The sequence below is a fragment of the Suricata suricatta genome, chromosome 2, assembly GCF_006229205.1.
Source record: "Suricata suricatta isolate VVHF042 chromosome 2, meerkat_22Aug2017_6uvM2_HiC, whole genome shotgun sequence".
In the NCBI taxonomy this organism is placed as follows: Eukaryota; Metazoa; Chordata; class Mammalia; order Carnivora; family Herpestidae; genus Suricata; species Suricata suricatta.
Genome location: NC_043701.1, coordinates 147,650,194 through 147,720,925, shown reverse-complemented (window position 1 = coordinate 147,720,925; position 70,732 = coordinate 147,650,194). Strand labels below are relative to the sequence as shown.

The 70,732-nt window shown below is 49.5% G+C and overlaps 1 protein-coding gene and 1 long non-coding RNA gene across 6 annotated transcripts; one reads left to right on the top strand and one right to left on the bottom strand.

Moving 5' to 3' along the window:
- Nucleotides 1–18,032: 18,032 nt before the first annotated feature.
- C2H10orf71 (chromosome 2 C10orf71 homolog) lies at nt 18,033–45,226 on the bottom strand. The gene is made up of 3 exons (XM_029932115.1): nt 44,918–45,226; nt 27,788–27,890; nt 18,033–23,078 (listed from the first exon to the last, which is right to left on the bottom strand). The coding sequence occupies exon 3, from the start codon at nt 22,930–22,932 to the stop codon at nt 18,706–18,708; it is 4,227 nt and encodes a 1,408-aa protein (XP_029787975.1). The 5' UTR covers nt 22,933–23,078; nt 27,788–27,890; nt 44,918–45,226; the 3' UTR covers nt 18,033–18,705.
- Nucleotides 45,227–45,330: 104 nt separating this feature from the next.
- On the top strand, nt 45,331–60,969 carry LOC115273030. 5 transcript variants are annotated; one of them, XR_003900632.1, is made up of 3 exons: nt 45,331–45,599; nt 55,402–55,556; nt 60,705–60,969. It is a non-coding gene; the product is annotated as an uncharacterized LOC115273030 (long non-coding RNA). The 5 variants fall into 5 exon arrangements; XR_003900633.1 differs by lacking the exon at nt 45,331–45,599 and adding an exon at nt 45,612–45,727; XR_003900628.1 differs by lacking the exon at nt 45,331–45,599 and adding an exon at nt 48,546–49,382.
- Nucleotides 60,970–70,732: the final 9,763 nt, after the last annotated feature.

Below are 70,732 nucleotides of genomic sequence, written 5' to 3'. Positions count from 1 at the left end.
CTCTAGAGATGCCCACTGCTGCCTGTGTATCCATGCAGAGATGCGCATATGTGCACATACTTTTCCCCCCATAAATGGTCATGTAATACACACACTATTTTAGTCTGTGCTTTTTTCCCCTCTTAAATGCATATTTTGGGGAGAGTCTTAGATTAGTGTATATGGTTCTGCTTCTGGAATGTTCTTCCGAAGCTAATTCTCAATCCCCATGTCTGCCTTCCTTCCATCTCTGTTTTCTTCCCGAGTCTGGTTGGTGCTCTTCTGGTTTATTCCTTGCACAGATGGACACCCAGGGTCTAGACTAGCCTGACGAATGTCAGTGTGAAAGGAGAGTTTTGTTGGTAGCATCTTGCCTGATTTGGATCTTATCCTGTTCTGTTTCATTTCCAGTGAGAAACTTGATTTCTCCCCTTTACACCTTATCATTTTGAAGATAAGGACCAATACTCCAAGGTAACACAAATACTGCTATATTGATAAATATCTAGATAACCAACAGTTGGCAATTTAGATTAAAATATCCATTCATCAGCTGATGGTCCAAAGTCCTATGAAAGTTGGCTTGGAGGTTGCAGTATCATGTATGAAAATTCTGCTTGTAGGGGAGCTGAGGTGTTTATGTCAAGAGTCAATGGTCCCAAGAGAGAAGAGCAAAGCCTGGGAGACTGAGGGGTCAGGAGAGGAGTGGAGCACACAGGCTGGGGGTCGACAGGAGGGGCCTTGTGAGCGAGGGAGAGCGAGGGAGAGCTTTCCCCTGCCGGGGATGCAGGGAAGTCTTGGCATCTGGATGGTTGTTAGACTGACTTTGTCTTTTAATTAATTAATTAATTAAAAATTTTAAGTTTATTTATTTATTTTGGGGAAGAGAGAGAGCGAGTAAGTGCATGCCAGTGGGGGAGGGGCAGCAAGAGAGGAGAGAAAGAGAATCCTAAGCAGTGGGATTCTGCACTGACAGTGCAGAGCCTGATGTGGGGCTTGAACCCACACACTGTGAGATCATGACCTGAGCCAAAGGAAGCTTAATCAACTGAGCCATCCGGGTGCCTTGTCCTTTGTTTTAAAAAGAATGATCACTGATAAATACCATCTCTGGGCATTCTACCAGATGCTTCTCACATATTATTTCTTTTGTTTAACTTAAAAAAAATTTTTTTACATTTATTTATTTTTGAGAGACAGAGCACAAATAGGGGAGGGGCAGAGAGAGAGAGAGAGGGAGACACAGAATCTGAAGCAGGCTCCAGGCTCTGAGCTAGCTGTCAGCACAGAGCCCGACATGGGGCTAGAACCCACAAACCGTGAGATCATGACCTGAGCCGAAGCCAGCTGCTCAACCAACTGAACCACACAGGCACCCCTCACGTATTATTTCTAATGGTCACATGAATTCACAAGGTTTGTTTGTTCTTCTCATTTTATATCTGGAAAAAGCAAGGCTAAGAGGGTTGAAGTGACATCTCCAGAGTCAAAGAGCTAGTGATTGGTGGAGGCAGATTGTTCATTTGGGGTCATCTGATGCCAAAGCCCTGGCTCTTTGCCTTTTGCCACACTTCCTTTCCTACTATTGCTGTCTCAAAGTGAAGGCATGTTCCGAGGTGAACACCAAATTATTCTGAGCCCTCCTGCCTGGTTGGAGGCAGGAGAGCGACCTGCTGGGCTGCGGTGCTGGTCAGTGGATGGCATGGTGCACTTGCCTTTGGCTTCCAAACAGAGGTGGCCCTCAGTCCTGCCCACTTCAAGACAGACAGCTTGATTCCCTGTCTGCTGGCTGGGGAACCGGGTACCCCACTTTCCATCCCTCCAGGGCTGCTGTGGGGACCATGTCCCTCTCTGTGAGGAAGCTGAGTGTCCCAAGCAGGGAGCTGGAGAGAGCTTCCCAAAGTGTGGGCATTGTGCTTTGAGCCCAGCCTGTGAGGCAGTCTCTTCACAGCCATCGGATCTGCCTGGCTGGCTCAGCCCATGGTCACCAGGGCCTTCCTCCCCTTTGTCCAGTTATCTTTCCTGCCCTATCTCCATTGGCTTCCAGCTCTTGGCAGATTCCAGCCCATCTCTAATAGTCAGGGTCCAGCAGGCACCCTCCCATGGCTGATGGAGGAGAGCTTAAGAGAGGGACTGTTTTCAAGCACGTAGTTGGGGTAAAGTGGTGAAGCCCCGAAGGACTGATTATAGTGGGAGTCATTTCCATCCCTGAATCCAATAGGAGGGCACTGGAACCTGTAGGTTCTGTCCCTTGGAGAGGGGTACTGGATGGGAGCGTCAGAGAGAGGAGTCCAGACACTGCCAGCCCTCAGCCTGCCAGCCCTCAGCCTGCCAGTCAGAGAGCAAGGGGAGTACATATTCCTGCCCCACTTTCTTCCTGCCCTGATTCCTGCCAGTTGTCCATTGTCCAAACTGAAGCCCGAGGGCAAGGAAACTCCTCGATGCAGCCAAGTGGGCAGAGGGGACATTGGAGGCCAGCTGGGCACCAGGCTGCATGCATCCCTCTGGTGCCTTTGGGTTGTGGGTCTGATTCAGTCTTCCGCTGTCCTCGCTGGGCCTCCTGCTGATCCCCCGCCACAGTGAGGAAAACTTGGCCCAAGTCTGCCCTGCCTGGGCTCCTTGGGAGGTGCGAGGGTAGGTAGCAAAATGGGGACAAGACATGGGAGAAAGTGTGAGAGTTCTGGGAGGTCCTGAGCAGAGTTACAAGGGCCCTTGGGGCCCCTGTGTCCTGTCTCAGGGAGCACACCGAGGCTGTCCACCACCCCTGGCTGTGTTGGTTTCTGGAGCTCTGGCTCTGCCCTTCCTGACCGTTTAAGTGGTCATCAATTACTCATGGAAATGGATGGCATGGCTACTCTCTCGCTTTCATTAATGTCTATATCTCTTTCTCCAGATGTCTGTTCAGAACTGACTCCCCACTGCCAGTCCTGGGCCAGATGCCCATGTTCCTTCTGCGCTCTTTCCTCCCAGGAACCAGGTGGAGTAACAGTCACTAACCTGTGTGGGGCCAGTGAGAGGGTGCCCTGAGGATGGAGGGGGACGCCAAATGCCATATGAGTTGGGCTGACTCATTCTTGTACCAAAAAGGTGCTCTGTTTCTTGGTTCTTGTTTCTCCACAGGCCACCCTTTCTTGTGGGTGCAGGTGTGGTGGGCATGGTAGAGGGGTCCGGGGAGAGAATAGGGTGGCTGTGAACAGCAGGCCAGGGCTGCCGCCACCCCCACTGCCCCATTTTCTTCAAGGATCCTCTTCACCCTCCATTATTTGGAATCTACATCACCATGTTTATGGGGGAATTAAAGAGCAGATGTGGGGTTGACACAAATTCTTAAATCCCTTGTTTCTTTCATTACATTTTGTACTGCTGGGGGAAATGTAACACAACTTGGGAGAAAATATTACATCTTGTATGAACTTCCTCCCCCATCACCCTTCCCTCCCTCTCTCCCTCCTTCTCTCCCTTCCTCCATTCCTCCCTGTTTCCCTCTTGTTTACCTTCTTTGGTGCCATGGCTTTCTCTCAACCAGCAGGCTCCTCTGCCCATCAGCCCCATCTTTTCACCCCACTCATTCAAATGCAGTGGGTGTGGCACGCAGCTTCTAAAATGACCCCCAATGATGCCCACCTCCCATTTGATCCCCTTCCCTTGAGTATGGTCTGGATTTTGTAACTTATTTCTAATGAATAGAAGTTATGGGATGTGTTTTGGTTTGTCTCTTTTCCCCCGTTGTTCATTTGTTTTGTTTCTCAAATTCCTTGTATGTGTGTAATCATGTGGTATTTTTCTTTGATTGGCTTACTTCACTCTCTAGTTCCATCCATGCTGTTGCAAATGGCCAGGATTCATTCTGTTTTATGGCTGAGTAATATTCCTGTGTGTGTATATATCTCATATCTTCTTTATTCATTCATCTATTGGTGGACACTTGGGCTGGAATGTGGCTTCTCAGATTTGGCTATGTAAAGGTGGTGGCTTCCATCTTGGGGACTGCTCACTCAGGGTGGGGGTGTGTGTGAGGAAGACAGATGATGAGTCAGGAAGCCATCCTGTGGAAAGGCCACATGATAAAACACCGAGGGAGGCATCAAGCCAACAGCTTCAGGGATCAGAGGCCCATCTTGTCAGCTCGCAAACACCCTTCCCCAGAAGTCTTCAGATGAGACCACAGCCCAGTTTGACAGCTTGGTGGCAACCTCATGAGACACCTTGAGCCAGATACCAGCCAAGCCATGTCCAATTCTTGACTCATAGTACTGTGAGACAATAAATGTTTTGAACTGTTAAGTTTTGGGATAATTTGTTGTGCAACAATAGTCCGGGGGGCGGGAGGCTCATTAAAGTACGCTGAGGAGGGGCTGGACCTGAATGTAAGTTGGCAGTGGGATCTTGCGAGTCCTGCCTGCCTTCAGGAGCAGGAGAAAGGGAGCTGAGTATCTCTCCATGGCTGTGGCATCATCTGACAGCCTCACCAGTCTTGAAGGTGATGTCAGCACGAGCTCAATGCCAAGGCTGAGGGACAGTGGGTGACTTTACTGGGTGGGGGAGGCTGGGGTCCCTTTCCTTTTATTATTAGCAGTACTCAGTGTCTATTTTATTAGTAATACATGACTTGTGGTGATGTCTGTGAATGAATGTTTGTCTCTCACATCTAATTGTTCTGTCAGGCATCCCAACTGTAGGTTTATCATTCCGTCTTTTCTTTACTTGGTAGTTTTATTGCCATTGATTAGTAATGGCAGCAGTTGGAGTCCCTCTTTATGGGAAAGATTCATTTCTGTTTACTAATGGGATGAATCTGAAATGAGGAGGCTTATCTCTACCCCTGCCCTCATGTAGGAGAGCCTTGAGTCATAACAGCCCTAACCCTTCCCCTCCGCTAGCACCATCTTGTAACATTGCATTCTTAAGAGACTTTTCGAGCTGGGGCGATGTCCCTATTGCAGACCTGGAGGTGTGGGCCATTTGCTGCTGCCACCAGACAGTGTGACTTACTGCCTGACCCACTATTGCTGTCTGACATAGGACTTTTCTAACTTTGAGTGAACCTGACCTTCTGTTGCAGTGCCCTTGATGGCATCCAGGCCTCCAGACATGGCCTGAAAATTATAGGACTCAAAGCCGGGGTTCAAGGTGGGGTTCTCACCCCCAGTATGATCTGCCTAGGTACGATGCATCTTTCCTGATGCACCTGCTCCCTATCTGATTTCTGAGAGCAAAACAGGCTATGAAGTGAGCCTCTTCTGCTTTTATGGAAAAGGTGGAGAGCTGCAGGGGTGAAGCAGTTGACAGTGAGAGGTTTGTGGGGAGGGGCACATTTCTGTGGATGGCTGTAGTTACATCTGCTTGTGGGGAGAGTGGCTCCAGCAGCTGTGCAGCACACTGACCTCTCCAAGGCTGGCTCCCCACGGGGCATCCAGTTGCCCTTTCAGGGCTCCTTCAGATCCCCTCCTGCATGGGTACAGGCTGCAGAGCATGGCTGGGCTCTTCCTTGCAGAGCCACAGAGTTGGTAGAGCAGGTCTGGCTCTGCGGTGGGACAAACCTGGGGTTTGGATCTCAGCCCCACTTGGTGCATTCACTGAACTGTTTGGACCTTAGATTCTTCTTCATCACAATGGAGAGAATAATAGTTTACCTGTAAGGGGGCTCCCCAGGCTCCTACAGTGTGAGCCCAGCTCCTTGAGGGAAGAAGGGGTGGCTGGCTAGAGCTTTTAGCCTTAATGCCTGCCTTGGAGATTGCCCTCACCACTCTAGTACTGACAAGCTACCTCCTCCTCACTGGCTAAGGGATGTGTCTCCTTTAACCCAGAGTCACAGATACTCCATCCTTCCCTATTCTCTACTCCTTCCTTCCTTCCTTTCTTCCATCCTCTCTTCCTCCCTGCCTTCTCTCTCCAACACATATTCACATCTACTATGCATCTGGGCAGCTACCGTGTTTTAGGTGCTTTGGATACAGATAGGGATCCCAGTTCTGTGGCTTATCTTATTATCATAGAGGGCAAAGAGACAATAAAGAGTAGGCATGATCCAATCTTAAATTATGTAGTATGTTAGCAGGTGATATGCATGTGGAAAAAGTAACAAAGAAGAATAAGGGAGGGGAGACTGGCCTGGGGTGGGTGGTGGGTAGGTTTTGGCAGTCAGGACAATAGTCAGAGTAGGCCTGATCCAGAAGATGAAGACCTGGAGGAAGGGAATGAAGGAGCCGGGTGACAGTCTGGGGAAGCTCATTCACAGCAAAGGAAACAGCACATGCAGCCAGTGCAAAGGCCTTGGGGCTGCAGCTTTAGAAGAGCAGCAAGAGGTCAGAGTGGCTAGGCAGGATGTAGAAGTGGAAGAAGACAAAGTCAGAGGGTGACTTCAGGGACTGAGGAGCCCTCGTGGGTGGAATGGGGGGCTAGTGGGGGCCTAAATCCTTCTGGCATCTGGCTTTTCTCATACCAGGCACTGAAAGTCCAGCGCCTGCCCCAGGAGTTCTGGGCAGAGTATCTGCTTTCCTCCCTCAGTGACCGCTTCTCACAGGAAGCTCAAGGGAGTTCTCTGCCTGGGGCCCGAGTTCGAGCCCGGGACACCATCCCAGAAGAAGAGCTCTGGCCCGGCCACAGCTCAAGTGGTGCCTCCGAGTCTGTCTCGAGAGCAAGGCTGCTCTGGGAGGCAGCGGCTGCTCCCACCATGCTTGCTTCTCAGAATCTGGTCTTGGGGTTGGCATGAGGAAGGAGGGAGTAACTTGTTTCCAATTAAGCCGCATCCGCTTTGTCAACTGAATCCAATTCCCCTTCAGTCTCTCAGTCTAGGAATTATCCTTTATTAAACCCGGGCCTCTCCTGTGTGTGCAAGGCTCCAACTGCCGCCGCAGCAGAATCCGGAGCGGTTCCCCAGGTGCCAAACGGCCCTGCGCTCCTAGAGGTTTTCCTCTCGTCGCTTTCCCAGGCCTGCCGGGTGGAAGGAAGCCAGCAAACGAATGACCTCAGCATCCAGGAATGGGCGCTATCGGTTGGGTGGGCAGGACCCAGCCCCTGGCCCAGCCTGGAGGGGTTGTCTGCAGCCAAGCCTCCACCAGGCCGTGAGGCCTCTGCTGAGCACTGAGGGGTGGTGGTGGAGAGAACCAGGTGGATAAGTGCGTAGTGGGTGCTGGGCAATGGGCTAAGTTCTTTGCAGGTGCTAACTCACCTAATCCTTACTGCCATCATATAAGCCTGGGGTTAGAATGATCTCCATTTTACAGATGAAGATATTGAGGGTCAGAGTGACTGGCTCAATCACTGAGGAAGTAAGTGGTCCAGTAGGGATGTGAACCCAGGCAGCCTGATTCCAGGCTGTGGCCTGAGCTCCTCACAGGTGGGGCGCCTTCTCTGATGTCCCTCTGAGGGTTGGGGGTAGGCAGGGTCTCAATGCCCTGGCATGCTTCCACTGCGGGTCTATAGGGCTTCCCTTCTGGGGTGGTGGGGAGAGGCCTCTACCTTCTCTCACACTCCTCGACTCGGGAAGGTCAGATGAATGTAGCCCAAACAGACACCCTGACTCAATTTCATGAGACACCTACGGCTAAGCCATGTCTTAGCTCCTGCATGTGTGACCCATGGTATTCAGTGTGAAAATCAACCGTTGTGGTTTTAAGCTACTAAATCTTGTATTTCGTTAGACATCAACAGGAAACTCATACAGTGTGTGTACAAATTTGAATTCTCGTAGGCAGCCTGTGGGAATTGTCACTGCTCTGTGTCCTTGCCAACACTTGGGATTGCTGAAATTTATTTTTCTGCCAATCCTAGGGTAGGGGGTGCTATTTCATTGTGACTTCAATTTGCTTCATTTACTTTAGAGTTCTGTTATTAGATGCATACACATTTCGGATTGTTATGTCTTCTTGATTAATGGGTCCTTTCATTATGATGAAAGGTGCCTATTTATTCCTCATTCTGGAATCTACTCTGATTGATATGAATATGGCCACTCCAGTTTTCTTTTTTTTTTCTTTTTTCTTTTTCTGCCACTTGGTTTTATTCCTGCGAACATTAAATCGGTAAGTCATCTGTGTTTCTGTGTGTGATTTAAGTCTGTTCACATTTCTTGCCACATGAATGTGGCAATGATTTCATATTTATTTATTTTTGAGGGAAAGAGAGAGACATAGAATGAGAGTGGGGGAGGGGCAGAGAGAGAGGGAGACACAGAATCCGCAGCAGCCTCCAGGCTCTGAGCTGTCAGCACAGACCCTGACGCAGGTCTCAAACTCATGGACCACGAGATCATTCCCGGAGCCGAAGTCAGATGTTTAACCGACTGAGCCACCCAGGTGCCCTGTGAGGTTTTTTTTTAAAGTTTGTTTATGTTGAGAGTGACAGAGAAAGTGAGGGGGAAGGACAGAGAGTCAGGTTAGAGAGAGAATCCCAAGGAGGCTCCAGGGATCAGCGTGGAGCCTGATGCAGAGCTCGAATTTCAGAACGGTGAGATCATGACCTGAGCCAAAACCAAGAGTCAGGCTCTTAACTGACTGAGCCACCAGGTGGCTTAGAGCTTTTATTCTAAGATTTATTTAGCTCCACTACTAAGGTGATGTCCCCCTGAAGAGTCTACCTAATTCCCTGAGTCTTAGGAAGTATTTCAATTTTATTTATGTTATTTTTTTATTTAAAAATTTTTTTTAATGTTTTATTTTATTTTTGAGACAGAGAGACAGAGCATGAGCAGGGAGGGGCAGAGAGAGAGGGAGACACAGACTCTGAAGCAGGCTCCAGGCTCTGAGCTAGCTGTCAGCACAGAGCCCGACGTGGGGCTCGAACCCACGAATGTGAGATCATGACCTGAGCCGAAGTCGGACGCTCAACCGACTGAGCCACCCAGGCGCCCCGGAAGTATTTCAATTTTAATTAGTGAGAGATGAACTATTCTCAACTTTGTATGACCTCTGGGAATTGTTTCATCTATGCATTTTCTGGTGATTCTTTTCCCCGGCATGGGTGGTTTCCTCTCAAAACATATGCGTATTTACACTTGGTCAAAGACTCCAGGGGATCCCTTCTACAGATTTCCAGAGCTTACATTCTATACAGCCCCTCGTCTCTAATACTGTGCCCTAAAAATTCTGGTTTTCTTGGCTTCTCGAAACTCTAATCTCTATATCCACAAACCTGGACTGTAGGGCTCTGTTTGGGTTTCCCCTCCCTGAACTGTGGCCTGGAAATTGCCTCCAGACAATGAGTTGGTGAAATCATGGGGCTCACCTCATGTGTTTTCTTCTCTTCAGGATCGCAGTTCTATGCTGCCGGTTGTCCAGGGTCTAAAAACCGTTGTTTAACGTGTAAGACGTCAAGAGGAGAGGCAGTAGAGGCAATGCTTTCGCGACATGTAGTTTCGTAGTAGTAGTGGTTAATTTCAATGTTTGGTAAATTTGGTTAGGAGATCATTCATGGGATAGATAAAATTTATTGTTATTATTATTGTTATTTGATGTATTTATTTTAACATTTATTTATTTTTGAGAGACAGAGATAGAGCACATGTAGGGGAGGGGCAGAGAGAGAGGGAGACACAGAATCCGAAGCAGGCTCCAGGCTCTGAGCTGTTAGCACAGAGCCTGACACTGGGTTTGAACTCATGAGCCGCTAGATCATGACCTGAACTGAAGTCAGATGCTCAACCACCGGAGCCACCCAAGCTCCCCCGATAAAGTTATTTTTTAAGCAGATTTCTGTTGATACCAAGTTTCCATGAAAAATCCCAAAGACTCTTGACTTAAATAAAAATTGGATGGGCCTACTGATGTCACTTTGGAGGGACAGATCTCTTCTGGTTTGCTGCGGTCCCTGCTGAGGTGGCAGAGAGAAGGGTGTTGCCCTGAGAGAATTTTGGACCTAGCAAATCTTCTTCAGGGCCAGCAACCACAGGCTCAGAGTTACTTAGAAAAGCCCTTTCTCTTAGCCTCTTTTGCCAAAGCTTGGAGAATTCAGATTCGATTCAAATATGTTGTGGGAACTTTTGGAGGGAATAGCATATGTCTTTTCTTTTCCTTCCTCCTGCTTCTGGTGGCTTCTGCCCTGCTCCCTCCCTCCCTGCTATGCAGAGTGCAGCATGGGGGGGAAAGGTCTCTCCCTGGGCTGGGTGGGCCAGCCCTGTTAGCATGATAAGATGTTCCAGGAAGATTGTGTGGTCAGGGGTCCTTTAACAAATGTTCTTAGCTGTGGTCTTCTAATTTTAAATTCTTGAAGCTTCAAGAACACGCTCAAAGGAAGCTGTTCGAACTCTTAAGGCTAGTGGCTGATTTGACTTCCCAAGAAACTTTGGAATCACCCTGTTTCAAAAACTCATAGAGAAGTTAATGGAGATGTGAAGATGTCAGGAAGTGTCTTCTCTAGGACTTTCTACAGCTCTTCCATACTTGATAATATTCAAATACTACCTACAGAGTTAAACCAGATGTGTGGACCCGTGAGGTAGTGATGCTGTTGATCTTTTAGAGTCATTTTTTTCCCCTGTAACAAAATAATATTTATTTCTCCATCTATGGAAATAAATTAGGCAGTTTCATTGGATTGAGGGGAAATGAGGGAATGACAGCTTAATTTACCCTCCTTATGCCAAAGGAGCGCAGCCTTCATTTTCTTTAGGCAACTTAAGAGTTAAGTCCCATCTATACTGGCCTGGCCCTCCCACCTGGCAGCCACACATGATAAAATGCTTTGGAAGACAGTGGTCTGATGCCGAGTCCTCCCAAGGCGAGAAACATGGAATTCAGGTTCACTCGCAGCTTTCACTTAATACAATTTGTCTAATGTCCTCATTATTTCCCTCATCACCAAACCAAATAATAACTTGTTTCTAATTTGGGTTTTGGACATTGCTGTGAGTGGGGGGCAAGTCTTTGGCATTCTTTGACTGGCAGGAGTGAGTTTCTCAGCAAAGAACATTAGTTAAATGTGAATGCTGTCTTATGGGGCTTACTGTGGGACATCTGTTCTTGGGCCTCAGGTCCCTGAGACCCCATTTGTGGGGCCACAGCCTGGCTGCCCATAGACAGGTTCAGGGGAGCAGAGTGCCTGCTCTGGTTAGGGACTGGGTTGACTCATCTACATGCTGTCAACAACTAGGTGGGAAAATGAGGTTGCTTTCCCAAAATATACTTTGGACTGGCTTCAGCTCTTTGATTTAAAGTAAGAATTCCACTGAACTCAATGATGTTTGCTTATTACCCACCTTGGATCTTGCAAGGTGCCAGCCGCTGGGGACACAGTGATTATGTGGACAGGCAAGGTGTCTCCTTCCAAAATTGACCATTGAGTAGGTGAAGGAGACAGTTAAGTAGGCAATTAAAATACGTGCCGTGATGGCAAAAGCACATGCACTGGCAGACGTGGAAAGTGAGGTGCATGGTCAGGAGCAAGGGCATTGGTGTCTAAGCTGGGGTGCCTTAGGGTACACAGGAGTTAGACAAGAGGAGGCTGGCAGGGAGAGGGTGAGAGTTGACAGGGAATGGGGGCTGGCAGAAAGAGAGAGCTCTGGTCATCTCTTGCCATGTCACCAACTACTCTGAAGCTTAGGGGCTTAAAATAACAGCAATCACTTTATTATCTCTCATGGTTTTGTGGGTCAGGAATCTGGGAATGGCTTGGTGAGGTAATTCTGGCTCAGGAGCAGGAGTCAGAAGCAGGAGCTGGAACGGGAAGACCATGGTCTCTCCCTTTCCATATGGTCTCAGGGCCTCTCCAGACCATCTGCACATGAGCCAGTGTTGGCTTCCTTACAGCAGAGTGAGCCAGGGTACATGGATTGCTCCTTGGCAGCCAGGGACTTGAGGAGTGTGTGTTCCAGGAAACTGGTGAACGTGGCATGGAGTTTTTTGACCTGGTGTTGGCATTGTACACCAACTCTGTCCTGTTGGGCACAGATGCAACCTCCTGGGGAGGGTCAAAGAATGTGCAAAGTACTATAAATGGTCCATTTGGTCAACTCAAAGGAGCCCAGGATAACTGAAAACCAAGGAGGCAGGTGATGAGGCCATTGAGAACCAAGGTCCCAGTGTGTGGCGGCTTTTCATGTCTTCTTTTGGAGCTGACTCTTTGCTGAGGTGAGCAGGAAGTCCAGGAAGATTCTGGATCAGCATGAGGCATTAGTCAGGTTTTTGGATTCCCCGCAGGGAGGGTGGTTTGGAAGGGGTTCGTATGAGGAGTGGGGGCAGTGAGGGGGCTCTAATAGCAGTCATGGTGAGGGATATTGGTGGGGCGCTGATGAATGGTGCACATCGACAGAGGCGTGGAGATAGAAGGGACAGGTTTGGGGTCTGATTGATTTGGGGACAGGAGATTGGGAGTTGTGGGGATGGGGACTATGGCTTGGGCTACCAGGAAGTGGGCAGTGTGGCTCTAGGCTGGGAAGGCAGGAAGGAAGGAGAGCCCTGGCATTTTCTCTTCCTCCATTTTTCTCTTTGGAGTCAGACATAATTGGACTGCTATCATGAGAATTGTGTCAGAGTGGGCTCCCATCCCTTCTTGATTTGGGCTAGAGTTTGGGATTCTGCCTTCCTCTGGCCCCTGTGCCTTTGTCTCCAAAGGAAGGTGGAGCCCAGTCTGTTCTTGTCCCCATGAGGGGCATGGTTTCATTTAAATGCCATTGCTGCTCTCGGGCATCAAGGTGAATGGGATGTCTGTGCTGGTCAAAAGGCTTTATGGTTTTTTCTTTGTTGTTGTTGTTCTGTTCTTTAATTCATGACAAAATATACATACCATCAAATTTACCATTTTAACCATTTTTAAGAATACATTTAAGTACATTCATCACCAACCATCTTCAGACCTTTCTAATTTTCCCCAACTGGAACTCTATAGCCAGTAAACATCAACTCTCATCCTCCCTCCCCAAGCTCCTGCCAACCGCCACTCTGCTCTCTATGAATATGCTTATTCAAGTGCCTCATAAAAGTGGAGTCCTACAGCATTTGTCCTTTTGTGACTGGCTTAATACAAAGAATAACCTCTCCAAGGTTCATCCTTACAGCATGTATCAGATTTCCTTCCTTTTGAAGGCTGAGTAATATTCCATTATATAGATATGCTACATTTTGTCCATTCATCTGTTGACTGACATTTGGGTTGCTCCTTGCTTTTGGCTATTGTGAATAACGCTGCTATGAACATGAGTGTGCAAATATCTGTTTGAGTCCCTGCTTTCAATTTCTTTATGTATATGCTTAAGAGTGGAATTTCTAGATCATCTTATAAATCTATGTTTAGCTTTTTGAGTAACTGTCATTCTGTTTTTTTACTGGGGCTGCACCATTTTGTATTCCTTCAAGCAATGGAAAAGGGTTCCAATTTCTCCACATCCTTGCCAATGGTTTTTTTTTTTTTTAATATTGGCAATCTGAAGGGCTGTGGTGTGATGCCTCTTTATAGTTGTGATTTACATTTTCCTAAAGAATAGTGATGTTGAGCATTGGTCAGAAGATTTCTATCAGAAGGTCTCCATGTTCTGAGAAATCAGCAAACTTGGCAGAAGAGATATGGTAAATGTGTGTGGGTCAGGACAGATGGAGAGGCCATTGAAGTCACATTGCTTGATGCAGCGGTGGCCTGGCTGGACAGGGGGCCCTCCAAATACTCTTAACCCAGCTACACAACAGGCTACTGGCGCACAGAAGAGCAAGACGGGGGCTACACTAATGTCAGTATTGGCTGAAACTCTCTGTTAGAAGCAGATCATCTGGTTAGTTCTTGACCTGGCTTGCTGGCTCTTTCCATTTTGATCAGCAGGGAAAGAGTGAGCTGCTGAATCCACAGGAATGCCAAGTGAGACTGACCATGTCATCTAGAGTTTGTAAATGTGAAAGAAGAGTACATCAGCCTAAAATTTTCCAAATCTAGAGGAAAATATAAGACTGGCCCTAGAAGACAGGATGGCAGGCACCAACAATGTCACTCGACAGGTTACTATGAAGGGGAGTGAGACGGCTCTAAAGAGAGCAAGGAGCATCGCTGAGCTTGGGAAGGATGGGAAAGAGGGTGGAGGTCGGGGCTGGGACTCAGGAGGAGAACCAATGGTGTTGAAGGACCTGGAAAAACGGTGTTGGTGTGACAACTTTCAGAATAGACTGAGCTTGAGAATAATGCCAGGACTGTGAAAGGACTTAAAGGAGAAACGGCATTTGGACAAATGATGAACACAGCAGGATTGGATTTGCTTGGGGATGATGATGTGCGTGATTCCTTAACCCTCCATTATCTTCTTGTGTAGTGAGATCACTGGCTCCACCACACTGGAAGGGAGCCCTCACTCCCCTCAAGACCCCTCTTCCTCTCTTCTGAGAAAATCAGTCTATGGCCACGTTTCAGAGCTTCATGGCGTGGCTGGGCCTGGCCCTGTCCAGGGCTGGTGGCTGCACTGGACAGTCCTAGAACTGGCTGTGCCTTTGCCTGTGCACAGTTTTCCACTTGGAAAAGGAGTGTCTCTGTGTCCTCCCTGCCCATAGGCAAACGTAGCTGTGTCCTTCCTCCTCTGATTCCTCCACTGAAGGGTCTCCACTGGCTGGAATTCTGGAGGGTGTAGAAGAGTCTCCTGGGAAGCTTCTCCATTTACAACTGTCCTTTCCCCACACGTAGAGAGTCTGATGAGGTGAGTCAGCAGTGGAGCCAGGGCTTCCTGGTTAACAGGTGCTTGGGCGATAGAAAAGCCCGGACAGGCTTAGGCTTCCTGCCTGAGAGCCAGCAGGTGAGGGAAGAAGCAGTGATGGATCTATTGTTGGAGTCCCAGTGCAGGGAGGAGGCCTCTGCTCAGACGGCTCTGTTAAGGTGATACTAAAGACAGGTAAGCAGATGGTGACAGCTCTGGTGACATGGCCCAGAGCTCTCTCTGCTTACCTGAGACTTTATATCTGAATGGTGTTGAAGGTCCACACAAGACAACTGTGTGTAGCGTTGTGCTGTTGTCTGGGCCAAAGTGCCTTCCACATGCATGGAATTTGGGTTTTGCTTAGAGCTCCTTGTGCAAATGCAAATGTTTCACTCATATGTTTCACTCCTGAGGCCACCCCCTGTTTAGACTTGGGATCCATGACATTGTCATACTGGAGCCCCATGTGCAGTCTAGGGGTCTCAAACAACGTAGTTAGGACCCGTTTGACATTGACTCCGTCCCTGCTTTAGGAAAGGGGTCACTGGCTTCTATGGCACACTTCCAGTGATGGGAGCTTTGTGTTCCCTAGCCACTCTAGCCTGTGGAGGCTGTAGTTGTCAGACATGCCTGTCTGGTAGTGGGTGTGAATCAGCCTCCCCACAACTCCCTCCACCCTGACGTGTAAGGCTCTCTTCCCCTGCCCATGGTGAAGCTCTAGATGTGAAGACACGGATGCATGTCCCTGAAATCTTTTCCCTTTTGGGCCAGAGTCTCCTAGCACTTTTTAAATTTTAATGTGCAAATGAATAACTGGGGAATCTTGTGGAAATGCAGACAGGGGTTCTGGGTTTCTAACAAGGGCCCTGGTAATGTGGAGACCTGCTGATCCACTGGCCACACTTGGAGAAGTGTGAGTGGGGTGTCAAGAGTGTGCACCCAGTGAGAGTGAGAGCGGCCTGAGCTCCTGGCTTGGCTCCCTCACTCAGTGACTGTGTGACTTTGGGAAGTTACTTGACATCTCAGTGCCTTTGCTTCCTTTACAGTAATATGAGGCTAAGGAGGGTGCCTCTCATATGTCTGTTGTGAGAATGGAGGCCAGTCTCAAAGCTCCTGGCTGCAGGGGTGGCACATGCCATGTGATTGACAATACGATCTCTTGGTCACTTCCCACTGAATAGCCCCAGGACCTTGGATTGTTCCCTCGGGGCACTCTACATCTATGTTCCTCCCCCAGGAAACACTTAGAGGGGCCAAAAACTCACAGAAGGGCCAGTGCATAGAAGATGAAGGCATGGCCTTAATCCACAATATCTACAAATAATATGTTTTCACAATTCTCACCACTGTCCTAGTAAACACAGTGGTAAAAATAATGTTTTTTTCTGGGCAACTCAGAGGAGCGAAATATCATTTCAGAAACTGAAGGGATATACCAACCAAGGTCTATCCTGTGAGGCTACAATGATTTCATTCTTGTGTTGATTAAAAACACGAATTCACAATTAGTGAAACCATTATACTTGGGTGTGGTAAGGAAAATCTATTAGTATTTAACAAATTTCATCTTTGTTTGATAGATAAAAACTGGGAAATTCTGATTTCTTCATAAGCTGATGTATTATTTGGCGTTTCCCGACTCAATGTAGGCACCGTCTCCTGTAGGAAGCCCCTTTGCTTTCGAGGCTGAGTTAAGTGCTTCTCAGACCACCCTATTAAATTACTTACCACACTGGACTCTAATCGCCTTTCTTCTCTGTTAGATTTTAATTCTTCCAGTGCAGAGACCAGATCTTATTATCATGGTGTATCTTTAGTGCCCAGTGAAATGTCTGGCATAGGGTGGGAACTCTAAAAAATGCTTGTAATAGGAGGGAGGGAGAAAATAGAGAGAAAGAGAGATAGGGTAAGGAAGGAAGGGAGGAAGAGAAGGAAAAGGGAAGAAGAGAGGGAAGGAGGGAGGGAGGAAAGAGAACAGTATTTACAAATGAGTTGGTTTTCATTGACTTTTGTCCCTTGGAAGCATTACCTGCTTCTTAGCACCACAGACACCTTGCTGTAAGTGATGAGGCCCTCCTTCTGGCTGACCTGCTGGGAAGCCAGGTGTCTGAGGAATCCCTGCTCTCCTTCGTGGATGTTTCGTGCTGCCAGACGTCCTGTTCCTCTTGGGCACTCAAATAGCTACCTTTCTGCTTTTAGCTCCACCAGTAGCCCTGCTTATATTGTTTCTAAGACAGAAGATGGCTGTGTCCCCAGACATAAGCTTCCCTTCAGGAAAGTGTGTTTTTCCTTGTGGGGACATTGTTACCACCACGATGGGTGTTTTTTAATTAAGGGACTCTACTTTTGTTGGGCAATTCTTTTCCTGGGCCCTGAGAATTCTAAAATGAGACATCGCTTTTCCTGTTTGAGTAAGATGAGAGCATGGTGAGGGGATCCTTGGTCCTGGTGGCGGAGCCGCGATCACACCCTGTTCTTCTCGCACGCATCCCCGTGGGTGACTCTTGGAAACCAGACTTCTCGGACAGCGGCCTGCCTGCGTTCCTGCCTAATCATCTGGTTGACTCGACACGGCCCTGGGCTGGGGGGTTTGTGTAGTATTTGCACAATGACATTAAGATGTGGCCATGTTTTTTGGGAAAACAAACAGGTATAAAATCCTGAATCCAAATCATGACCAAGAACAGGCTCAGAGCCCTTGTATTTGTGCAAGTCCAGGACGTGGTGAGTTCTGTGCCTTCCCTTCTCTCCAGCCCGGAAACAGCTATCTTTGCCAAAAGAACAAGGATGATGCATTTTGTGGGGTCCCCTGGGGTGTGGGCAGCATAGTCCTGACAGCTGACGCGACAGCTGTGCTTCCTAAACAGGGAGGGAGATGTGTTCGCCCCCGTTTTTCCCATAGCACAAGAATTACATTGCTTCAACGATGCCCCGGGTGGAAGTCCATGAGGACCAGCCTGCTTTCTTTCTTAGCACAGTTGCCCGCAGTGGGTATCTGCTCACAGACTCTGTTCTCAGAGACACAGAGATGGTTACTGCATTTTGCTCTCCTGACCTGATTCACATACTTCCCTCCACATCCCCAAAGGCCAGGGAGTTGAGAAAATGCAATTTCCTTTTGAGTACAGGGCAAAGGTACGGGGTCAGTAGATTGGGACAGCTAGGGCCTGACCCAAGTCTTTAGGCCAGCCTTGATGGTGGGCGTGGGTCTTCCTCCTCTTTGTCTCCCCACAGGAATGGAGAGCCTGGCCCCGAGGAAGCATGGAGAGGAGCTGAGGGCTCAAGGAGGGACACTGGGACTGTGGTAGATGCCGAAGCTCTGCTCTGTTCAGACACGAAGCCCTAGCGTCCCTGCCCTGATGTAAGGCTGGGAGGGCACAAGGCACTTTACTCACCAGTGGAGACCCGCCCCTGCCCAGAGATGAAAGACAGGAGTCCAGGACACTACTGCAAACTTGTTTCACTTTTTAAAAGGTAGCCTTTCCTTGATCAGAAAATAGCCTTCAGAGGAAAGCTTCCTCAGTAAAGAAAACCCATTCTATGCAAATAAACATGTCTGCAAGATTGCCTTGGGTCAGTTCTCAGCCGTCTCTGCTTGCAGGTAGCTGCTGCAATGGAGGGAGGGTGGAGTGCTCGTCTCTACCATGGCAGCACCTGGAGGGGCTGGGCTGGGTGGCCTGCTTGTGGGCAGGGCTCGGCTCAGCGCAGTGCTGCAATTGGGTGGGGGGGGCTTGGGAGCTTGCTCACTGCTTGAGCCAGCCCTTGAGAAGAAGATGGGGAGCTGGAGCAGCGCAGCCATAAGGAATCTTCTGGACCTGCCCCAGGGGCATAGCCAAAAGGACAGGGAGTAAGGGAGGGAAGGAGAAAGGGGGTGGCAAGTGGAGCAGATCCAGGATCTGAGAAGTGGCTTGGGAGGGACCCGGTCATGCAAATAGTGCCTTCCCAGGGAGGGAAGCCCTTCAAGTGGATCTTTCTCAGAATCCCTACTTCCTTTGAGACTTTAGGGATCCCACATGGCTAAGTACGTGTTGATGTGCATGTGTGTGTGCGTGTGTGTAAGTGATTGGGGAAAAGGAAGTAAGTTCTTCTGGGTTTATGGGGGGGTGGTTAGTCAGCTGTAATTCTCAAGAAATGCCTTCTGTGGCAAAGTCCTCTAGGTCATTGGTGGAGATGATGCCCAGGCGAGGGGTGTCTCTCCCCTCCTCCCGGAGGCTCCTCATCTCCGGGCGCTGGCCTTCAGAGTGCTGGATGGGGTCCCCATGAGGCCTCAGGGACTGCAGGCTGGCCTCGCGTGCCCTCCGGGGCCCCAGCCCGGCTGCCTCGGTGGTGGTGTGAGGGCCCTGACTTAGGAAGGTGGGGGCAGACAGCTGAGAGGAGCAACGCAGCGGCATCAAGGCCGTCACGGGCAGGGGCCGGAAGTGGGGGTACAGCATGTAGGGGGCATCCAGTGTGTCTGGCGGGGGCGGCTCGGGGGAGCCCCCTTCAGAGGTTGGGATGGAGACCTTGACGTATTTGCCCGTCTCAGGGTCATAGAAGGTCTTGATTTTCACCTGGAGTGGCAGATCGAAGACAAAGTACTCTCCAGATTGGGGGTCTTGGAGGACCTTCTGGGTGGCAGGGTAAGGCGGCAGGGGCGTAAGGCACTGGGATCCCCCAGGCTGCCTCCTGATGGGCTCTGAGAAGGCAGACACTGAGTGGCGGTGGATGGGAGGGGGCAGAGATCGGACCCCGGGGCACCTGGGTGGGGGCCTCTCTCTGGGAGGTGGTGGCCCTCGGTCGCAGTCCTCCAGGCACGGCTTTTCTTCCAGGGGTTCGCCATGCTTTTCTTGCAGCTGGTCGGTCTTTCTCCTCTTGTTGGCCAGCTTTTTCGCCCGCCGCAGGGCCTTTTCCGTTTTGGGTGGGACTGCAGGAGGCTTGCCGGCTGCCCTCTCCAGCGGAGTGGCGAGTTCTGGTTTCTCAGACAGGCCTGCCAAGCTGGCAGTTGCGTCCAGCACCAAGCCTCTTGGAGAAAGTGTCCTGAGGTCTTCCGCAAATGGCTCAAGTTGGGGGTCGGAGCCAGCCTCCCATGTGAGGGCGTGTGTCAGGTCCTCCCTGCGGGCAGCCCTGGCAGGGTAGGGGCTGGCCCAGGGGCTGGGGTGAGTGGGCTCCCCGGGCAGCAGGCCCGGGTCACTGGGGGCCTGGGAGGCATCGTCCCAGATGCTGCTGGCGGCTGGCGAGCACCCGCTGCTCTCCTCCGGGGAGCTGGCATTGGGGGAAGTTGCTGTCTCACCAGGGACCAGTCTTCTCCCCGATGGCCCTGCTCTGGGTGTAGACAGTAAGTGACTTTTGAAATCTTGTGTGTGTTCTTCCCAACAGGTTCCCAGCTGCTGTGGGGGGAGCTGGTCTTCTGGGTGGCCCTCGGGCAAAGCGATGGTGGGGATGCACCTCCGAGCATCCAGCTTCCCCTGGACTGTGCAATCATTTGCCACAACTCCACCGGCAGCCTCTGGGGGTGGCTTTGGCCCTTCAGCCTCTCCCACGAGTGGAGGAGATGGGACATTCCCCATTGGGGCTGGCACCTGCCCATGGTCCTCCGTGCTCCCCCAGGCCGTGTGCTTTGAGTGTGTGCCCTGCGTGTTAGCAGGCATGGGGGTGTTGGCCACTTCCTGGCTCTCAGGGCCACAAAGCCCAGCCTCTTCTCCCCAGCCTGGTTTTGTCAGGTCTTCCTCTTTGTGGCCACTGCCCATTGGGTCCTCTGATGACATGGCCCTCAGGAGGGGCAGCATGATGGGTTTTATCACAGGGGTGGCCCTGAGAGTGTTGTCTTTAATTGCAAACAGTATGCGCTTGTTTGTAGTGGAAGATGGCAAGGGGGTAGGGTCTCTCCTTGTATCCTTACTTCCTGGGATCCAAGTGCCTCTGAAGTTAGCGTCCTCTCTCGATGCCTTCCTAGGTCTATATCCAGACAAGCTTTCCCCTTCTTGCAACGACGCCCCCTGGCTGTGCTCCTGCACGCATGCGTGCCCGTTACTTAAGGCATCCTGCGGTAACTCATCTTTCCCTATCTCCTTCTCCTCGTCCTTCTGACTGTCACCTGCACTTTCATCATTCCTCCTGTCTTCCTGCTGGCTCTCGGTAAACCATGTCTTCTGCTGGTCTTCAAATGAGGCAAAGGACTGGTCCGAGGAGCTGGTGCTGAATTTGGCCTTACTTTTGAAGCACGGCATGAAATCGGACTGGGTGTCACTGTAAAACACATCTTCTTCCTCGGGAGAGAGGGGCCCTGGGGAGAATTTCTGGTTAAAGTTTGGATTCTGAAGTCCTGCCTCTCTCTCAGGCTCTGTCTCTTGAGACACAGATCTCGAAAACCCCTTCTCTAGGCTGGGGGTCTTTGGTTTCTCTCCAGCCTTCCCTGCTTCAGGCTCTCTGCCGCAAAGCCTCAGGGACAGGTGCTTCCTGGGGCAGTGGTCCCTCACCTCTGGACACTTGCTGGACCTGGCAGTGCCCATTTCTGGTTCTCCATCATCCTTCTCATAGCTGTTTCTGTCAGCTCCCTCCCCATTGATGGAGAAGGGGGCTTGGGTGATGGCTGGAGGTGAGTTAAGAGTTAGACGGTTGTCCACAGAGGCTGCACCAGGGTCAGCTTTACGGTCCATCTGGGTACTGACATGGGACACAGAAGGGGCTTCAGCTGCTCTTTCCTTAGAAAGCTCGTTTGGAGGGCTCTCCTCAAGCCCATTGGGTAGGATGATGCCATTGCTCACCAGTTCTTGCTTGCCTCTGGTTTTCTCCTCGAGGCCTTTCAAGAGAGGTGAGGGACTGTATGTGCTCTTGACACGCTTCCGTACATCCTTAAGGTTGAACAGCAGGCTAGGGGCTTTGGATTTGTAGCTATCCCGAGACTGACATTCACTAGGTTCCTTCTCTTGGTATCCATTTAATTGTCCTGAGGGCGACGGGGTCATCTCCACTGGCTGGCCATCAGATGGCTCCAGGATATTCTTAGTGGGGATAATGGGGGTCAGAAGCTTACTGATGTTAAAAGGAGGACTGTAATGCTCGTTGGGGTCCATGGGCATGTCAAGAGCCTCGTTTTCTGGAAATTGTCCCTGGGGATTGTGCTTTGTGTACAAGGCTGGGCCTCTTCTGGTGGCCTGCTTCTTCTCTTCCGATGTGTCTTGCAGACTTTCTTTCTTTCCTTTGCTGGACTTTGGTTTCCTCCAAGGGGGCTGGGTGGACTTCCCCTGAAGGTCAGGTTGTGAGCCAGAAGCTTTTCCCTCTGTACCAAATACCTGGGCCCCTGAATCCCTAGGTCCCCAGGGTCCTGATGCGGAGACAGCCCCTGGAGCCAGCCTGCTCTCCTCCTGACTGCAGCTGGCCCGGGCTTGGCAGGGGGAGACTTTGTGCTCAGGGACCGGGGGCTCTTTGAACAAGGGCACGTTCTCGTAATGCTTTGCTTTGCTTTCTGGGACAGGGTCAGCAGCCTCCTTTCTCTCGGGCAGCCTCGGTTGGTGGGCGGTCCATGACTCAAAAGCACTGTTTTCACTATGAAGAAAGGTCCCTTTGCGAGGCCACTCCTTACTTCTTCCAGGCTCCCCGTTGGATGGCTTGTGCGGCGGAGAGGGGAACTTTGACTCAAATGCGCTGGCCGTGTTTTCAGGTGTTGGGAGGAAGCTGCTGGAGCTGTGACAGGCCATCTCGGGGTCCTTGGGGGACTCTTGCTCTCCGTGCTTCTTGCCAGGCTGGTGACTATTCTGATGGGCACCAGAGACTTCAGCAGGCACCCTCCTGACAGTCAGAAAGGCAGAATCGAAGCAGAAATTGACACCGCTTTCTGGAAGAGGAGCAAATTTGGGGGGGTTCTTGAGAGCCGGGGGCTTACTAGTAGGGGGTCTGCTGTCACAGCATTGGCTCTCAGTCCTGTCAAAAGATTTAATCAGCGATGACACTTTAGAAACAGGCTTGTTGCTGCTCCTCAGGCCAGAAACGGGCACCTCCAGTCTCCTCTGGGCTGGCGTCAGCGGGGGACTGCTTTTGGGATACTTTTCCTCCCCTTGGACATACTTGGGTAGCTGTTGGAACGTGGCTGCCCAGCCAGCATGCTCGGTGCCTTGGGATGGTAACTGGCTCCAAATGCCGCTTTTCCTGTGGGTGTGGCTCACCGTTCCCTGGTGAAGAGTCCCAAACACCTGGCGGGTGATATCCGGGGACAGGGTCAGGTCAGAGTCATGGAAGGATGTGTCCTCAGAGATGCACAAGCTTCGGAACGCCCGGTCTGTGAGGCTGCTCACCTCCCTGTCTGCATCATCCAGCACACTGCCGATGCTAGAAGAGTCGCTGAACCCGTCTGTGCACTTCTTATTCCCCTGCATTGTCCGCCAGCTAGGAAGACTGTCCCTGGCCAGCCAGTGAGTGCCTCTGGGTGACGGTTCTGGAGGGATTAGATGCAGACCTCTTCCCACAAACTAGAGCTTCTTGTTGACCAGATGTAATTGCAAAGTGGGCTTTTTTTTTCTCTCTGCAAAAGAAAGACGTGTAGTGTATGAACAGGATATCCAACTTAGTCGCTCCATAGGAGAGCTACACACCGGTCCAGATGGGGAATGGTGCCTGTGATGGTTCATTCTATGTGTCAACTTGTCTGGGCCCTAGTGTTCAGTTTTTGGTTAAACATATCTAGATGTTGCTAGGAAAGTAATTTTAAGATGTAATTAACATTTAAATCAATAGACCCGGAGAAAAGCAGATTACTTACCCTTCATATTGGGCGGGGGGAGGCAGCATCTCAAGGCTGAGCTCACCAGAGGAAGTGAGGATTCAGCCTCCAGTCCTTGGATGGTAGCTGCAACTCTAACTCCATGCAGGGTCACCAGTCTGCCCTCAGATGTCAGACCTGCCAGCCCCGATAACTGCATGAGCCAGGTCCTTAAAATAAAGTTCTCTCAGTACGTACACATCTTATTGGTTTTCTTCCTCTGGGGAGCCCTGCCTAATACAATGTCGAAACTTCAGATGTGTCATTTTTGCAGAGAGGTCTTCCCTGACATTCCATGGGGTGTCCCCTCTTCACTTTCTCTCACAGTACCTGGTGTATCCTCTTTGCGGTCCTGAGCATAATCTAAAGTTAAGTTGGTTTCTTTGTTGCCCATCCCATCATACTGTAAGGGCCAGGAGCTCAGGAACCACCGAGCTATCTGTCTGCTGTTTGAACTTGTCCTGGAGCCACCCGAAGAGGGCACAGTCCCCAAGAGCCTGCATCATCTGGGCTCCTCAACTCTCTGACTTGCTCTTGGGTATGACCATTGGGAGATGCTGGGTCAGCCCAGAAAGGCCTAAAATCCCTTGCATTTCTCCCCAATCCCTGCTTCTGGCTACGGTGTAGTGTCTCAGCAATTCTGTGGCCCTCCCTAACTATTGCCCCTCTCCCTGGGCTAGGCCACACCTCTCCCCTTCTCCCTAGGGGTGGGGCATGGGGAGATGTCTCTCATTCCTCCTGAGTGGCTTTATGTGCTGGGGTCTCCTGAATGCTCGTGGTCTGTTATGGTCCCTTCATTAGATTCTATTATTTAAAAAAAAATTGTGGTGAAATATACAGGGCTTAAAATTTACCAGTGTAACCATTCTAAGTGTTCAGTTCAGTAGTGTTAAGTACATTCATACTGGTGCAACCACCATCCATCTCCACAACTTTTACAGCACCCCTGACTGAGACTCTGTACCCATTAAACACCAGCTCCACTCCCCATTCCCCCCTGCTGCTGACCTTAGCCTTGGCAGCCACTGTCTACTTTCCATCTCTATGAATTTGATTACTCTAGGCACCTCATATGGGTGGAATCACACAGTGTTTGTCTTTTTGTGACTGGCTTATTCACTTAACAGAATGTCTTCAAGGATTATCCATTTCCATCCTATTTCCTCCCAGTTGAAGGCTGACTACTATTCCATTGTATGTTTATTCTGCATTTTGTTTATCCAATGAACACCTCGGTTGCTTCCACATTTTGTCTCCTATGAATAATGCTACTGTGAACACGGGTGTGCAAATATCTGATCAGGATTCTGCTTTCAATTCTTTTGGGCACATACCTAGAGGGGGAATTGCTGGATCATGTGGCAGTTCCATTTTAAAGTTTTTGACGAAACTCCACACTATTTTTCCCAGTGGTTACATCATTTTACATACCCACCGGCAAACAGTGCATAAGATTCCAGAGTCTTCACATCTTTGCCAACCCTTGTTATTCTCGCTCACTCTGGTTTTTTTTTTTTTTTTATAGTAGCCATCCTAATGTCCTAATGGGTGCGGGACAATACCTTGCATTTCCTTCTGGGTCCTGTCTGAGACGCTGCTTCCGCTGGGACCCTGGCCACTACAACCAAGGTACATACTTATACTGCCTGCAACAAGCCTGGCCCAGGCATGAGAAAAGTCAAGGAGCACATGACAAGTTAGATAAAATAGCAAGTGTAGAACCTAGTGTGGGCCCAAGCGGTGGGCATTTGGGACGGTGAACATCTGGCAAGGTGCTCCAAGTCGTCAGCTGACAGATGATGCTGTCACCAGTGCGGCCCCTTTCCCATCAGCAGCAGAAGCTGGCGAGGCAGCGTTCTTCCCTCCTTGCCTGGCTGGTCAGAGCGATAACACTGCCGGGCTTTACTGGATGTTACGTGAAGATGCTCTCATCAGGGAGGGAGGACTTGCACACCTTGTGTCCTGTCCTGTCCCGGCCCCACATGGGGGATAGCACACAAGGTGTCCTGCCCAGGCTTGAGGCTGTTGTGCGAGCAGCACTGTGTTTCAGTCCTGGAGGCCAGCCTTCTTTGGGGTTTCTTGTTTCCTGTGTCTCAACCACAGCCCTCTGGTGGGTTTCCAGTGTTGCCTCCTTGGCAGGCCGACCTGGTTTTATGAATGGGAGAACTGAGCGGGCTGTGCTGGAGAGAGGAAGGATCCCGAATTCTAGAGAACCCCTAATGTACTCTGCGAAAGGCTCTAATTACATGCTTCTAAGCCCTGCCTTGAAAATCAGGACTGCTTCTCCCGGAAAGCATAGTACAGGCCTCTTAGGGGGCAGAGGAGAGACAGCTGACTCAGCCTTTGGGCCCTGCTGGCTGGCCAGCCTCACTCCCTTCCCCATCGGCTTCCCCTTCCAGGCGGCATACCTCCGGTCACAGGGTTGGGGGCATTTGGATGTCAGGGAAAGTTCCGGCCATTCTGATCAAAGGAACGATTCCTCCAATCTCCACCCTGTTGGCGCCCTCTCTTCCTGCTTCGCATTCAGACACAAACCCTGGAATGGAGTGTTTGTTTGCTAGAGCTGCCACAGCGAAGTACCACAGAGTGCGGGCTTACACAACAGAGAGTTAGTATTTCTCAGTGCCAGAGGCTGGAAGTCCGAAATCGAGGTGTCAGCCTGGTTAAGTCCTTTTTCTGGCTGCGAGGAAAGGGTCTGTTCCAGACCATTCTCCTTGGTTTGTAGATGCCCATCTTCTCCTGTGTCTTCACACTGTCTTTCCTGTGTCTTTGTCTCTCTGTCCAAACTTCCCCTTTTGATAAGAGCATCAGTCCGCTGGGATTAGAGCTCACCCTAATGATCTCATCTTAACTCATTTCAGCTGCCACGACCCTATTTCCAAATGAGATCTCATTCTGAGGTCCTGGGGGTTAGGACTTGAACAAGTGAACATTTGGGGAGTACAGCTCAGCTCACAACACCAAGGGCTTCAGTTTGCAATCTTGAGGAATGAGCAATGACAATTAAAGATCAATTTGCTGGGGACGACCTGGTGGGCAGAACAGTCCTGGGTCGCCTATGGCCTTGCTGGGTGGTGAGTCTCTGTCAGAACTACCAGCTCTGAGTTTGTGTGATTGGGGGTGGGGTGGGGGACTTCAGGGCTTCGACCACCATGAGTCAAGTTTTCTGGATCCTGAATGCTGGGGTCATGATCTTGGCAATGGCTGCACTCTGTAATGGTAATACTGGGGTTTCTATACTTCCACATTTATATGAAAATAGGACAGTGTAGATTTAAATTTAGAATCTTCAAGGTAAGTAAGCAACTCCTAGCCAATTAAATACACCCCCACTATTAGCAGATATTTGTTATTTTTTGAACGCTCAGCTTCCATCCATCTCCTCTGAATAGAAATACTTGATAACTTTGGGAGTCATTTCTTGTTCCCATTGTGGTTAGTCTTGATGGGGCTGAAAGTTCAAGGTGCCTGCTGAGACCTCCCTGGGCCAAGTGCAGACATGAGGCTCAGGCCAAGCCCTCTGCACTGTTTCTTCTAAAGTGGTGCCAGGATGGAACTGTGCTTGGACATTCTTTCCAGCACCAGAGCCGCCTGCTCACCCTTTCCCAGCCCAGAAGTTCAGTCTTCACCTGGCACCTGCAGGGGCTCCAATTGCCTTTTAATACTCATCTATTTCAGTTGAATTTGTCCAGTTTCTGTTTCTTTTGTGTATGGCCACAGAGCCCTGACTGATCTTGGGTTGTGTCATAATTCCACACGGTAATAAAAGATGTTCACTGATTATTGAAGTATTCAGAAAATACAGTAGATTCCCCTTATCCATGGGGGATATGTTCCAAGACCCCCAGTGGATGGCTGAAAAATGTGTGGGTGGTAATATCGAATCCTGTACATACTATGTTTAACCTATGATAAAGCTTACTATATAAATCAGACACAAGAAGAGATTAACAGCAATACTCAATATTAAATAGAACAATTATCACAATATACTAGTAGAAGTTATGTGAATATGGTCTCTCTCTCTCTCAAAATCCTACTGTACTGTATTTGTCGTCCTTGTGATGATGTGAGATGATAAAATGTTTGTGTGAGGAGTTGACGGGGCGGGGGGGCGGTGAATGACGTGGCACTGTGAAGTAGGGCTAGGCTATTACTGACCTTCTGACTGTCTGTCAGAAGGAGAGTCATGTGCTTCCAGACTGAGGTTGATCGCAGGTGACTGAAATCCCAAACAAACAAAACCATGGATGGGTGGGGGGAGCTACTGTAACCACATTTCTCCGGCCTCAGGAAGGAGAGAGACCTTTATTCAGATAACTTCTTCAATTCTGATTTGATTTTCCTGGCTTCAGATTGGACAGCCATAAATTTGGTTTCATCCCCCACTTCCACCCTCTCGTCTCCCGATGTCCAGCGGAGCCAGCACAGCGGCTGACAACTGAAAGTGTTTTCTTGGGTTGGTTCCATACCTGTTACAGCAGTAGGGGGTGCAGGCGCCTGCCTCGCTGGGTTTTAGGATCAATGGTTTTAAAACTTCTTCTCATGCTTACAGTCACTGTCATCATTGCCCATCTAGAAAGAAGAAGAAAAATAGTATCAGTGGACCCAACCGACCAACTGGTCAAGCACGTACTGGGTGCAAAAGATGTCTTTAAATGTCAGTGTGACAGTTGGCTTTCTTTATATATATATATATATATATATATTTTTTTTTTTTTAAATCTGCACTTGAACTCAACAAAATTCCAGACATAGGCATTTTTGGTGAAAAGCAATAGAGGGCTAATATCTATACCTTCCAATATTTGTTAATTCATCTCTGGGCCAAGAAATCTTTAGGAACTCATATTAAGCCTTTGAGATTTCTAATACTGTTGGCCCACTTGTGAATTATTTTTTGCTAGTCATATCTGACCAAAGGCCCTTTCCCACGTGGATTCATAACTCAGATTTTGCAGTGAAGAGAATTGGAGTGGCAGAACTTGAATCCACTCGGCAAGCAGTAGCACAGTGTTCGATTTATTGTTGGCAGCAGGCTTGAGTATCTATTTTGACAGCTAAAAAACCAAAAAGCTGCCCAGGAGAATTTTAAGAGTGTTCAGAATGAAGTGGAAACTAATTAAAATAAATCCATTATGCAAATTTTAAATGCAGACCATTGGGGCTTCCTCAAGCCCTTCCACACCTCACAGCTCCTGGATAGTAATCTGATCTGTAGTAGTTTATTAATAATATTAATAATCATACTAACTCAGATTTGTGGAGTACATTTCTTTGGAGGTTCACAGAGAACTTTATGTCATCACCATCTGTCTGGCCTCATCCCTGACTCCTAAGCTGTCCCTTGTCCTCACACCACGCTGGGTTCCCTTTTCTGTAGCTCATGGCGAACTGTCACAGGTCACATATCATAATCCACGTGTCTCGGGAATCGATAGTAGCTTCATTTTCTTCTCAACTGGAAAGAAAATCCCTTAAACCCAAAAAAGAAATCTTATTTGCATTTGTGGACTGAGCTCATCCATATAAATGTGGCAGTGCTCTGAATTATCTTTATATTCCATTTTTCTGGAGGGCAAACTAGGCACAGAAAAAAGGAGTCCTTCTCTTGAGAAGGGCTGTTGACCTTGGATGTTAAGTCCATCTGAAAAATTCAGATTGACCCTTTTGTGTCACAAGATAGTGGGTCTATTTCATTGTCTGCCGCTCCACTGAGATGCAGCTCAGAGATAAGGGCGAAATCAGTCCATGTTGCACGTGGCTAAGACGTAGGTATAGAAGGATGTGGTGACGTTTACTTTGTGAACATTTAGGGAAACTATCACTCTGTGCTTGGATTCATGGACTCACTATCATTGCTGCTGAAACACACAATGAGGCCGGTGCAGATCTGCCCTGCTCGCTGCTTTGGGGACTCCCTTGGGCTATTCAATATTCATTCTCAGCACTGCATTCACAATGGCTTGTAAAACTCAAATCTGTTCATGTCAACCTCTTGCTTAGAATCCCTCAATGGCTTCCCAGTTTTAAAGAGTGAAAATCAGCCTCCTTAACAAAGAGCCTTCCTTTCCATCCTTCTCTTGAACTATTTCCCCCCCTCATGCTTGGCTTTCCAGAGTGTAACTCAGAGCCTTTGCACACATTGTTCCCTTTCCCTGGAATTTTTTTACTTTCACTTTCCCCCTATTACTTGCTTAACTCTTACGCATGCTTCAGAACCCGGTTCACAGGACCCTTCAATAAAGCAGCTTCTTCAGGCTACTTTAAGCCCCCCTGTTATATACTTTCATAGCTTGCTGGACCCACTCCTTCGCAGTACTTAATATAATTGTACTTAAGTAGTTACCTGGGTGATTATTATTTAATGTTTGTCTTTCCTGGTAACCTAGGTGCTTCTCTGTGGCTGTGTGCATGCCTGGCGGGCTCTCCAGGCTACCCTCAGGGGGCACAGCACACAGCACAAGAAATATCTGTCAAATAAATGAGCAAATCATTTCACCTCTGTCATATTCTTCACACTACTGACTGGCTAACAGGATTTATTTTACTGAAGGTCAATTATAAACTTCCAGAATTTCCACAAATTTCTAATTAGTGAATTTGAATTCAAGTGGATTTAATTGACTTTTTGATTCCCAGCCCTAAAATGTATGAAATCTGCCTGTGGTAAGAGGTGGTAAGGGGAACAGCTGTCTTAGAGGCGGCTCCCAGGCTGGCCCGGTGAAAGGCGCTCATTTGTACCATGGCGTAGACCATTTAAGTCAGGATTGAGTTTCAAAGTAATCAGGGAGAAATAAGAAGCATCTTCATGACTTCTCCATTTTCCTGTTTGTCCTTTAATTACACTCAGGGCTCCAGTTGGGGGATGACTTTGATTCCCTCTGGAGGGCTAGCATCCAGTAAATATTTGTTGAGTACATTAACTGGGGTGTTGTTTACAGCCACATTACACACGGTCATTAACTGATACATTATCTAAATTATGGGTGTCAGCAGATGACATGTGGGCATCTGCCCTGTGCTGTACAGGCCATGCCGGAGAACACCCACAGCACTCTGTTTCCCGGTCCTCCAGCACTCCACCTGCTGATGCTAGGTGCTGGTCAGGCTGGCATCGGGTGGGGCAGGTTCTGCAAAGCATCAGAAGGCAAAGGGTTTGGGTGCCCTGGCAGGAAGTAGTGGACTGGACTTTCCAGTTCAGCCACTGGGCAGGGGTAAAGGGGCTGGTGACACATCTGTCTTGAAGACTGGCTTGGTGGAGACCTGGGGCATGTGTGCACCCCTGTGGCCTTAAGACTGGGCGAGTTAACACTTGAGGATGTGTTTTTCTCCCCTTATTTCCAGGATCATATTTTGGGGTCAGAATATATATCAAACAAACCAAATCTGAGCGTGCATCGTTATGAATCAGCTTTTCCTCCTGACGAGCCACGAAATGCCCTTTGCACAGTCCTCACTAGGTTCTCTCTCTTCTGGAATGTTTTCTCATGTGGTGCCGTTACCCGTGCCACACTACATGATGCTGTCGAACTATCATGGACTAGAATATGCTGCTTTTTGCAGATACAGTTTTCTCTCTTCTGGTCCCTTACACATGCCGCTGAGGACCCTGAAGGTCCTCTTGGTGGCAGAGCTGGGGCTCTCCTCATGCTCACCTTTCTCCAGGCCTGCGGTGCACTGGTGAAGGAGCTATAGGCCCTGGGGTGTCCTGGCTTGGAGTCCTTGGAGTCCTACTCTTGCTGCCCACCATGTCTGTTTCTGTCCCCTGGCCACCAACTTGCTGCCTGCTTCCTCCCCAGCTTTCCTCTTCCTTGTAGAATTTTTTTTTTTAAACAGCTTTATTCCACTTTATCTGCTGTAAGTCCATCTTTCCAGCAAGGCCTTGATCTCCTTAGAGTGAGCGCCCTGAACTGGCTCGTCTTTGACTGAGAGGATTGCCGGTGCTTGGTGGTCACACAGCACTGTTTTCAACTGCTGCTGCTGTGTGTGCTTCCTGGCTCGCAAGGGTGTGAGGACAGAGGCTTGCTGCGGTGTGTGGTGTGGTGCAGGAGGGCCGGAAGTTCTGCCACCCCACACTCTCCTCGCCTTGCACCGGGTCCCTGGCTGGAGCCAGCCCAGGCCTGAGAGGACACGCAGCCCACCTTCTGCTGGTCTGTCCTTGCAGTGAGGCCAGGAAGTGGCTGGAGGAGGGGACTCATACCCTTTGCCCTGTGCAGACCCTTCTCCAGATGCTCCACATACTGCTACTCATCCAAGCCTTGTGGCTGAAGAAGTGTGACGAGCCCACAGAACCGGGACCCTCCTGGGACGCCCCATCTCCAGCACCAAAATCATCCACGTGGCCATATGCTATTGGCTTCCTTTCTGAGATGAGACAATGGAGCCTCAGAGAGGGGACGTGAATATTCCCTGCCACACAGCTGGTGAGAGACAGAGCTGGGCTTGAGACCCAGGCCTGTGTGGTCCTGGAGTCGGATACCAAAAGGGAGGGAGGAGTTGCTGGTTTGTCATGGCCGGGTTGTCACACTGAGCTAACTAAAAATACAGGACATCCAGTGAAATTCGAATTCTAGATAAACAACCTACTTAACATGAGTGTGTCCTGTGTAACCATTGGGATATACTTTGTATTAGAGTTGTCTGTAAAATTAATCATCACATACTTAAATTAAAAATACATATTCATTGTTTATCTGAAATTCAAATTTCACGGGACATCCCGTTTTTTTTTATCTGGCAACCCGTGGTCCTCACGACTTTTGGAACCCAGAGTGGATCACTTTCAGTAGAGGACAATGCAGTGAGTCAATAGAGGATGACTCATGTCTGCATGTCACTCTGCACTTCGGGACACATTTGGCAGCCATTATCTTGTTTGATTCTCAACGTCCCTCTGAGGTGGGGTGAGCAGCACTGACTGTCACCATTTTCTAGGTGGAGAAGGAAAGACACAGAGAGGTGCAGAATGCTGTTTGGTGTCCCACAGCATGTAGAGAAGAGAACAGAAGCCGGAGTTCAGCCCAGGCTCAAGCCTCCATCACTCTGCGCCTCCTCCAGGAGTCAGCCCTGACCCTCTGGTCCCTGGGCTCGGGCAAATGGGTGTGTCTTGGGCTCTTGGGCTGCAGTTCAGTGGGGAGGATTGAGGACCAGGATGGAGGAGAGGAGGGCTTTTGTTTCTCATCACCTCCCACAGGTCTTCCCAGCTCAGAGACTGGATGTGCTGATTCAGAGGGTGAGCAGAGGTCCTACCTGTCGGAGAAGGCACACAGCAGGCAGGTTGGGGTGGGTCTTGCAGAGTCGGGAGGGATGCTCTCTATTTGCTAAAAAACCCCTTTCACGGTTCTCCTCTGGTTCCTGTCTCTGCACAGGAAGCCATTGGGGTTTGCTTTGCTGCTGGGTTTGACCACTTGCCTGCAGTGTGGTTTTTGAGCCCGAGCTCTTTGGGTGGATTTAATTACCTTAATTGAATGGTGTTTTCACTTCTCAGCAAAGGGGAAGCAGGAAGCTGGTGGAGATGACTGGGGTTGGCTTTATCAAACCCAGAAGGCCCTAACAAATTGGAATGGATTCCTCTTGGTCTTCTTTCTGGGTGGTTTTTTGAAATGTTGAGGAACTGTTCAGTGTAGTGCACATGACAGCCCCCTGTCTATGTGCTCAAGGGCCCTGTTCCAGCCTGTGAATGCACAGATGTCTCACACGCAGCCTCCACCACCCCACCCTGTACCAGGCCAGCGACTTGCTCTGGACTCTTGCCCAGAGCCACGCTCTTGACCTCACTGTGCAATTGCCAACAGCCCTCCCGGTAGGCCATTTCAGAGAGAATGGCCTTGTCTACATCCTATATTTTACAAGGTGAATGATGGTAGCAAAATCGACCTACTCAGTTGGGGTCTTTTGGGAGGGGGAGCAGGGCACGTGCCTGCATTCACTCATTCTGCACCAAAACTCATCATCCCGCCCCTGACAGATGAGGGGACTGAGGCTCCCCGGTTACTCGCTGTGTCTTGCGGAGTGCTGGGGCCGGAAATGCGTGTCTTTTCTCCAGGGCCCTGCTTCTTGGCTCCACAACTATTCCTTCTCAGCCATGCCCAATTTTATGACTTCTCTGTCCTTTTAACTTTGGGAAATCAGAAATATCAAGGTCATTACATTGTAATGTACATTACTGGAAGAAAACATGGGCTCTTGTAAAGCCCATGAAGGTCTTTCATGCATTCATTCACTTGACAACTATCCACAGAGCACTACCGTGTGCCACCTTGTCCCAGAGCTGGGGTTTGGCAGTGGTAGGGCTGACCTGGGCTCCGACTTGTGGAACTCGGGAGAATCGCCAAGGACACTGGGCCACATGTACCTCAGACTGCCTCGGATTGGCTTCCACTGGGCGGTGTCTCTCATGCATGGAAAATGCAGCTTTGGTTTGCACACAGGTCACTGTGCATCTGGATTGGGCATCTGGTCGGGAACTTGTGAGCAGGGGAAGAGGGTGGGTCTGCATTTTAACCTGGTTGAATGGCCTAAGCCTAGGAACTAGACCTGGTAAACCAAGGGCTCTCTGGCTGACTCCTGGACTCTGCCCCAGGAGAGGACAAGCCTGGCTTCCTCCAGCTCCAGGAGTACGGAGTGCAGAAATGCACTGGGGGCCCTGATGGCACAGTTTCAAAGCCCTGCACCATGTAGGAGTCCAGGAATCACAGGGAATGTGGTGGAAGGAACCAGCTTGTCCGGGCTTGCTGGACTCACAGAGCCAGCTGTGGGCAGGTGATCCCAGCTACTGTGGGCATTCTGCTGCCCTCAGGAGAGAGCTTCGAAGGAGAGAGACTTTCTTTCTGGAGCTCAGCCCAGTCTAAATCCTACTTCCCGCCTGGGTCAGCAATCTGCCCTGTCTGGATGGGACATTTCTTCAGGAGCCTCTGAGCATTACCCACGTCTGCAGCTAGAGGTCAGGGAGCCTGGCATAAGGAAGGACAGGCCTGGTCTAAACAAGCTCCCCACAAGGGGAGGGTGCTGGCACCTGGCATCACACATTCAGTGGAGGTCCCAGTCACAGGATAATGGGGGAGAAGCAGGCTACAGAGGCAAAGGGAGGAAATGAGAGATGGAGAGAGGGGCTGAGTTCAAAGACCCAACAACCTGCCCCTGCCGATCCTTGTTCCTGTTCCCTGCTTGTATGACATGACCAGGGGGCTGAGTGATATTTAACAGCTGGCTGTCTAGGGCAAAGCTCTGGCTTTGTAGCACTGGCTGATGTCAGTGGCTGACATCCAGCTGCTGACCTAGAATTGTAGCAGTGGGTCTGAGATGCAGATAGCGGACCATCATGTGGATTCTCAGTTACTTTTATAAGGATACTTGGGCAGGGGTCTTGCAGCCGGGTTTCTGACCGTTTCTGGTGGCCAGCCATTGTTGAGGATCACTCCTTGGAGCTCTTGGTGGCCAGATGTGTGGGATTCGGTCAAGCTGTCTTTGAACATTCCCTTCCACCAGCAAGGAGATCAGGCCTGGTATTTCTGGGCTTCAAGAAGCCCAGCTCCTCCACGTGCTCTCTGCAGATGGCCTCCGTGGCCAGACCTAACCTGAATTCCAGAGGTTATACCCACTGCCAGGCCAGGGAGAGGCAGCCACTGGAAGGGGGGCACACAGCTCCTTCAGAAACACAGGGGCCACCAAAATGGTGGATCCATCTGGGTCTGGGCCAGGTCCTGGTGCTCTTCTACATTCCCTGGGTATCACCTTGGCTAAATTACTCAGTTCCAAGTTCCAAGCTCCATTCTCAGTTCCAAGAACATGTTGCTCCAAAGTCTGTGAGCCTTAGTATTCTCATCTGTAAAATGGAGCCAATGCTATACACCTGTGTATAAATAACAGGGGTTCTCAACCTTGGCACTACTGACTTTGCTGAAGTCCCCTGGGGAAAATTCAGCTCTGCTGCTGCGGAATCACAGAGAAGGCATTAGTCCAACCATCGGAACATCATTCATTCGTTCATTCATTCATTCATTCATATCTTCCACATTTTCAAGAACATGTTGCCCTGAACTCTGGAAATGGTAGGAACTAAAATGAGATAGCAGTCAAATAGGCAGTTCTAGGCAGTAGAAAGAGCTGGAGACTTGATACCAGGGCAGGTTGTTCTTGGGCAAGTCACTTAACTCCTACCTATCTGTAAAACAGGAACAATATGAAACATGCCTGGCTCTGCCTGCCCCTTCCCCGCTCCCCCGGGATGCTCCCCACGCTGGAGAGGGGTAGGAAAGGAAGGGTCCTGATATTGGTCCCTGAGGCAGCCAGTGCCTGAGTCTCCTGGTGGTTAGTGCCACCTGACTCCCCAGGTCCTGGGTCCTTCCCTGGCCAGAGGGACACCTGCCCCAGAAGGAGGCCTAGGGAGCCCCAGCCATCACAGAATCATGTTTTACCTTTCAGCCACTGGGCACGAAGGGAACTATGTGTGTGCCTTTCTCTACATGTCTCCCAAGAGCACAGGTTTCATACCTCATTTTTCACTCAACACAGAGTAGGAAATACATCACAGCACAGCACAGAACCTGCTCAGAGACATGTACGGTTGACCTTTGAGCAACATGGGTCCACTTATACACGGCTTTTCCCCCCATAAATACAGTTCAGTACCATACATGTGTTTTCTCTTTCTTATAACATTTTCTTTTTTGTAGGTTCTTTTATTGTAAGAATACAGTACATAATACATATGTTTTTGACTGTTTATGTTATCAGTAGATAAGTTTTTGGGGAGTCAAAATACACAGATTTTTTGACTGCATGAGGTGATCGTTGGTACCCCTAACCCACTTGTTATTCGAGGGTCAACTGTAGATCAAGGAAAATTCTGGAAGCAAAACTCAGTCTGCTTATCTGTACTACTCTGATACGTTCTGTTCTAGTCCTTCATTTATCTGCAATTTGGTAAGTGATTTCAGGCCCAATAATGAGTTCTGATCTGCTGTGTTTTTTATAAACTACTCTGGATATGTAATTCCAGGTTGGGTTCAATTGCTGACACCCTGTTTGTAGTGATGCTGGGCCTTCCTTTGGATAGAGAAGTGGAGAGCTGAGGCACAACCGCCGTGCCTGGCAAGGTCTGACAGATGCATGGGGGGTTGGAGAGGTGACGATCACAAGTAGGGGATTTACAGGCCAGGCCTTGCTCTTGCTTCACTGCTGGGTCCCCAGTCCCTGCACCGTGCCCGGGCCTTTGTCAAAGGAGCGAATGAGTTAATGAATAAGAGACATCACCCTGTACTAAGTACCTGGCATAGGACAAGCACTTTATATACCCCAATATTATTGATTCATGTTTATTACTATGTAGTTAATATTTGCAACAACCTTGAAAAGTGGCAATCACTCTTGTTCTTTACAGAAGAGGAACTTGGAGTCCAGAAAGGTTTACACCTGAGGGTGCGGGGTGTGAAGCCGGGGTTGCTGGGAAGGAGAGGTTGCCTATAACCTGCATTTAAAGGAGTTCCTCCAGAAGCTTCTTAATTGCCTCCTGGAAGACTGAGAACTCTGCTCAGTACCATCCTGCCCCTGGCCACCTGCAGTCTCCACACTCCTGGTCCTTGCCCTGGAGCTCATCTTAGGACCTTGGGTCATAGGGTGTCCTATCATGAGCACCCCATCACTCTTGAGAGGCCACGAAAGCCTGCCCTGCCCCTTAATGGCCAGTGTGGCTCCCTGGTCAGGAGGTGTGGAGTCAGACAGACTTGGGACAAGTCGTTCAATGTTTCTGAGCCTCAGTCTCATTCTCGTAGGCTGGAGCTGCTGGGAAGGAACACCCAACATCCTGGGACTTGCAGAATCCCTATGGCTCATGAAGTGGGTCTTGCAGGGAGGAATGATTGTCCAGACAGGAGGCCCCTTCAGTGGTTCCCAGAGAAAGAGACACTTGGATTTGTTGGGAGTAGGGTGTCCCTCAGCACCCATCCTCTCTCCAGCCCCTGGGAAGAAATTTGGGAAAGAGCACCCCCTGAAAGTGGCCCTGGAGTGTCCCAGGTTTGGGCAGAGAGGAGGTTCTGGGCAGAGCACCCAGATCACAGGGGCGGGCGTGCTGCGGCATTCTCACCCATCTGCAAGCTGGCGCTATGGAGCTGGGTGGCAAAGGCACAGAGCTGGGAGAGCCTTCTGGGAGCACCAGCACCCTGCTGGGCAATTCCAGGCATCCCGTTTATACAGCTCCTACTGCCCGCCACACACTTGATATCCACGATCTTGCTCAGAGGTCACAACCAGAGGCAAACGAGGCAGGGCTGGTGCCAAAGGAGTCTGAGGTGGGAAAACTGAGGATCAGAGAGGTTGAGGAACTTGCTCAAAGTCACACACAGAGAGCACCAGAGTTGGAATTCAGACTCAGGTGTCCGTGCTACCTGACGCTGCCCTTCCCATGCAGCCAAGATAGACAGAGACTTTGGGCTTCTGGGGTCTCCATCTGCCATGGTGTCTGTGCAGGGGTGGGGAGGATAGCAGCAGCTTCTCTCTTAGCACCTTCTTTCCTATCTTCTATGGCTCTCCTATTCCCATCAGGGACCTGGCTGTCCTTCAGGGAGCACACTGGAGGGTGCCATCTTCCCTGTCCCTGCACAGCCAGGAAGGCATGGTTTTCTGGGAGCTCTCACCTGGAGAGCCAGGAAGTCCTAAACCCCATGTGGGCATGCACACACACACATCAGAGCCTGGCTGTCCCTGGCCTTCTTGCTTCCTGCTGGAGGTTAGAAGTGGATGGGAGATGCCTGTTTGGTAGATGACAGCTGTCCTTCCTCCCAGGGGCGTGGCAGTGTAGAGCCCGGCTCCTCCAGGGAAGGAGAGACAACTTTCCTGCTGTGAGGGACTGACAGCCATCCTACCTTCTTCATGGGATTCCTCATGGGATGCTTTATAGTGGCAAGAAAGAGGATTCAGATGTGGCCACCCAGGCTATCCTTTTAAACATGAACACTGAGGGGCGCCTAGGTGGCTCGTCGGTTAAGCATCTGACTTCGGCTCAGATCATGATCTCGCGGTCTGTGACTTCAAGCCCTATATCAGGCTCTGTGCTGACAGCTCAGAGCCTGGCACCTGCTTCAGATTCTGTGTCTCCCTCTCTATCTGCCCGTCCCCCTCTCATGCTCTGTCTCTCTCTGTCTCTCAAAAATAAATAAACATTAAAAAACTTAAAAAAAAACATGAACACTGAAGAATGCTCTTCCGACAGGCAAAGTTATTCGAAACTACCGTTCCAGTGGATTCGCAAAGATTAGCTTCTGGGAGCATCTCCTACCATGTTTGAGAACAATGTGAGGACCTTGTCCCCTTTCCTCCCTTAAGGCAGGAGTCCTTCTCAGGGCCCTAGAAGGCTTGTTGGAGTGCTGGGCCCCAGGCGGGAGATGCCGACTCAGGAGGTGGGGTGGGGCCCTCGGGCTGCTGGTGCTGCTGGTCTTGGGGCCACAGTAGGGCACCGCTGCCCTAAGCTGGAGGCTGTACCCCTTTCTGGGTGGTTGTGCTGATAAGTCATGGGCTCTTGGGCCACTCGAGCCACATGGGTGTCAACCACTGTGGTTTGGGCTGCATCTGCCTCACTCTAGGCCTGGCTCTGGGGAGGCCGTGCTTGTGTGGGGTGCAGAGATGAATCAGAAATGGTACCCTGTTCAAGGGACCATCACCGGTGAGGGGAGAGCAGGCAGAAGTGTGTGCAAGATGCCGGTCCAGGAGGTGGAAGGAAAGAGGCCTCCCCAGGCGGGGCTTGGATGCAGGCAGCCTCGAGAAAGCTTTGGCTACCAGTGTGTGCATGAGCACCCACCGGGTCCCACCTGGGCACAGGGCAGAAGGTGGTGGAAAGCACACAAGACTTAGAGTCAGACCAGGACTCCCCTTTCCTAGTCCTGTGTGACCTCGGCAAGTTACCTCTCCTCTCTGAGCCTCAGCTCCTTCATCTGCAACAATACTGACCTCATTGGGGTGGTTGTGAAGGGTGAGGGTAAAAAAACATCAAGAACCCAGCAGAAACTTATGCTGCATAAGAACTCAATGAACGGAAGCCACTGCCACTAGAGACCTTGGGCTTTTGAAAGCACAGGGAAGGAATCTACCACTGTAGTACTAACACCTGCCAACAGGATTGCTGAGTGCATTAAATGAACACGTGTGTAGAGCACATAGTAGGTGCTCACTAAATGCCACTGGTATCATTTCTGATCCCCAGAGGGGGGCAGTATAACAAAATTGCAGCCACTGATGCCAGGCCCCCTTGGGCATGATTCCTGGTTATGCTAGCTGCGAGTGGCCTTCTACAAATTATAAATCCAGTTTGTGCCTTAGTTTCCTCATCTGTAAAATGAAACTAACGGTAGTAGTTGCCTGGTGGGGTCATTGTGGGGACCCGGTGAATTCATGGTGCTGTAAATGTCGCTATCACCCCCACCACACGTTCTGCCTGATCTAGGGACGGGACACGGTAGTCACTAGCATGACATTGCATTTCCCCAATGTAAAAGGGAGAGAGAAGCAAGGCAGTGACAGATCAGTGTGTCCAGGGGGCTTCCCTGTCCTGGGACCCACCCCCAGGTATGCTCTCTCTGCCAGGTTTCTCTGCCACAGTAAACCACTCAGCTCCCTCATTCTGAGACTGGATCTTGGCTGACCTGGCACAGTGTTGGTGCTTGTAGGGCATTCCCCTTAAATAGGCAGTCCCTCAAAGTGATCTGGGGAAAACTTCCATGCTCAGTGACAATTTAAATTCCCACCCTTGCCCTTGAGATTTAGATTACAATGAGGTAAATTTAAAGTAGGTAAAATTAAGTAAAGTTTCAACCTCTGTTCTCCTCTTTGGGAGTGACTGGTGGGGCAGAGCAGGGCATTCGGGCTGGTGCTGGTGCTCAAGGAGTGGCCCAGAAGCCGCCCACGTTGCTTCGTGGGTGGGAAGATCACTTCCCCCTAGGGCTGAGTCCTCCACCCCACGCGGTGAAGGTGCACAGATGCATGACACGTCTTGGTAGAAGAGGGGAGGTAATGATGACGTGTGAATGTCCAGCGGTCACTGAGTGATGGGTCAGTCCTCCGTGGTGTCAGCCAAAATACAGCTGAGCAATGAACACGAATCAGCTGAGCCCTGATTCACCAGGGTTTCTCTTTAGTGACCTTTGGAAGGAAAAGACCCAAGCTGGAGTTTAAGGAGGAGAGAAAAAAGTTAACAAAGAGGGCAGTTGCGGATACGGTTGTCATATTTATTACGTGCCTGGTACTTTTCATGTGTTTGCTCAGTTAATGCATGAAGGAGCCTTTGAGATGGGTTCCCATTGGTTGGTATTCCCATTTTCCAGAGGAGAATGTTGAGGCCCAGGGGCTTGTTAAGAAAGGTGGAGCCAGACTGAATCCAGATCTGCCCTGCCCCCAGGCCCCTGCTGAGCACCTCCAGGAAGGCTCCCAGGAACCTCTGAGGCTCTAAGAGAGGAGCCTGTCTGGGTTGCAGGGCTTCTTGGAGGAAGGTTTTGACTCTGGTAAGTGGTCTGGCCTCATAGAGATTCATTTGGATACAGAAAAGACACAGGTTTTTGGTCCCATCTTATTAGCTGTGCATCCTGGGACAAGTTACTGAACCTTTCTAAACTGCAGTGCCTGGGGCGCCTGGGTGGCTCAGTCGGTTAAGCCTCCGACTTCGGCTCAGGTCAGATCTCGTGTTCGTGGGTTCGAGCCCTGCTTCAGGCTCTGTGCTAACAGCTCAGAGCCTGGAGCCTGCTTCTGGTTCTGTAGCTCCTTCTCTCTCTGCCCCAACCCCTCTCATGCTCTGTCTCTCTCTGTATCAAAAATAAATAAAACATTTAAAAAAATTTTAAAAATAAAATAAACTGCAGTGCCTACCTTTGCAAAGGGGATCGTGAAACCCACCATATTGGGTGACTCAGTGATAGTCACAGTGACAGTGGCAGTAACACCTGGACAACCTTTGTAAGCGCTTTGGACATGGGATAAGGCGGCCAGGGATGAAAACGGTGGGCTCCCAGGGAGACAAGCTGCTCACAGCTGGCGGGTTTAGCCCAGAGGGTTTGAATTCTGACCCCTTGAGCTCTGTGGCCTTCAGGCTTGACCTGCCTCAGAAAGAGGCTGACAGGGCCAGGTAGGGGACCAGCTAGTGGTCCAGCATGTGGGCAGGCTGCCCTGGGAGATGGCAGACCAAGGGGCGGTCCAGCACCACCTGGCTGTCTTAGGCAGGGCCCAGAGGCATGAGGCTTGAAACGAGCCTCCACAGTCAGCAGGGAGCACGGAAAGTACTGGGTCACTCAAGCAAATCTCCATTTCCTTTCCCCCTTGCCGCCTTAAGCTCCAGGTGAAGGCTTGCAATTCCCCGGTTAGCTGAACCTTGCAGCCCCGCAGAAGCTCCAGCCCTCCCTGGAAGGAGCTCCTCAGGGACAGAAAGGACCTACTGAGGCAGGCAGCAGCATCCAGGCCCTTGCTGGCACCACGTGCAGGCATCTCTGTGGGACTTGGAAGCCCTTCTAGGCCCCAGATGCCTGTGCTGTCTGTGCTCATGCTCTCTGGGCCAGAGCCTTAAAGGACCCTACCATGCAGAGAAATGGAGGACATGAGGAAGGTGTCCTCCCCACTTTCACATGCTGTGGTCCAGAAGGGTCCCTTGCCCTCTCCTACTAGGAAAGGGAGGTCTGTCTGTCAAATCCCAGGGAGATTGGTTGGTTGGCTCTTCAGTCCCTCTTGCTGTCAGATTCCCAAACATTCTGGCTCTGCCATCAAGCGCTCCAAGGCTGACAGGTACAGGTTTGGAAAGGAATGCACTTTGTACCACCTCAGTCTTCCACCTGAGAACGAGGTCAGCTGACAGCCTGTTCTGCCTCCACCTTGAGTAGGAGACATGTGTCACTCACACATGCAGCCCCCTCCAGGGAATGTGCCCTAATCGAACCCGTGACTTACATTGGGGGTGACACATCTCAGCAATGCTCCACGTACTCCATGTGCCTTGACGGATCCCTTGTCCTCCCCCCTCCATCTGTCCTCACTAGTTTGTGCAACCCCTGGGAGCCAAGTAAAAATAAAGAGGTATTTGGTATTCTCTTTACTGACTGAATGGAACATACAGTTGAATTGTAGGGTTACAGATTGGCTGGCTTCAGCGAAATGTGGCTTATGTCTCTATTTTATTATTATTATTATTATTATTTTTAGAGACAGAGACAGATCATGAGTGGGGGAGAGGCAGAGAGTGAGGGAGATGCATAATCTGAAGCAGGCTCCAGCCTCTGAGCTATAAGCATGGAGCCCGATGCGGGGCTTGAACCCACAGACTGAGATCATGACCTGAGCCAAAGTCAGATGCTTAACTTACTGAGCCACCCGGGCACCCTGAAATGTGGTTTAAACTCCCAAAAGGAGATGAAACCAGGATCCCCTGTAGCCTGTTGGGAAATGTCAGCTCTGATGTCTCCACTGAGGGTCACCTCTCTCTTAAAGCCCTTTGCATCTCTCCAGTAACCCTGTGCAGACGGAGTGAAATCCCAAGAGCCAACGAGGAATATGGCCCAGTCCTGTCTCCATGGGCTGGCAGGTTTCAGTTACTGAGATTTCTGGCATGGCTGGAGGAAAAGGGCTATTTCTAGACGTGGGGCTTCCCCTTTCCGTAAGGGTCTCTAGGGTTCCTTGAGGGTCAGGAACAAAGAAGCAGAAGTTGCCAAGACACTTGCCTGCACACTGGTGACAAGACACCAGGGATGGGTACATTCACCTCCTGAGGACTGGTAGCCTTCTGTAGCCTTCCTGCCTCCTCCACACAGCCCCTTCTCCCCAGGCTTCCAGGGGGTCCAAGCCCCTGTTTCCAGGACCCAGCATCTCACCGGCCCCTTTCCTCCCAGGAGATACAGTCGCTCCCATCCCAACTGGATTCTGGTCACCAAACAGCAGGCACAATTGTTCTCCTCTCAGAGACCCAGGGGCAGAAACACGCTGGACTCGGGTCACCCGGAGGTGTCTATTTATAAACTATCCTGATAAGCACAATCCACCCTGCTCAGCCCAGGCCACCCTCCACAGCGAAGCTAACCTCCCGTGGTAAACTGAACATTTCCTCTACCAGCCTGACTGGAAAAACCAGCCCTGAGGAGGAGCTGGGGCTCCAGTGCTGGTCTTGAAGGGTCCGTCCGGCTTATAGGCTGTTTTTTAAAATTATTATTTTGTGATGTTTATTTATTTTTGAGAGAAAGAGAGAGAGACACACACACAGAGTGTGAGTGGGGGAGGGTCAGAGAGAGAGGGAGACACAGAATCAGAAACAGGCTCCAGGCTCTGAGCTGTCAGCACAGAGCCCAATGCGGGGCTTGAACCCACGAACTATGAGATCATGACCTGAGCTGAAGTCGACTGCTTAACTGACTGAGCCCCCCAGGCACCCCGCTTATAGGTTGTTTTAACGCTGGAAATGTCCATGCTTTTTTGTGTGTGGGTACCAGATCAGCCCATCTCAAGGAGTGGTCTCATACTGCGGGGGTCAGCAAACTTTGTCCGTAAAGGGCCGCATAGTACATGTTTTCCTCCTTGCTGGCCATATGGCCTCAGCCTTTGTAGCCATGGGCAAAATGTAAATGAACAAGTGTGGCTGTGTGCCAATAAAACTTTATTTACAAAACCAGGTGTGCAGCCCACAACGGCAGGTTACCAACTTCCTCTACAAACTATTGTAGAGAAAGCTGGAATGCTGGCAAATTAAACATTTGTTTAATCTACTCTCTAGGATTCCTATACTTATGGTTTTTAAAAATATTATTTCAAATACAATTCATTATAATTGGGTCGGATATGTTGGAAAAAACATATCAATTGGTTTCAAAAAATAGCTTTTAGTTTCTAGAGGAGTTTTAGGTTCACAGCAAACTGGAGATTTCCCATATACTCCATGCCGCCCCCGCCCCCATATACATGGCCTCATCTATGGTCAACATCCATGAGAGGGTTTTAAAATCTTAAATTATAATTTTTGAAGGCTATCTAGTTTTCCACACAGATTCAGTATTTACTCTCCTCCGTGGTCAATTCTTCGCGAGAAAAGAGAGGTATCATTTTAAATTTGGCCAAGCGTGGGTCTGGTTGAGGACCCCCCGGGTGTGGGAAAACACTGTGGGGGTCCCCATGCTCGGGAGACACGTACTCTCAGAGCCCACGGGCCAGAAACGTCCCCGTGACCAACTGTCCTCTTTGTCACAGCTGTTAGATCCTGCCCAGCCCAGCACTCCAGATCGTTAGTCTCCCGCCTTCGAACCTTGTCTGTGCGATTGTCCCCATCTGGCAACGCATGACCCGGGCACATCCACAGGCTTGTGACTGCTCAGCCCTGTGAGAGCAAAGTGCCCTGACACACGCACGTAAAGACAAAGTCACACACATGCATCTGTACCCTGAGCGGCATACCCCACCGGGTCCATGCGGAAATCCAGCACCCACGGCACACCCAGCCCACCGAGAACCTCAGCCCCCAGCGCGCCCCTCGCCACTCACACCACCCTGCACGGGCGCCCAGACACAGAGCTCCATCCCCGACGGTGCCAGCGGCCCAGAGCGAATGTCCCTGCCCACGCTGAGAAACCAGACAAGTGTCTGCACCCTACCTTCCGCTCTCGCTCTCCGCGTGTCCCAGCTGCTTGCTCGGGGCCTCCCCGGGCACGGGAGACAACCCGACTCTTCCAGCAGCCCAACTCTGCCCGGCAGCCGAAACTTCTTCCCTTCTCAGCCAGGCTGCCCAAAGATGAGAGGGCGATGGATTCAAGACCCAAACCTCGTATTTTTTTTCACAAGCCTGCCCACCTGAGGAAAATCAGTGACCAGAAGTTGTCCAGACACTGGAAGTTCATGAAGTGTACCTAAATAGAGACCCAGCCGGGGGAAACCAAATGGTGTTCTTGGTGGGGAAGAGGCAAACAGTCCTCACAGCAGCACCGCGTGGTGTCAAGTAACAGTCAGATTAAACAAACAGCCTCAGCAGCTATTTTTACATCCAGATCGGCCACTGGTAATAGATAACTTGGGGAGTGAGAAATTGCTTGCCGCTGAGCTGGACCCTAACCCTGACTCCAGCTTCAATCCAGAATGGATTCTAAAGCTATTTCAGCACCTAGATTCAGATACAAAGATCCCAAGGTGCGAAGGAAAACACTGGTCTAGGGAAACGTTAAAAGCACGGTGTAGTGTGTGCCTTGGAGCCAGCGCCCGGAGGCCTGCTAATGTCCTGGGGCAGAAATAGCCCGTTTCATCATCGCCTCGCCTTGGAGGACCGCAGCCCACATTCCTCAAGTAAGGAGCCGCGCTCCGCTGTGCTTTTGGAGCAAAATAACACGCCCAGCTGCAGGCTGGGGGACGGCCAGGCTGGGATTTCAGGGAGAGAGTGTCAGAAAGATGGAAATGATCAGGGAAGAGGCAAGGTAAGTGCCCACTTGGTGAGCCTGGCCGGGGCAGGCCCCATTGTGTGCAAGGTCCAAGTGCTAGTGGACAGGTCTTGTTCAGCAGCCGAGAGCTCCCCCACTCCTCCGTCTCTGGGAGGGGCTGGCCCAATGGCCACGTTCTGTCTTGGCCTGGGGTTGCCTGCTCTCCAAACTGCCTACAGACCCCTAGACATCTTCCAACCCCTATGCCTTTGCTCATGCCGTTCCAACACTTGGGAGCCCCCCTCTTAGCCTCCCCAAGTTGGCCCTGTGACAGCCTGCTCACTATTAGGATTTAAAGCAAGAAAGAGCTTTTGTCTTTCTTTCCAAGAGCGCTTTCTCATGCTCCCCTGCCCATGACCTGGGGAACCCCAGGTGCTGGTTCCCACCAGGTGCCCCACTATATGAGGTACTCAAAGCCCCTGAAAGTCTGCGCCGCATTGTATCTCTGTATCTATTTGTGGACTGCCTCCCGTCCACCCCACCCCTGTGGGCTCCTCACAGCCAGCAACCTCTGTCCCAGCCTTAACTCAGGGCCTGGCACCACCTCCAGCCTTGAATCTGCGGGTGGCCAGGGTCACAGGGACGCGGCTCTGTGAAACTTCAGTTGGAACTAAGTCAGAAAGAATGGCTCCATGTTGCCCTGCAGATGGAAGGGTCTGACCACTAAGAGCAGGGTTATCCAGCCCCCTTTCCTCCCTGGAGCCTCAAAATTTGCCATTTGCCCTGAGAACTTAAGACCTGACTTCACATCTGCTCACCAATCAGTACTCAGAGATAGACTGAGGGAGGCTCAAAGTGAGCCCCTGGATTTTACCCACCCCTCCCGCCTCCCCTGCTTGCCAAAACCAACACTAGCCAACCTGGCCAAGGAAAAGAATCAACTTTAGATATGAGCCAGCATTAAAACAAAACAAAACAAAACAAAACAAAACAAAACAAAACTAAACAAAACAAAACACTACAACACAGCACAACACAAAAGACTCAGGGTCCTGGCCTCTTGTATTTCCTAGCTATTTGACACCACCCAACTCCCTTAACCTCTCTGTGCCTCAGTTGATTCATCTTTAAGATGGACAGACTGCCTATGTTCTGTTGATATGAGGATCAAATCCATTCATGTACATGTATGTGCTTGTATATGGCAAAGCTTCTCAAATGTTAGTCATTTGTTTTGATGATTTTTGCCACACCTTCGGCCATCCGTACCATCACTTACTTGCTATATTTTATAAGAGAATTATATCTTATCTTATATCTTATAAGAGAATTGAAATCCACTTAAAAAAACAGAGCTTTGTGGTTAATAACCATACCCGCAAAATCGTGGGTTTGATGTTCTTGCTCATTTGTTTCCCCATGTTACACATTCATAGCCGGTCCGCGTGCTATGTGTGTATGACCCAGATCATTTCGTTCCGGATTTCAGGGAGGGCTGCATCACGAACTCTCATTTTATGGGGAGGTTTGCTTTGGGGTGTGAGTAACAGGAGGCAAAACCATTCAGCAGGGCCCTGGTCTTTTTAACCCGCTTTCTTCCTGCTTCTCAGCGTGGTTCTTGCCCAGCTTACTTTTAATTCCTCCCAGGTGGAGAGCAGGACTGCGTGTCTGGCATGGAGTCTTAGGAGCAAGGAACTTTGTGGTGTGGCAGGACCTGGAGGTGTTGGCTTCAAGTGGCTGCTTGAGAAAAGAAAGGCACAAGAGTGACCCAGGGGGCTTTCAGGGGGCAGGACAGTGGCTGGGAGCAAGAGCCCTCAGAGCGTGGCCGGGGCCCCCATCTGGCTAGCCTGACCACAGCGGACCGCTGTGGAATCCGATTTCCCCAAAATGGGCGCTACCTGTCCTGGGCCATGGATTCTACATCGGGTCCGGTCACGGTGGGCACACCGGTGGGGACCACCCCAACACAGAGCACAGCCAGAGGACTCGGCCCATGCTCTGGACCAGGAGCTCGAGGTGAGCTGGCATCTTCCCAGGGGACGGGCCCAGGCAAAAGTGACCACTCTCTTCCAGTCCAGGAGCCGTGAGCTGCGTGGAAAGAATGTGAATGAAGACACAATTCTAAATGTAGAACCACGGACACTATGTGAGCTGGCTCGATAATCGGCCAGGAAAACAAGGCCTGCGTGTACATTCTGCAAGAGCATAAATAAAGCTGTCCTCAGGCGGGGTGCGACGGCACCCCGTCCTTACAGTGATGTCGCCAGCTCCCACTCTCAGCAGAGCCTCTGGGACCTTGTGGGAGGCGCCCAGCTGCCCAACTGCATGGGTGAGAATGGCCTTGCTCTTGCCTGGGCACACATGATGCTTACTGACGTAACTCTGCATCAGAATGAGCCTGGTCTGCCTCTGTGTTTTTCAGAAATGCTCCAAAGCTGGTAATGAGGGCAGTGTAGAATTTCTGGTTCTGAGTGTTTGAGGTTGACATCCCTGCAAATGACCTGAGGCAATTCCCTCATTTCTTCCACCTTTATGCTTACCTTGGACTGCTTGTCAGGAGGTTTCCTTCACTAGTGTTCAGCTTTCTTCTTTTTTTTAAAAATTTTTTAATGTTTATTTATTTTTGAAAGAGAGAGAGAGAAAGACTGAGTGTGAGTGGGGGAGGGGCAGAGAGAGAGGGAGACACAGAATCTGAAGCAGGCTCCAGGCTCTAAGCTGTCAGCACAGAGCCCGATGTGGGGTTCAAACTCATGAACTGTGAGATCGTGACCTGAGGCGAAATTGGATACTTAACCGACTGACCCACGCAGGTGCCCCTTCTCAGCCCTCTTTAGTTGTTCACAGAAACTTCTTCAGAAGGGTGGAACATTTCCTGGGCTTAATAATAACAACAAAATAATAATGCTAGCTAACACTTAGAAAACCTTTGCTCAGTGCCCTGTACTATTCTGAGTCTCTACCTAAATTAACCAATTAACCCATACACTGTATGCTCTATCTTCGGGCCTGACACCATTTTGCTCTAGCCCCATGGACTGCTACCTGTCAGGGAGCTAAGCAAAGATACCATAAGGGAGCCAGTATTTCCTGAACATGCACAATGTGCCAGGCACCATCTGTGCATTCTTTCACTAAATCCTCGCGCTATCCTAGTGTGACATCAGTTCATACTTGTTCTTTACAGATGAGCAAACTGAGGCTTGCAAAGATCCTGGGTGTCATTCAGCCAAAACTGGCACCAAGGATGCAGATGAGGGTTTGTCTGTCTGCCTGTCTAGTCTGCATATCTTTGTTGCACCCGTCCCCCTCCCCCCAACCCCCAACATAAGCACTCTCCCAGCCCAAGTCCAGGGCACATGGCTTCCTTCCATCCACCTGTTTTCCTTGCTTCTCCCTGACAAGAGAGCAAAGTCTGGCCAGGGCACCTCCTTAGCTACTGATTTGTTATGGGAACCGAAGGGATTCTGTACCTCAGTGTTGGCCTAGTTAAAGTGTATCCTCAGGGCTGATGGCAGGATGGGACGTCACTGTGGGAGAATTCTCTGGAGCTCAGGCCCCACAGAGCTGCTCACCTGCTGAGGCGCCTGAGCAGTCAGACCCCTCCCTTCAGATGGATTTTCCTACCGGGAACTCTGGCTTAACTCCTTTGTGACAGGACGTTACCTGATAATGCGTGTCTGGTGCCTAGCTCGGAGGGATTGGATTTATCGAGGTGTGTGTGGGGACCCTGTTTACAGCCCACAGCTGAAAAACAGGCCACTGGCTAAGTCTGCTGGTGCACAGGCCCAGCCCTCTCCCACCCGGGGTTGCTGCTCTCCTGGCCTCACCAGCCCGGTGCAGAACGGTGGTATCATAGTCACCTGAGAGTCCCCTGGGTTGGGGCGGGGGTGGGGGGGTGGGGAGGCTCTCCTTAAGCCCTTTCCTTCAGAATTCTTTGCTTAGGACTTTCCATCGAAAGATTTCGATGTAAGAAATAGAACCTGTGCTGTGAAATGAAGAAAGCCCAGTTTATGAAAATGTTACCAAACACCAAAAAAATCATGGTGGCCAGCTGAGAGGCTGACCGCCAGTGCATCTGGAGTCTGTGTAAGTCCCCTCTCCACAGGGAATGATCTGGAAGTCTAGAGTCAGGAGAAGCTGGGGGAGATGTGCCCTACTCTCTAAAATACGGGTCCACAAACTTTTTCTGTAAAAGGCTAAAGTAAGTGTTTTCAGCTCTGCAGAGGCCAGATGGTCTTTGTCACAACTGCTGAGCTGGGCCATGGAAAGTGGTCAGAGATGATTTGTCGACAAATGGGCATGATTGTGTTCCAATAAAACTTTATTTGTGGACACACAGATTGGAATTTTATATCGTTTTCACATGTCATAAAATATTCTTGTTTTGATTGTTTCATTTAAATAAGTAAAAGCCATTTTTAGCTTACAAGACTATACAAACCCAGGGACAGGACAGACTGGCTCACTGGTCACAAGTGCCGACCCCTGAGTGACTGTCTGCTTCAGGCACCGCCACACCCGTGTGGCTAATGAGCAACCTGCTAGTCTGAACTAAGACACTGAGACATGCTGTGAGTGTAAAAAATGTGCTCTAGATTTCCAAAAGAGTGCCAAAGAAAAAGAAAAACTTGTAAAAGATCTCCTTAGTAATGTTCTGTGTTGCATAGTGTATTGAATCTTGTGTTGATATGAGGATACTTAGCATATCGTGGCTTTGATAAAATATTAATATTCAGATTGTTTTCACAGGTTTCATTTTCCTCTTTTAAAGGACACATGTGACTCCCACCATACCTCTACTGGGCAGTGTTGGGCTGCTTGTCGCCTGGCTGGTGACCTTGGCCCTCACTGCCAACTACATCCATCAGGCCTGTCTGTCCTGAGATCAAGGCTGATGTACTCAGGGTGAAAATATCTGAATTTCTCCTTAGTCAACTGCTCTGAGCTCAGAAGTTAAGCAAGAACTGTGCATTGCTAGATCACTAGTATTATTACTTTTATTTGATTCTTCCATTATCTGTAAAAGTTTAAGAAATTAAACTTTCTTCGGGTGAAGAAAAATGGGGATAGTTACCGTTTTCCAAGTGCCTACAGGATACTGGGTCAACTGTCGCATGGCCAGTATATTTTAATTTTCACAACAACCCTTCGACGTGGGGGTGGGGGTGGGAATCATTCTTGTCTCCATTTCCAGATGCAGTGCAGAGCAAAGTCAAAGAGGTAAAATTTCTTGCCCCAAATTATGTAACTGATGGCAAAGCTAGTCTCAAAGTCTGGTCACCGTGTCTTCCCAGACTGAGGATTTTTCCTGGTGCCACAATCACTAAAGTGGGCATAGAAGCAAGGCCTCCAGGAAGAATTGTTTCTCCTTACAGTGCAGAGAGGTGGTGGTGGATGGATCACACAGAGCAGCCGGGCTGTGAGGGGAGAGGATGTCAAGGCAGGGCCCGGGTGCAGAGCCAAAGTGCACTCTCTTGCTGCTCTGCACCCCCAGGCATTGCCTGCTTTGTCCCCCAGCTGTAGCTGAGGAGGAAGGCCTTTGCTTAACTGTTCCATACCCATCTCTGGCCCAGGAGTAGTAAGATTGTTTTGACCTCAGAGATGGACTAATATAAGAATCTCTTCTCTCAGACTGGTTCCAGCCATACTGGCTCCTTGCTCTTTTTTATGTATGGAGTTCCATCCTGCCTCAGGGCCTTTGCACCTGCTGATCCTCTGTCCCTGATATTTACAAGGCTGCTTCCTTCTCCCCATTCAAATGTCAGCTCAAGTGTCACTTGCTCAGAGAGGCCTTTCCTGACCATCCCATCTAAAGACTCTCACTCTTAGCCCTGGTCATCTTCCATCATGCCACTTGGTTTATATCTGTCATGGCATTAAACCCTAACAGGACCACCTCCTTCTTTGGTCATGGGTTTTATGCTCTGTCTATGTGCTCTCCATAATGCAAGCTCCAAGAGGACTTTTACCTTGTCTGCCTTCTTCTTCCCCACACTTAACATGTGCTAGTGGATGAATGGGAGAGCACTGAAGGGAAGGGGGCCCGTTACTACCTTGCATCTCTCTCTGCCATTAAGAACACAGAGTGTCAACTTGATCTTGGAGCAGTGCTTCTCAAGTCAGCTGGAGGGCTGGTGGAAACACAGATTGCCATGGCCCTCCCTCCAAGTGGGTGTTTCTAGCAAGTTCCCAGGCAATGCTTACCCTGCTGGTCCAAGGACCATCACTGGGGAAGAAAGAGCTGCTACTGGACAAGCAAGGCCAAGTCCTCACTTTGCTCCACGTGATTTTCTGGAAACTGCTGCTTCTGAGTGGCTTCCCACACAAGGTGAAGTTTTATCGTCACTGCATCCCTGGGGTAGATTTACAGGTAAGAGAGCTGAGATAAGAGTTCCCTAAGTAGGAGACGATGAGGCTGGGGCTTGAATTCAGAGGCACTCAGCCTCGGTGGTCTCCCACCCGCCCTGCCACCTTTCTGGAAGCCTTTGGATGTGGGTCACAGGGGCCAGGTAGATCCAGCCACCTATTTCCCCTTGGAACCTTTGTGATGCTTGGCAGAACCTGCCAGAACTTGGGGAGGCACGACCAGGAGAGTCTGTGTAGCTGCGTGGCTAAGATTGCAGATTCCGGCCTCAGAGATAGACGGATTCCATTCCCAGAACTACCAACACCAACCATGTGACCTTTGGCATGTGGTCTGACTTCTCCAAACTTGAGTCTGGAAATTCCTTCACGTGGCTCTTGCAAATAGTAAACAAGAGGCTATGAGGGGTCAGCACTGGGAGCTGCTCACGGACAGTACAACAAGCTGATGTCTCTCTCGTGGCCTCATTCCGATAACCTTGGCTGGACCAGGGTTGGGTAGGAGAGCGACAGCAGGTCGGCACTGGTTGAGAAACTCAGGAGCTTGGGTGAGGAGGGGGTGAGTGGAGGACCACAGAGCTGAGCACTGCACAGCTGTGGAAAAGAACGAGGTGCACCTCTCCGGGGTTCCCAGGACAAGGCAGAAACTCATGGGACCAGACGTTATCCATTCACTCAGAAAGAAGAGGCTCCCACTGTGTGGGTATTTATATGTATTTGCTTATATTAAAGGAAAACAACAGAAGAAATAAAAGCCCAGAAAAGGTTACCTGTGGGGAAGGGAAGGCACAGGTGTGGGGACAGGAGGAGGAGCTAGGCTTCCCTGAGTCTAACCTTGTTTGGTAGGTGTAATGTGGAGCCATGTAAGTACCTGACAGGTTGTAAGGCTTGATCAGTCCGAACATTTAAAAAAGGCAGTCTCTAGAAGTTAGAGCAAAATGAAACAAATGAATTTAATGTGTAGGTGTGGCAAGGGTTTCACAGAGGGGAATTATTTCCAATGATTTTAAAATACATAGATTAGACTTAGCACCCATATTCAGGACATAGCCTAACACCAGATTGACTGTAAAGTGAAATCTTAAACTGTTCTTGGAAAAATCAGCAGATAGATCTAGATAAAGCATATTAGTAAGTATGTTAATGTCATTAGAAAGCCAAGCTGTTTTGGTGTGAGAGAAAACAGACGCAGATATAAAATCAGAATGGGCAGTAAGAGACAATACTTGTGTATTTGAATATCAATATAAAGAGATTGTGCAACGTCAACAATAAAGAAATCAAAGGTAAAATCAATATAAAGAGAAAGTATATCAAACTTTCTTTTAAGAAAAGTATTTCCTAATAAAAAGGCAGTCACAGAGTAGCAAACATAATAACAATGAGTCTCCTTTGCACCAAGACTTTTGTCTCTAAATATGATTTCTTAGTAAAAAGAGTAAGCATTCTCTGAGCTGGAGCAGAAAAGGTGGGAGAAAGAGTCTGGAACTCCTTGTCAAACGGAGAGGTGGGCAGGCTAACAACTCCCCCGGGAGGATATCGGAAAACATGGCGCCACGCGGAACACTGTATTTATCGGTAAGAAGGAAAACCACGATGTGCTGAAACACAGAGAATCTGCTTGAACCCGTGAGCTCATAATGACACTGAAAAAAAGAAGAACAACTCAAGCCACCCTCCATGGTCCCCTGGGCAGGTGTAGGGGACGGCTTCACTCTTTCAACTAGTGGAGCAGGGTTGAGCAACTCACCTGACTTTCCGGTACGGCCTGTACAGAATAGTTCAAAGACCCAAGGGATGGATGAAGGAAGGTCTCTTTAATAAAGAGGGAAGGGTAGAACTAGAATGTTATCATTTTCAAACCCCTGGCAGGTGCGTGAAGATGGCAATCCTCAGTGGGCCCCCTATGAAAATACATATTGCCCATGAAATATTCTTGCCAAAAAACCCAAGCCTAAATCAGAGCAAGTCTCTAACCCTGGATTTAACTACCGGATTAAAGGAATACCGGCGACAAAGGGAATCGTTAAATGACACTGTGAGGAAGCAAGGAGCAAAATCAGGGGATGGAAAACTCTCCAGGGCAAGGGACCAATTTCTTTTCCATCTAAACCATTGAAATTGAGGCAGTAGAATCAATTGATTAAAAGACACTAAAGAGACACTGGGGCACCTGGGTGGCTCAGTCGGTTAAGCGTCCGGCTTCCGCTTGGGTCATGATCTCACGGTTCGTGGGTTGGAGCCCCGCGTCGGGCTCTGTGCTGACAGCTAGCTCGGAGCCTGGAGCCTGCTTCAGATTCTGTATCTCCCTCTCTCTCTGCCCCTCCCCTGCTCACACTGTCTCTCTCTGTCTCTCAAAAAAAAGAAAACATTAAAAAAAAAAAGAGAGACACACCAATTAAATGCCACATTTAGACTGGATTGGGATCCCGATTCCAATAACGATAGCAAACATCTATAAAACTTGAAAAATCTGAGTGTTGCTTGGGTATTTGATGGTATTCAGGGATTGCAGTAATGTTTTAGGCATGGTCATGGTATGTTAAAGAAAGAAGCTTTATTGTTTAGCAAGACCTACACTAATATTTATGAATGAAATGAGACGATGTCAGGGACTTACTTGTAAGTATTGCAGTATATGGGGACACGGGTCGGAGGGTGGAAAACGTGATTTTTGGTGTTGGGCATTTGCTATACTATCTTCTCAACTTTTGTATACATATGAAATTTGTATAGTTTTAAAAAAAAAGAAAATCCTCTGGGGCAGGGAGGAGAGAAAGAGAGGAAAGAGAGGGTCAGGGTGAGCTGAGGGGGAGGTGGGAGCTCCGGGGAAGGAGAGAGACGCTGCAGGGAAGTCAGAGAACTCGGCGGTCTGGCGGCTTGTGGGAGCCAGGGTGAGATCTGAGACTGTCCTTCGGGCCACGTGGCACAGGAGGTGGCACCTGGGTCTGCCTGGCCCATCCGATAGACTCCAGTCTGTCTGGAACCTCACTTAGGGGTATTTGATATAAAGTGACTTCAAGGAGGCCAGCATCTCTACAAATGTTGGCAGGTGTACAACACATCAAAAACAATTAAATGTTCACTTTTAGAGGTCGGTTGGCTCAGGCTATGCTTAAAAACTGAAAGCTTAAAATAGAAGAAAATATTTATGGTAGATTGTTTAGTAACCAAGTAAAAACATGTATATTCAAGGAAAAAAAAACCCTATACAAATGCAGTTATGTAAACAAAGTTCCCCAGTAACGTCCTATCACTAAGCATTAGGTAAAAGGATACCTAAAACCAACAGGTACTGTCTTATAAGTAGAATATGTGTGTGTTGACATTTCCTTTTTAAAACTTGTGATAATGCATTTTTCATTGAGATGATTTGCACCAGGGTGAAGAAAACCTGCTCCTACTTTTGACAAGAGATTATAGTTGGACCAACTTGCAGGAAACTTGAGTCCAGAGGTTTAGTGAGGCACCTTCAGTCCCCTCACCCCACTCGCCTTGCTGGAGCCACCTTCCCCTGGCAAAGGTGAGTGGCTAATTTCACCCATGATGTTAACACCCCTGGAATGGCTGTATGGGATGGTGGGGCTAAAAATACCCTGGTGCAGGAGGAGTTTCTCTAGAAAGCCCGTAGCTGTCTACTTTCTCCCGAGGGCCGGGGAGGTCACTCTCCTGCTGCCAGGGATGTGATGACCCCGTCTGGGGCAGATACTGTTTCCTGGGCCCTTGCATATCCCAACGTTCCTGAGGCCTTGCCTTTGTGGTAGAGGGTCCCAGGAACGAGGGGGAGGGTGTTCACAACCACAGATGGGCTGCCCGGCTCAGATGCTTTTAATCTAATTTCCTGTTTGGGGGAAAAGAGGGCGCCAAGACCTCTTTCAGGCACCTCAACTCCACCAGAGGAGGCTCATTTGCATGCTCCTGTCCAGTTTTAGAGCGCACGGCAGGAAGCAGATGCCCACAGTGGGGCAGGAACTGATGCAAGCAACTTGTAAGGTGGGGCCAGGGTCAATCTGTGCATTCTCAGATGACTAGCTTTGCAGGTTATCATTTCCCCTCTGGCTTCCCTATCTGGGACATTCAGATCCCAAATCCCCAAGACAAGTTTCCAGAAGCTTCCAGAGGCTTCCAGAAGCTTCCAGAGGCAGACTTTGGGGAGCTCTCTCACAACTACCTGGGCATCCACTAGTCACCATTCTGTTGGCACCAGTGGTGTTGTCTGGTCTGCAGAATGTGCCCCATCGCTTTATGGGACACTGGTTCTTAATGTAGCCCTTTGAGAAACGGTCTAAAACCTTGTGATCCTTCACTTTCCAGCAGAGGGAGGAGAGTCTTAGGGATTTATGGAAGTCACATGATGGCTGGAGCAGGTAACAGAGCTAGTGCAGACCTCAGGCGCTCAGCAGTTAGGACAGGTGCTTTCTGGCTCTTTCCTGGCCTTCACAGAGCGACCGGCATATATCTTTGCTTGCACATCTCTGGTGTTTAACACCAAGCCTCCCATTTGCCTAGAGCAGCCCAGGGCCAGATGTGGCCCAGAAGGCTTCAGGAGGGTTTTTTTTTTTTTTTTTTTAAAGAATCTGGATTGGTTAGTAGCATATAAAGACCACGGGATTTTTGTGACAATCGCAGCATTTCTGGCTCTTTTTAGTAGAAGCTTGGGCACCACTGGGTAGCGTGGGAGGAGGAGCTTGGGCTGAGGCTGCCCCTTCAGATAAGGCGCACGGCCTCCTGCCACATAACTTTGCTTCTTTACCTAACGTGTCAGGATGAAGATTTTGGTATCTGCAATTGTTTTCCGAGCGGGGGATGGTTTAGAGGTGTTGAGAGGGGTGGCTGATCACAACAAGGACAGTCTGTCGCAATATCTCTCTTAAATCCAGCCGGGGAGCTGCGCCTCGAACACCCAACCCCACCTCCCTCCATGCTGCTGGACACCATCAAATACTTGGAGAACTAAGAGCCATGTTGCGTTGAGTTAAACCTTGAATAGGACATAAGCCGAGACAAGTTCTATTGGCATTAATACTAAATAAGGCTTATCTTCAGAAACATTTACCTGCTGTGAGCAGAATATGTCTTCATGAAATATGAAATCCACCCAAATTTATTAAAACCGCCTGCGAAGTGGTGGGAACTCAAACTGAGCAGCGGCTCCGTGAGAGCCTCATTATTATTATGGCATTATTTATTTATATCCCACCCTAAGACAGACATGATGTAATCCAGTAATTAAGATTGTTATGATTGAATATTTATTAAGCACCTACAATAAGCCAGTCACTGATCCACATAAAATGAGTCTTTACCCTCAAGAGCTCCCATCTCACTGCCACGGGGAGCTCAGTGCCTCTCATAGGGGAGCGGGCCGGTAATTTAATGGATTTTGTCTTCTCTGAGCAAGCCTGAGAAATGACACTGATCAGAAATTGGACTCGGTGTAGCCTTGCTGTTCATTCTGAATGAAATGAAAACAATCCATCACTGACTGAGAAAGACAGAGAGGCATGGGGTGTCTGGGTGGCTCAGCAGGTTGAGTGTCCTATTTCTGCTCAAGTCATGATCTTCCCAGTTCGTGGGTTCGAGCCCTACATCGGGTTCTGTGCTGAAGGCTTGGAGCCTGGAACCTGCTTCAGATTCTGTGTCTTCTCTCTCTGCCCCTCACCGCACACGCTCTGTCTTTTTCTGTCTCTCAAAAATAAATAAACATTAAAAAAATTTTAAGGAGAAAAGAGGGAGACATGCAGAGGGGCTGTCCCTCCAAAATGTCTCGGATGAGTAGCGAGGCCTCCCAGCACCCCGCAGTGGGTGGGCAGGGCCTCCTCTCTCTCTCCCCTCACCCTCCACCTTGGCCAAAAGACATGGGAAGCTTGGAATGCTTTTTAAACTCATTCTAGGCTCCAGATTGGGTGGGACTTTTATGCTTCTCATAAAATTAGTCCTGTTTTAACACGTCACAAGACAGCATTTGCTGGGACCCTCCTGCGTACCGGGCGATGGGGCTGCAGAGAGCACCAGATACAGCCTGAAGCCTCCTGGAAGGCTGGTCCCCAGATCAGGCTCCACAGGGATCTTTCTCCATCTGTTTCCCTTCAATCATTCCAGCGCAGCCTGTGGGAGCTTTTGCGGCCTCTCCTGTCTCTGGTTCTCCCTTACTTGTCATCTTCCTTGGTCCCCTAGCCTGGGCCACTTCTCCCCAAAAGGACCTGCTGGGCTGTGAGGTCACCAAGGTAGAGCCTGTGCTCTGGGCTCCTCCTGCTTCTTCCTGCCCCGGTGCTTGGCAATTGTTTGCACAGCGAAGGAATGAATGAATGAAAGCATGAGGGGGTCAGTGAGCAAAACACGGTTGTATAAATGTATGCCCAGCATTGATATATGACCTTCTGAGACCAACCTTCTTCACTTACAATTTTTCCCTCGCACGTTGTTTCTGTGTTTGGGAAGAGGGTGGAATGTCTCCTGGGTTCTCTGGTGCCTTTGGTAGGAGCTGTTTTGAAACTGGCACATGTATGCCACACTTGCCTTGTAATTAGTTCTGACTTCTGCACGTGGTTCAAATAAAATTTGCCTCATCATGGAGGAGACCCTAGTCACCACAAAAAAGCAGATTTTTTTTAATGTGATTAATTAAAAAATTGTGGTTAAATACATTAAACTTAAAATTTATCGTCTTAACCAAGGCTCCTGGCTGGCTCAGTCGGTAGATCATGGGCCATAAGTTCAAGCCCCACGTTGGGCATGGAGCCTACTGAAAAACAAAATTATCATCGTAACCATTTTTATGTGCACAATTCTGTGGCATTAAGTATGTTCACTCTGTCGCATAACAATCACCACCATCCACCTTCAGAACTTTTTCAGCATCCCAAACGGAAACCCTGCACCCATTAAACAATATCTCCCCATTCCTGCCTCCACTTAGGCCCTGGTAAATCTCATTCTACTTTCTGTCTCTCTGAATCTGACGACTCCAGGTACCTCATGTAGGTGGAATCATGAGTGCTTGCCTTTTTGTTACTGGCTTATTGCACTGAACATAATATCCTCAAGGTTCATCCATGTTGTGGCATGTGTCAGAATTTCCTTCTTTTTTAAGGCTGAAAAATATTCCACTGTGTGTATATATCATATTTTGTGTATCCATTCATCTATTCATGGACATTTGGGTTGTTTTCACCTTTTGGCTCTTATGAACAGTGCTGCTATGAACATGAATGTGCAGATAGCTGTTCAAGATCTTGTTTTCATTTCTCTTGGGTATAAACCCAGAAGTGGGATTGCTGGATTGTATGGTGGCTCTATTTATAATATTTTGAGGAGCTGCTGTGTGGTTTTCACAGTAGCTGCATCACCTGACATTGCACTGACAGTGCTTAAGGCCTCCAACTTCCCCATATCCTCACCAGCACTTGTTCTTTTTTTCAAAAACAATTTTAATAGTAGCCATCCTGATGGGAGTGCAATGGTACCTCACTGTGGTTTGCTTTGCATTTCCTGAATGATTAGTGATGGTGAGCATCTTTTCAAAAAGATCAGAATTTAAAGACATCACTTAATGAGGCTTTATTTTAAAGAAGAGTCTTCACGTTGAACATGCCGTGTGGTTTGTAACCATGCCTTTGGATGGGCATGCAGGGGGACCAGGGGTGAGACCCTGGGAAGGTGTGCAGGGGTGAGGGTGTCAGCTGTGCCACATCTTCCCTTTAATGCAGGGCCAGCTGCAAATTGGTCATCTGTGGAGCGCCACAGATTGTAATTTCATCCCCCTCTTATGTGTCTGACTTGATCCATCTGGAGCCACGCTCGGCCACACGTACAGGGGAGGGCAAATCTGATGTGCAGCCAGAATGGGAACCATTGCCGCAAGGCGTGCTATTGTCTCCTTGGTATGGGGAACTTTGAGGGCCGGAGAGGGGACACAGCTGCCTGTGTAAAAGTGAATGAGCATGTTGCCTCGGCAGGTTTCTTTTGGTGATGAGGAGCACACAGAAATCCACTCAGGTCCCCTTTCTTCTCTGACACTTGTCCTGAGACCATCGGAAAGCCCTGAAGTCTAGCTTGCATGCCTTACAAGGAATCCGCTAGCATGCTGGGGGATACCTCCTGTGGAATAGAGGCTGTCGCTTATTATCCATGTCCCCACTTGGAGGGGACATGGGCCATTTGCTTTCACAGAAAGTCTTTGTGTCTAGAACTAGCGGTTAAGCTACAACATTGCCCAACCATCTTGATCGCGAGATTGGCCAGAGGGCTTGTTCTAATACAGATTACCAGGCCTCTCCCTTGGAACCTGTTGGTAGGTCTGGGTTGGTGCCGAAGAATCGGTTTTGTTTTGTTTTTGCACGAGCTCCACAGATGATACTTATCAGGGGGGAGGAAACACTGCCCTAAAGTGTGCGGGTGGTGGTGAAGGGTGGAGACCCTGCCCTGCGTCCCACAGTGAACCTGTCACAGCGTGTCCCTTCACTCCTAGGCAGACATTCACCAGGTGTGGACTCTGAAACAGCAGCATCCCGGGGCTTGTTAGAAACTCAGATTCTCAGGTGCCCCGGATGGAACTCTGTGGGACACCCCCAGAGAGTTCTGTTTTCCAAGCCCCCAGAAGATTCCCTGCAGCCTCTGGTCTTCAAGAGCATTTTCATACATGACCTCCTTTATCCCTTATGTTTCATAGGTGGGAAGCCAAGGTCCAGAGAACAGCATGACTTATCCAAAGTCAGACACTGAATGGAGCTCAGAGCTAGAACTCAAAGCCATGGTTCCAGACTCTGGGTCCAAGAACTCCCATGAACTCCTTCGCTAGAGAACCTAGGTGTTGATGAAGATGGGTGTGGACCCAGGCGTTCAGGGATGTGGAGATCCAGGAACGGAAGGAAAGAAACATATGCCATTCATGTAAATTAGAGTATATTTGGCTAATAAACACATAAACAACCCCATCTAAAGACAACCCTTGATGCTCCCCACCCCTGCCAGACTAAAGCCCTACAATTAAAGTCTAGGATTCTAAATTACACAAGGAAGAACTCTTGAGAACAGAAGATTGCATACGTAGGCAAATCAGACACAAATATGATGTTACCACCCATGGATGTCATCCATGAGAATTGCGTACACCAGAACACAGGACTTCCATTGACCATAGTTCTAATCTGGAGCAAGATCAAACCACCAGACCCAGGCCACACCCTTTAGGAACTATTAAAAGAGATTGCTGTCGAAATGCCAGGTCAGCCCAAAGTGGAGAGGAAACCTCCAGAGCGGCTGGGCTTGAACATGGAGCAAGACTTAAAGGCAGAGCTGTGACCTCAGGAAATGTTTTCTCCTCTTCTGAGGAATGTTGGCCATCCTTCCATGCCCCTCCCAACCCTTCGGGATGAAAGGGGATGGCAAGGCCATCTGAGAAGAGAAAAGAGCTGGCCTCTGACTCCATAGGCTTGGCCCCTAATTAGCTATATGGTATGGGTACCTTGTTAATCTGCTCTCTGCCTCAGTGGTCTTCTCTACAAAGTGGGCATAATACTATTGACCTGGCAGTTTCTGTACAGATTAAATAAACAATGTGTTTTCGATCTTTGGCTCCATACTTGACCTGAGGTTGGTCCTCAGTGAGAAGTAGCTCAGGTTAAGAGATTGGTATGTTACTTGCAGTCCTTGAAAGAAGTGCCTTTGTACAGACCCTGCCCTGGTGGTTGAGGCCACCAGTTTAGGCAACAGAGAGCAGTGCCAGGCTGCCTCTTTGCCCTTAGTAAGTGTTCTGGGCAAAAAGTCAGTCCTGTCACCCCTGAATGCTTCCCGCCCCAGAAAGACAAAAATAGCCCAGACTTTGATCTATTTTAAACCCCCCAGGGAGCTTGTTGCCTCCACTTCCCCAGTGTCATTTCCTCCTTATTCAGACCCAAGATTCATCTTTTCCTTTTAAGTTTCGGTGGCTGGTCTCATTCCTAAACATTTTCCGTGTGCACTTACAATACAGTCATTTGTGGGGTGGGAGCAGAGGTGATGATGGGAAATGTATATGGGTGTGTGTGTGAGAGAGTATGCATCGTGTACGAATGTGTGAGTGTGCGTGTGTGTGTGCGCGTGCACGCGCACGCGCTCGCCACAGGCAGGCCTGGGAATCAGACTTCGCATTATTATCTTACTGAAAAGATAACAAGAAGCTGATTTCCAGTGTTCGCTCACTCCTTATCTCTAAGGATTTTCTAAGGATCTTATTTTCTAATTAGAAAATTTTCTAAGGCTCTTACCCTAAGTTCTTTGCACACATTACTATGTACAACATAAGATTTAAATATCTCACAGTTTGGAAGAGCTTCCGTGTTGAGAATTCATTACATACTCAAGTGCTCCTTAATGGGATCGTAGCATCATGGAATGAGCTCATCTTACCTCCTCATTCTACATCTGGGGGAACCCAGGCCCTGGGAGGGACAAGCCAGGTCCAGGGCTATGTGGTGTGTGTGGGGCAAACCCCAGTCCCGGCTTCTCTCTTTCGCAGCAAGTTGGATGGAATTGGCCCTTAGAGTGACCTACCAGAGACCAGAGCACTGGATATGGACGTTCTTCCGTGGCAGGATCTAATGCATGTAGACTCCACCATCACTGCCCAGAAAATCCCATCTCCCAATTTAACGCTGCAAAGAGGGTCAAAAATGGGCCTATGGATGTATCCATTCATTCATTTAACGTTCCCGTGTCCCTGCCTCTGTTTCTGGCTACTGGGGACTCTGAGATGTATATAGCCCTGCCCTCCACCCAGCTTTGTCACTCAGCCCCCTGCTGGCGGGCTACTGACATTGCAGGTCATGTTCTCTCCATTGACATGGAGCGTGTGTGTGTGTGTGTGTGTGTGTGTGTGTGTGTGTGTGTGTGTACATGCCAGAGAATCTTTGCCCAGGCTTCAGGTTGCCAGGCTGCAGGTAGGAGTAGGGCCTAAGGTGTAAGGAGTGGGAGAGTGAGCTAAGAAGGCTTGCCTTGGAGGCCTGCTAGAATTTGGAGTGTGGGGGAGGGCTGCAGTGATGAGAAAGTGTTATTAACACCAGTTTCCTGTACTATTCATTCACTAATTTCGTATATAGTTGTCATCACACCATCTGGACAATTTAAAAATGTTCTTTTGTCATCGAGTGTTACAATAAAAGGTTTTCCATGGTATTCTGAATTCTTCCAAAATAGTATTAATTTTTTTTAATTTTAGAGAGCATGTGAGAGAGGCAGAGAGAGTGCAAATGGAGGAGAGGACCAGAGAGAAAGAGAGAGAGAGAATCTTAAGCAGGTACCACACTCAGTGCTGAGCCCAATGCAGGGCTCATTCCATAACCCTGGGATCATGACCTGAGCTGAAATCAGGTCAGACGCTTAATCGACTGAGCCACCCAGAGGCCCATGAAACATTATTTTTAATGACTTAATAGTCCATACTCTGGGATTTCAATGTATTTGGCTCTTTAGAAAAATGTCACAATAAAGACATTTGTAGGTAAGATTTATTCTTATTTGGACTTACTGCCTTAAGATGTATTGGCAGATGTGTAATTACTGGAGCAAAGATGCACATTATTATGCTCTGCATGCATACATCCTGCCAAATTGCTTTCCACTGCCACCAGCAATGGGAAAGCCTGCCTGTTTGACCGCATCTCTGGCAGCATTGAGTATTTCCTTTTTACAGCTTCTTGTTACAATGAACTGTAGGAAATGGGGCCTAATATACACAGAAATGTCCCTGGTTATGACTGAGGCCACGGCTGCCACAGCCCAGGTGGGGGGCCTCCGTCAGAGCTGGAAAGGACACAGGTGAACCCCATGGTGAACCTGCTTACTATCCAGCAGCTCTGATCACCTCCGCCAAAGCTGTACCCAGCACACCCCGCAGTGGGCATGGCCAAGCCATTCAGCATTGTGCAGGGTGAGCATCTGGAGGCCAGCCTTCCATCTTTCTTCTTTCTCATCTTTGGGATGAGATCATGAGATGCAGGCTGGTAATTGCTCAGGAAAAGAAGGCTCCTTTTTAATCAGGTGCTAAAAGTATTTTCAGCAGCCCTGTGCCATGCTGCTGACGGGAGCAATCTCCAGCCAATTTCGTGACACTTCAAAGAGCAGAGGTAAGATTGCTTCTGGGAAATTAGCACCACCACCTCCACCCCCAACCTCGATTTTCTTGGACCATTTAACACAGGTCCAACCCAGAGATGGGAAATATTGATTCGTCTGCAACACAATATTGTTGAGACCTTAGGCAAAGCACCCTCTCTCAGTGTCATGTTCTGTTTCCTCATCTGTAGAATGGGGACCGATGGATGAAATCCTACCTAGTAGGAGAAAAAGTCACAGAGTTTATTGTGCTGCATACTTTTCATGTCCTATTTCATTTAATCTTTTCAAAAGCTGCATAAGGCGGGAAGCATCATTATCTGGGATTGGGATCCAGCCTGAAGCACAGCCCAGGCCCCCTTTCCAGCACCGATGCACCACACAAAGACTCCCCCACCCTGCCCTGGTGCGGGCACCCAGGGACACAGAAGCAAAACCTGGCTTTGTGACCCATGGCCAACACACTTCTTACCTCTCTTGTGCTGAATACCTTCTGCTGCACATGGAACCAATTGGGTTTGGGCCTCTCCCTCTAGACCAAAAGCACTTGGCAAATCGCAAAGTCTCCCTAAGGTTGGAAACAAAAGATTGTTCAGAAAGTGGCAACTTACCCGAGCTGTTAATCAAGGCTGCACAGCCGGGGTGGCCAGGGGTGGGGGGCGCTCTCTACCCCTCCCTCCCTGTCCCTAGCCTTGTGGTTCTGCTCCTGATAACATCTTAGGTCAAGCATGTGGCTAAATATAGCCGCTCTCCCAGCTGGGCTGTCATCAGCACTGTCAGTGATGTCCCAGGTTTTCAGACTTAGCGTCAGGTTGTGACTTGACAGCCAGACTCAGTTACGGGGTCGGGATTTCGTTTTCAGGAGGCCTACCGTCCTCCCCACTCCAATTTTAGGCACTGGGATGGACCCCACAGGGAGGACTGGAAGGCAGGTGTGGAATGGAGTGGGGCTGGAGAGAGCCCAGTGGGCAGAGTCTTCAAGATCAAAGTCTCTGACTCCTCTGCCCCGTGGCCTTGGGCATACCGTTGCCTCCTGGGAGCTGTAAGGCTCATCCCTAGGGCCAGGCTACATCACTGTCTCACCACCAGCAGTGTGGGGACTTGGGTAGCCTTTGACCCTTTTTGAGCCACAATGGCCTCATGCACATGAAGGAATAATGGTAACTTCATGCTTGGCATTCTGGTGACTGAAGACTGGCAAGCGTGCGCTGTCTCGTGAAGCGAAGCTTCTCACACTGGCGGAAATGCTGTACATCGAGTTCCCCACGGGGCTCAGCCTTACCATCCTCCACCAGCCCTGCTGTACGGATATCCAGTTCAGCCCAGTTCAGGTGTTCTGAGCGTCTCTGTGTGCTGGCAGCCCACGGCTCAGAAATGTGATGAGTTCAAGGGCACGCAGACAGTAAGAAGCAGAGACAGGATTGAAGGCTGGGCCTGATCGTGCACAATCCCTATAGGATGCTCCATTCTCCTTCCTCCCCAGTTTGATGATCACTTGAATTTTTCTCTGCTTTATTGTTCTAAGAATTCTTAAGGAGGAAACCAGTTGAAGGCAAAGGAGCAGAGAGGGGTCTGAACAGAGCTGAGGGAGGGGGTCCAGTGGGGGCTCACTCCCAATGGAGCAGGTTGGGGGTGGGCCAAGGCTGCTGGACTGACCCATCTGACAACTCTAGGAACATCCTATCCTTTATCAGTGGCATCCCTGGATTTGTGCAGTCCTCAGCCTGTGCAGCTAAATGTAGTGTCAACCTCTATGGCCACTTTCCTTCCAGGCCACTTTGGCCCCTTGGAGATATAGTTGGGTACACACAAACTCTTTCCTCATTCTCCTGAGCCCCATAGGCTCCCAGTTTAGGGGGAGGAATTGAACTTAGCTTAGCTAGAGTGATATATTTTCATGAGTGCCTATTCCTATGTTTAGTGGTACAATGCAGTGTAGTGTGTTTGCTTGGATTTGTAGCCTTCCTTTATTCTGTTTCGTAACCATCGTGGGCCAGGCAATGGGAATACAGCAGTGAAGAGGACAGAGAGGGTCCTTGCTTTCCTGAAACTTAAGTTTGGGGGTTGGAGTGGGAAATTCGAGTTGAGAGTGTGGAACCTTGAAGGCCAGGGCACAGTGTTTATCCAGTGTTATGGGAAGCCAATGGTGAGTTTGATCCGGGGGCCAATAGGGTCTGACATGCATTTTAGACTCCTCTGGGGGTGCCTCGGTGGCTCATTTGGTTAAGCCTCTGACTTTGGCTCAGGTCATGATCTCATGTTCATGAGTTCTAGACCCACGTCAGGCTCTGTGCTTTCAGCTCAGAACCTGGAGCCTGTTTCTGATTCTGTGTCTCCCTCTCTCTCTGCCCCTCCCCACTCATGCTCTGTCTCTCTCTGTCTCAAAAATAAATAAAACATTAAAAAATTTTAAAAAAGACTCCTCTGGTTGCTGAGTGGAATATAGAATGTTGTAAGATGAGGTGGGGGCAGGAGGCCAGTCAGAAAGATATGGGGAGGTCCTGGTGAGAGAGATGGTGACCCAGAGACTCAAGGAGATTGGGCTGCAGATATTGGAATAGAATCTGGCTCTGAAGGCTTGGATGTGATGGATGAGGAAGAAGAGACCCAAGCAGGCCTCCTGGTATTGAGCTTTTACTCACTGTCTGCCACTTACATATGGTCTGTGTATGTTTTGGGAAGCCACTGCCCAACGGGCCAGTGTCCTCAACTAACAGATGGTGACCACGTGTATGTGACTGAGTGATCGCCATGTATTGGCTCATTTTAATAATCACAGCAATCCTATGAGAGCGGTGCTATTGCTGTGTAAATAATTTGCTCTAGTCACTTGGCCATTGGCTCCTCGAGAAAATTGGTGTCAGTAGTAGCAGTCAGCTTCTCCTTGGGCCACCGGCTCTGGTAATCAGGGGGAGCTCTGCTCACTCCCATGGCGAAGGGATCATGTCCGCACTTGCAAAGCTGACATTTGCAAACATACGTCTGTAATTCTTCTCATGAGGTTGCTGAGGATTAAATGAACGATCCCTACTTCCTGTCCATTAAACAAGAGATGAGCCTTACCCTGGAGAAGGTGTAGGATGGCAGGGCTGCCTTGTCACCTCCAGGGGGCAGGGCCACAGAAAGATCTGGAGTCTCTGACCCCAGGGACCCCAGCAGCACCCTTGGGCCTGTTTGGAAGTTTCTATACTACAGAAGGGCTCTCGTCGTTCAGGTGACCCCCTTCAGATACCCGCACGCAGTGGCTAACCATCCAAGAGAGCTTGTGATGTCGGCTGAAAGCTGCCCATGGCCATGTTGGTTAGCACCACACGCTGTGGGGAGAGGGGAGAAGTGCAGAAGCGGATGGGCACAGAAGCCGCAGGCCCACATCCTTTCTCTTAGGTTGCAACTTCGCCCCAGTTCATCTTTGCATGGATCATTGGGCCGCTTCTTCGGTCATAAATGCCTGCTCTTCAAAGTACAATGGGATGTGCCAGCTCGGAGCCGGGGGTTGAACTGCTCCATGTGAGGCTGAACTCACAGGAGGGCTGCGAGGGAGGCAGAATACAGAGAATGGCCTTTGGGCTATTCTTGGCAGAGCTGAGCTGGTAGTACACTCAGAGATCCAGGTAAGGGAGGAAAAGGGTGCGCCTCGGAATCTCAGGTTCATCTGTGAACTGGGTTTCCAGAGGAAGAAACTGAGGCTCCGAATCGCAGCGGCACCCCTGGGCCGGGCTTCCATGGCATGCCTCCTGCCTTTACCTCTTTGGCTCCCACACGGCCATCCATTGTGTTAATTGAGTGCTTCACAGCGTTTGAAGGCCGGGTTTTGTGCTTGAATATATTGCCACATTAATAACTTCAGAACATTTCAGGCAGCGTCGAAATAGTAAATTAGGACACGACGGGCCATATATTCAGGGCAGAGAGCTGAAGTGCCATTTTATTACATGTGCCATGGAATTAAAGGCTTAATTTTCTTTTAAAAGATGGCGATGCATCATTTCCTGCAGCCAGGTAAAAACAGTTAGCAGAAATGATTTATCCTTCATTTCATTTAAAAATAAGAAACCGGAATCCTAGGATCATGCTCTTGGTTATTTATCTCTGCCTGGAGGGCACTTGAGGCTTTGACATGCCACCCTGGCTTGAAGGACACTGCCAAGTCCTGGGGGTGGTCAGGGAAGGGAGGTGAGGACAGGGCAGTGGCTGTTTTTATGGGTTTCTGGGCCCAGCAAGTCTCAGAAGGCAGGTCGGAGGCGTTCCTCTCCCAGATGTGGCCCCAGGTGGGCTCTGGGGTTGGGCTATCACCTCTCGGTGCCTGGTTTTCTCACCTACAAACCGAGTAACAGCAGAAGAGACCCATAGGGATGCTGTAAGGACCTCATGAGATTTTAGTAGGAAGCAAAGTGGGCCCCTAGAGACTCTTGCACAGCTCTGATAGTTGTAGGAAGGAAATTTTAGGATAGCTCTTTCATCTTCTATAAGAAAAGTAATACTCACTGAGGAGAATTTGGAAAATATAGAAGATAGCAAAGAAGAAAAGAAAGGACTGGTGTCATATTGCCCAACGATGGCCAACGTGATATATTTTTTTGATGGATTTTTAGAAATCAAATTAGATTCGAAGCGCCTGGGTGACTCAGTCGGTTGAGCATCTGACTTTGGCTCAGGTCATATTCCTATATTCCATGGGTTCGAGCCCCACATCGGGCTCTGTGCTGACAGCTCAGAGCCTGGAGCCTGTTTAGATTCTGTGTCTCCTTCTGTCTCTCTGCCTCTCCTCTGTTCTCTCTCTCTCTCTCTTTCTCAAAAAATAAATAAACATTAAAAATGTAAAAATAAAATTAGATTTACATACATTTATAATTTAATATTCAGACACTCTCGCTGGATATTATGATGTGAAATCTGTTTCTCATCATTGACAATTGTCCCTAAACTTCTTGTACAGCAGTGCACTACTCCTTTATATGAATGCACGTGATCTATGCTGATCTATTGTTGGATCCTTACATTCTTTCTTTTCTGAACACTCCCTTTTTAGTCCTTTATAACTTATAACTGGAAAAGGCAGTTACTATTAACCTGTTTTATGTGCTACTGTGCTGTGGCTGCACTAACAAATTACCACTGAATGGCTTGGAACATAGAAGTTTATTCTTTCACTGTTCTGGAGTCCAGAAGTCGGAGATCAAGGTGCCTGGAGAGCTGGGCTGCCTTCCAAGACCCTGTTGGACAAATTTCCTGCCTCTGCCAGTTTCCGGTGGCTGCAGGTACTTCTCGGCTTGTGGCCACATCATCCCAGTCTCTGCCTCCATCTTCACATGGCTTCACCTCTGTGCACACTTCTGTCCTCCGAGTGCCTCTTGTAAGGACACTTCGTGTCTTTAGGGCCTGCAAAGACTCTTTCTCCAAATAAAGTCACATTCACAAGTTCTCGGGTCTAGGGTGTGGACATATATTTTAGGGGCTACCGTTCAGCCCACTGTAGGCAGGAAACTTGCCCAAGGTCACACAGGCTTTAGGTAGAGGAGCTGGGATTCTAACTAGGCATGGACCTAAGCATATTTAAGTTGTCTGATGATCTTTTCACCTACATGAGAGTCATCTTTTAAATTTGGTTTTAAAGACCTCTCTGTCAGATGACACTGGCTCTCTATGTCCTACCCAGGCCCAGTCACCCTTTGTAGATGTCATCCCTCAGATCCATGCCTACCATTGGGTGGGGCCTGCCTGGCCACCTGGCCACCCAGCTGCTGTCTCCCACCTTCCTGTGGGTGCCCCGGCCTTAGCATCAATTCTAATGGGAGCCAATACTCACAGTTTAGCAGGCATGAGCTCCCCCTGCGATTTCTATTGCCCCGATTTTCTGGCCACCCAACCAGACACCTCAGGTCTCAATAGCACAAGCTGGACCCGGACCACCTTTGCCCTGACTATTCCAGGCTTCTCTCCTTCTCCAGGGAGACCCCAGATCAGGTCTACTTTGCCTCCTTATTGAGGTCTAGGAGGTACAACCCTCCTCTGCCACAGCACCGTCTCTAGACCCTTGACCTTCCCACGTGGCCAGAGCTGCTGAGAAGCTCTAGCAAGGCTTTAAAGAGTGACATTGCCCTGTTCACTGCTTTGTAAATCTGATTAACATATGAGAAGGCTTTGTGGGATTTCCTGAGGATGGATAAGCAGCTGGAGGGGGCACCTCTGAGAGGACTTGCCTAGCTGACTCGCCCCCACGATGGCTTACGGTGGCTCTGAGTACAGTCGGCTCTGGCAACCACCTAGGTTATTCTCAGCTGATGTTGATTTATGGCCATCCATGCCTGTAACCAGGTCTGGGTTCAAATCCTGCCTCCACGTTTCCTGGCAAGACTGGTACCATAGTTATTAATGTGACAGGCTGGAGGGAAGACTGCTTGATTCCAGGAGCTCAGCTGCCTGGGTTTCTGCTTCCTGGCAGCAGCCCACTGAGAAGGAGCAAGTTTGGCTGTGACGTTGAAGATGCCATGAAGACCGGATGTGGCGGTGTGGGGGAACTCTCTGCATTAATCAGTGGAGGAAGTCTTGCTTGAACACAGATCTGGGATGGCTCTGAGAACGTACCTCTCCAGCAAGGGCCCAGGG

What these genes read in the sequence shown, in the direction of transcription:
- C2H10orf71 (XM_029932115.1), bottom strand. Translation starts at nt 22,932, where the DNA reads ATGCAGGGGAATAAGAAGTGCACAGACGGGTTCAGCGACTCTTCTAGC.